The sequence below is a fragment of the Heterocephalus glaber genome, unplaced genomic scaffold (assembly GCF_053883595.1).
Source record: "Heterocephalus glaber isolate CG9 unplaced genomic scaffold, H.glaber_assembly_v1.0 deba00001781, whole genome shotgun sequence".
In the NCBI taxonomy this organism is placed as follows: Eukaryota; Metazoa; Chordata; class Mammalia; order Rodentia; family Bathyergidae; genus Heterocephalus; species Heterocephalus glaber.
The window spans coordinates 28,738-98,767 of NW_028258467.1; the positions used below are offsets into that span (position 1 = coordinate 28,738).

At 48.4% G+C, this 70,030-nt stretch overlaps 2 protein-coding genes and 1 long non-coding RNA gene across 17 annotated transcripts in view; 2 read left to right on the forward strand and 1 right to left on the reverse strand.

Moving 5' to 3' along the window:
- LOC147820908 (uncharacterized) overlaps positions 1-18,391 on the forward strand; it is an 18,561-nt gene extending 170 nt beyond the window's left edge. The window contains exons 1-5 of one of the 13 annotated variants that reach the window (XR_015447917.1): positions 1-435; positions 3,184-11,796; positions 12,096-13,846; positions 15,431-15,511; positions 18,168-18,391. The exon at positions 1-435 is cut by the window's left edge and continues 170 nt beyond it. This is a non-coding gene — a long non-coding RNA (uncharacterized LOC147820908). The other 12 variants (XR_015447915.1, XR_015447920.1, XR_015447922.1 and 9 more) reach the window with 12 other exon arrangements.
- A 10,583-nt stretch (positions 18,392-28,974) lies between these two features.
- LOC101708336 (uncharacterized) lies at positions 28,975-36,598 on the forward strand. 3 transcript variants are annotated; one of them, XR_015447910.1, is made up of 5 exons: positions 28,975-30,076; positions 30,208-30,258; positions 30,578-30,631; positions 30,712-30,966; positions 31,355-36,598. XR_015447910.1 is itself a non-coding variant. In XM_013069323.3 (3 exons), the coding sequence occupies exons 1-3, from the start codon at positions 29,447-29,449 to the stop codon at positions 31,438-31,440; spliced, it is 1,410 nt and encodes a 469-aa protein (XP_012924777.1). In that variant the 5' UTR covers positions 28,975-29,446; the 3' UTR covers positions 31,441-36,598. The 3 variants fall into 3 exon arrangements, 1 of the variants encoding a protein (XP_012924777.1); XR_015447909.1 differs by having other exon boundaries at positions 30,578-30,966; XM_013069323.3 differs by lacking the exon at positions 30,578-30,631 and having other exon boundaries at positions 30,712-36,598.
- On the reverse strand, positions 35,347-60,065 carry LOC101707981 (phosphatidylinositol 4-kinase alpha). The gene is made up of 23 exons (XM_087202752.1): positions 59,870-60,065; positions 59,509-59,660; positions 56,939-57,046; positions 56,101-56,228; positions 53,290-53,409; positions 53,046-53,125; positions 52,737-52,930; positions 51,333-51,423; positions 50,802-50,969; positions 49,806-49,859; positions 45,560-45,680; positions 43,661-43,790; positions 42,097-42,167; positions 41,420-41,492; positions 41,273-41,343; positions 40,161-40,267; positions 39,622-39,726; positions 39,406-39,531; positions 38,917-39,037; positions 38,351-38,510; positions 37,842-37,931; positions 37,316-37,399; positions 35,347-36,358 (listed from the first exon to the last, which is right to left on the reverse strand). The coding sequence occupies exons 1-23, from the start codon at positions 60,047-60,049 to the stop codon at positions 36,307-36,309; spliced, it is 2,586 nt and encodes an 861-aa protein (XP_087058878.1). The 5' UTR covers positions 60,050-60,065; the 3' UTR covers positions 35,347-36,306.
- Positions 60,066-70,030: the final 9,965 nt, after the last annotated feature.

The following is a 70,030-nucleotide window of genomic DNA, read 5'->3' on the forward strand; positions in this document are numbered from 1 at the left end:
CCTCCTCCTCCTCCTCCTCCTTCTCCTTTACCAGACATTGCTGGCCCTCGTCCTCCTCCTCTACCAGACATTGCTGGCCCTTTTCCTCCTCTTCCTCCTCCACCTCCTCTACCAGACATCGCTGGCCCTCCTCCTCCTCCTTTACCAGACTTTGCTTGCCCTCCTCCTCCTCCACCAGACATCGCTGGCCCTCCTCCTCCTCTTCCTCCTCTACCACACATCACTGCCTCTCCTCCTCCATTTTGCTAGCGCCAGTCTGTGACTGGAGCCCTACTCGCCGCCCACCCGTCTGAGCCGGAGTCTTGTCGGTGAGAGGAGACGCAGTTGCCTTAGCTTCGCTCCGGGATAGGGGCTGCGATCTGGAGCTCAGAGCCCGGAGCTGCGAACCGGCACCGGCGGGGGCAGCTTGTCAGCGGGAAAAGGCGACTTCCCGAAGTAGGGGCGCTTCCCTCCTCCCTATGGAGAAGGGGGCAGGTGTTTCCTTCCTTTTTTTAGAAAAAAATATACTTTCTTCCTGCTCCTCCCGCTCTCACCCGCTAACGTTTTTATCTTGGCTGCGGTGGGAGCTGCAGAGGGTGGCGGGTGAGCGGCGCCCTGCTTGAGTTTCTTTCTAGGGGCTGCCCAGGCGCCCATTTTAGGGTGAACTCCGAGCCGCGTCGCCCCAATATTTCCTCCACCCTGGTGCGCCCAAGCGCGCTATGGGGATGTGTGGAGGCCCCGTTGAGCATCACTTCTGCCGGGCCTGCAGGTGTGTGTGTACACGCAGGGGGCCGGAGGCTCGCGGGGGGGGGGGGGGGGAAGGGCCAGCAATGTCTGGTGGAGGAGGAGGAGGAGGAAAAGGGCCAGCGTTGTCAGGAGGAGGAGGAGGAGGAGGAGGAAGTGGTCCAGCGATGTCTGGTGGTGGTGGTGGAGGAGGAGGAGGGCCAACAATGTCTGGTAGAGGAAGAGGAGGAGGAGGAGGGCCAGCAATGTCTGGTAGAGAAGGAGGAGGAGGATAAGGAGGAGGATCATGATGAGGAGGAGGGCCAGGAATATCTGGTGGAGGAGGAGGAGGAATAGGAAGGCCAGTGATGTCTGGTAGAGGAGGAGGAGGAGGAGAAGGGCCAGCGATGTCTGGTAGAGAAGGAGGAGGAGGAGGAGGAAGGCCACCAATGTCTGGTAGAGGAGGAGGAGGAGGAGGAGGGCCAGCGATGTCTGGTAGAGGAGGAGGAGAAGGGCCAGCGATGTCTGGTAGAGAAGGAGGAGGAGGAGGAGGAGAAGGGCCAGTGATGTCTCATAGAGAAGGAGGAGGAGAAGGAGGAGGAGGAGCAGGAAGGCTAGCAATGTCTGGTAGAGGAAGAGGAGGAGGAGGGCCAGCGATGTCTGGTAGAGGAGGAAGAGGAGGAAGAGGAGGAGGAGGAGAAGGGCCATCAGTGTCTGGCAGAGGAGGAGGAGCAGGAGGGCCAGCAATGTCTGGTAGAGAAGGAGGAGGAGGATAAGGAGGAGGATCATGATGAGGAGGAGGGCCAGGAATATCTGGTGGAGGAGGAGGAGGAATAGGAAGGCCAGTGATGTCTGGTAGAGGAGGAGGAGGAGGAGAAGGGCCAGCGATGTCTGGTAGAGAAGGAGGAGGAGGAGGAGGAAGGCCACCAATGTCTGGTAGAGGAGGAGGAGGAGGAGGAGGGCCAGCGATGTCTGGTAGAGGAGGAGGAGAAGGGCCAGCGATGTCTGGTAGAGAAGGAGGAGGAGGAGGAGGAGAAGGGCCAGTGATGTCTCATAGAGAAGGAGGAGGAGAAGGAGGAGGAGGAGCAGGAAGGCTAGCAATGTCTGGTAGAGGAAGAGGAGGAGGAGGGCCAGCGATGTCTGGTAGAGGAGGAAGAGGAGGAAGAGGAGGAGGAGGAGAAGGGCCATCAGTGTCTGGCAGAGGAGGAGGAGCAGGAGGGCCAGCAATGTCTGGTAGAGAAGGAGGAGGAGGATAAGGAGGAGGATCATGATGAGGAGGAGGGCCAGGAATATCTGGTGGAGGAGGAGGAGGAATAGGAAGGCCAGTGATGTCTGGTAGAGGAGGAGGAGGAGGAGAAGGGCCAGCGATGTCTGGTAGAGAAGGAGGAGGAGGAGGAGGAAGGCCACCAATGTCTGGTAGAGGAGGAGGAGGAGGAGGAGGGCCAGCGATGTCTGGTAGAGGAGGAGGAGAAGGGCCAGCGATGTCTGGTAGAGAAGGAGGAGGAGGAGGAGGAGAAGGGCCAGTGATGTCTCATAGAGAAGGAGGAGGAGAAGGAGGAGGAGGAGCAGGAAGGCTAGCAATGTCTGGTAGAGGAAGAGGAGGAGGAGGGCCAGCGATGTCTGGTAGAGGAGGAAGAGGAGGAGGAGGAGAAGGGCCATCAGTGTCTGGCAGAGGAGGAGGAGCAGGAGGAGGACAAGAGAGGCAGGGATGTCTGGTGGAGGAGGAGTAGAAGGTGGAGGAGGAGGGGCAGGAATGTCTGGTAGAGGAGGAAGAGGAAGAGGAGGAGGAAGAGGAGAAGGGCCAGTGATGTCTCATAGAGAAGGAGGAGGAGGAGAAGGAGGAGAAGGAGGAGGAGGAGCAGGAAGGCTAGCAATGTCTGGTAGAGGAAGAGTAGGAGGAGGAGGGCCAGCGATGTCTGGTAGAGGAGGAAGAGGAGGAGGAGGAGAAGGGCCATCAGTGTCTGGCAGAGGAGGAGGAGCAGGAGGAGGACAAGAGAGGCAGGGATGTCTGGTGGAGGAGGAGTAGAAGGTGGAGGAGGAGGAGGAGGAAGAGAGGCAGGCATGTCTGGTAGAGGAGGAGGAGGAGCAGGAGGAGGAGGAGGAGCAGGAGGAGGAGGAGGAGCAAGAGGAGGAGGAGAGCCAGCGATGTCTGTTAGAGGAGGAGGAGCAGGAGGAGGAGAAGTTACTTTATATGACTTCTGGCTTTCACAATTTTCTGAGCCTGAGCCTAACCTGTGGGTCTGACTGAGAGAAACTTTTATATAAAATTGAGGAAAATACATATTTTTTGGCTCCTGAGTGGTGCACATTAGATATCTCTGAGGTCTAATTGCTTTAGAGTTTTATTCCAGTTCTTTATTTTCTTATTGCTCTTCTTTCTGGTTAAAATATTCATTCTGAATTTTCAGTATAGAATTCTCCTATTATAATTGTTTAATTGTGTCTTCTTCAATAATGTCAAGTTTTTCTTCATGTAATTAGAAGCTCTATGGTTGGATGCAGATTTGCTTATGATTGTTATATCTCTTGATGAGTTCTCCCTACACACATGCACTTTATCTGTGGTATTGGGACTGAAGTCACGGCCTTTGGACTGCCAGGTAAGTGCTGTATTCTATTATTATAACTTAGGATCCTCCTGCCTTCACCCCCTAAAGTGGCTGGGGTTGCAGGTGTGTACTACCATGCCTGGCAGATAGCCCCCCTTTTAAATATGATATCCTTTTTTGTCTCTTGTAGCAGTTTTTGGCTTAAAGTTCTTGCCATCTATCTCTGGGTACTGGTTGTGTGGAGTATGCCTTCCGTCCTTTCACTTGCAACCTATTTGTGTTTTAGGCTCTAAACGGCATGCCCTGCTGACAGTATAGAGTCAGATCATGTTACTATTCGCCAGTCTCAGCCTTTGAATTGGAAATTTTATTCCATTGATATTTATTTGCACTGACCTTTGTCTCTCACGTTTTATGTCTTTATTGTTTTTCCTCATTTCTTCCGTTATTGTTTCGTGTTTTTTATTTTGCTTTGGTAGTGTATCAGTTTGGTTCCCTCCTCAATTCCTTTTCTGAGTATCTTTAGAAATGTGTATTGGTTAACACATTAGCTTTCTTCTAATATAGCAAATGTGTAAGATGATCGTGTTATAAAGAGAAATGACATACATCAGTTCATAGTTTACAAGGTTCCAGTCCAGGGTTGATTACCCCATGTTGTCCTCACTGCTTTATGCCTTTGGCAAGTGGCACATCATGGTGAGTGTATGTGGCAGAGAAAAACCACTTGCCTCATGGAGACAAGTCAAAGTGGAAGAGAAAGGGGAAGTGGCAGCACACTCCAGGTCCGGTTCCGGTTCGGGGGTTCGCCTGTGTGACCAAAGTACCCCTCACTAGGCCACACCTCTTAAAGGTTCCAGCCCCTCCCAGGGGCACCACTCTGGGGGCGGCCTTTAGCACATGGGCCTTTGTGGGGCCTCCAACATGCAAACTTTAGCACCTAATCTGGAGGTGCCCATTAAATCTGAACTATGCAACAATTTAGTTTAAATTAATACAAAATAACCTCTGATCCTTGGCATAGAAAATTTGAATCTGAGTGTTTTGTTTTGGTTGCCAGCTGGGGGGGTGGGGTGGGGGGGGCGGGGGTGAGCTATGGCCTACTTCTGTGATGGATCTTTGTAACATGTGAGCAAGAAATGCCCAAGCACAGGAAACAAGAGCAGGCCCAGGCATGTAGAGGAAGCACTGGCTTCTGGTGAGTGGCTTTGGGCATTATTTGCCCTGTGGCCGTGTCACCGCTGCTTCTGGCTTCTTGTGGTCTTTTCCTCTGTGTTGCACCACCTGTAACCTCTTCTAAGCATCCTTACTGCTGGGTTTGGGGCTCACTTGGGTAATCCTGGATCTCATCATGAGATTCTTAACTGAATTATACCTGCAAAGACCCCTTTTCCAAATCAGTTATATTCATGAGCTCTGGCAGTTAGGATGTGTACATAATGTGTGGCCCACCACTGAACTCACAATGGGGAGTCAGACAGAATGGATTCTGTAGCTTTCACCAAGTGGATACACTTGGCCTTAGAAGTTCAGGAACTACCAGAACCTACGGAATCTGGAGGACATTCCAGATACACCTGCCTGGAGTGAGATTTTCCCTTTTGCGTCATTATAGCACTTTAAACCTAGAAAGGACCTCAGAGAGGAGCATCACATACTACTTAAGATGTAATGGTAGTCATAGTAACCACAGCAGGAGGAGCCAGCATGTACTTAGCACTGATTGGACACCTGGCCATGTTCATATATATTTCATATATATTCACTCATGACGTCCACCCAGCAAAGCCAACAGGTGGGTGTTATCATTACCATATTTTATAGAAAAGAAAACTGGGGCACAGAAAGGTTGGATGACTTGTTCAAAGTTGCACAGCAAGGGAGTGGCAAGGCTGGGATCAGAACCTCATCCATCTAGCTCCAGAATCTGTGCTCCTAACAGCTGCACAGGCAGCAGAAAGGAGCCTTCTGGGTTTTCCCAGAATACATCTCAGCACAGCCCCTTTCCCCAGGCCCAGAAGTGAGACTCCCTTCATCCTGAGCATGTGGACTGGCCAGATTAGAGGGATTCCCCCAAACCTTCTCCACTCTAGGGTTACTGATTTTCATGGCAGGGAGGAAAGGCAGGAGCTTGTCTTCCAAATTCATAAAGGACCTTGAAGATACTAGGACCAGGGTGGAAGCATCTGATTGGCCTATGTTGGATCAGTCATGCTGAGATGAATCAGCATTGACTTTGTGCCTAGTTCTGTGCTGGACAGAAGGTGGGAAAGGAAAGGCAGTTGAGGATACTGTCCCCCTTGAGAGCTTGCCATCTTGGGAGAGATGAGATTTCTGAACTTGAAATTATCAGCTGTTTGTGTTCACTAGTGGCAGTTGAGGCTATACTGCTATATAGCACAGTGCAGGCAGGCATGGAAATTCCAATGGGGCCTGGACATTTTAGCTTGGAGATTTGTGAAAGGAAGCAACCCCATTTAACAGATGGGAATACTGAGGCCAGAAGGCCTAGGTGCCTGAACTGCAGGGCGTGGGCTCCCAGATCTGGGTTCAAACCAAACTTCGCTGAGCTTCTGTGTCCTCTTCCTGTGGGTTACAAGGAGGGAGCGATGTGAGCGCTGAGTGAAATAAAGACAAGGAAGGTGATTATTTCGGCTGGGCTCCCCAGAAGCAGGCTCCAGATGAAAACCTGGGGATGTGTACTTTATTTGGGAGAGGCCCTCAGTGGGCCTGGGAAGAGGTTGGGGAGCCAGGCGGGATGCCTGGGACCTGCTTTCCAGTGTCCATGCTCACCCTTGCAGCCTCTTTGCAAGTCCGCACAGCAGAGACAATGGGAGCCCCCTGGCCTGGCAGTCTGTCACCAGAGAAGGAAAGGAACGCGGGGTAATTCCTTTCTCTCCCGGGACGAGGTTGGGGGGCATCCCCTCTGATGTGGGCTCAGGACTTGCCCTGTCCTATGTCCTTGTCCTACAAGCCTATAATGATAAAAGGGAAAGTCACATTTATGAATATTTTATTAACACATGATTATGGCAATAATTTCTCCCCCTTCCCCTCCTAAGTTATTTTAAGAAGAGCAGCTGTTGGTCTGCCTGGAGCCCCTGCCCAGTGATCTATCCACTATATATTCTGCTTTGGAAGGTTTCATGATAGATTGTTCCAAAGTCAGCTATTAAGAATTTCACAGTCACATAGAAATCTCTTTGCTTTGTGTCATAACGGATCATTTTAAATTATATTAAGAATCATCTTCATTAATCAAGGCCTTTTTTTTCATTAAGATAGTACTCTCTTCCCAGTGTGCCTGGCTCCCTTAACTGAGTTTGAAAGCCCTGGTCCTATTCTACAAAACCGTTATCATCCCTGTGGGGAGATGTGGGGCCATATAACCACACTCAGGGTTTTTGAACCCATAAAGGAATAACAGCCACTGCTAGTGTGGGTTTAGTGTTTGATGGTTTCAGAAGCACTTACACCTCAGTGATGTCTGTGATCCGATCAGACTCAGGCAATAATCCAGTGAGAAAAACTGCCTCCCACTAGCTGGGGGCAGGTCTGAGCCTGTTTCCTCCGCTGCACAATGGGGCTCCTGCTAGTGTGATGGCCAACCCGACTCTATCTTGTGCCTCAATGCCATTTTGTACCTGTGCTTGAACAAAGTGATTGCACATAAACAAAGCACCCAAAACCCCCACATCCTGCTTGGCAGTAAACTTGCTACAGTTGCAGGATGTTTTGTAGCTCACCTAGTGTGTGTGAAACTTCCTTGAACTCCCCACTAACCTGGCATGATTCTGCTTCTGTAAGATTCTGCTTGCTCTCCCCTGAGCCCTCCCCAACTGAAAGCATGATTTAAAAGGTGAAATCAAACTGCTTCCCATTGTTGAGGAAAGATTCGGGGCACTAGTCCCCTGTGGCCACTGCCTATAATACATGGGCTTGAATCTGGCACAGAGTGTGGCACATCTCTATCGTCCGAACTCACTCATCCACAACAGCTGGAGGCCCCAGTGAGATGGCCACAGTGGGTGGACTGGCCGCGCTGTGATCCCTACCATCTGTGGCAGCAAACTACAGGGGAGGCGCCCCCTGAGATGTTCCAGGGCCCCGTAGTCTCACTGCTGACACTGAAGGGACTGCAGACACCTGAGACGCCCTCCAAATTTTCTGGAGCTCATCTGGTCTGGTAAGGATCCTTCTGGTTCTGGTGGGGAACAGTAGTCCTTGAGGAAGGCATTCCCTGGGCCCCTCCATAAGGTCAGGATGCTGACTGAGGTGGCCCCCTGGTCTGGTCTGGTCTGGTCTGGCTATAAACCAGCCAATCTAGTAAATCCCTGGGAATAGGGTTGGAATATCTTTACCCTCTGAATGATTGCTGTATGAGTGAATGAATGAATGACTGGCAACAGGCAATGCAAACAATGGACTGTTCCATCCATGTCCCACAGCAAAGTGGGGGATTCCCCCCTCAGAGTTACGGGACTTGTTTGGGGTCATACTGTGGTTCCGTGGACGTGTCTAAGAAAGGCCAAGTGGGTGCTCTTGCAATGAGATAAATACACCCTACAGCCTGGGCGGTCCTTAAAGCGGCTGAGAGGCCCTCAGCCAGTCCACCGACTGAGGGGTTCCTCCCACAGAGGAACACCCCCTCCCTTGTCTGTCACAACATCATTCAAGGGTGCACCACATAAACACTAAGGCCTCTTTCTTTATGTCTGGACGCCCCCACTGTCCCCAAACCCTTGGACCTGTCTTCTTTCTCTGAATTTCGACTGACCTCTTGGAGCCGGGACTCCCCCGACTGCTCTCCCACCTGTCTTATTCTCCCCAGCACTGTCCCTTCTGGGCCTCACACATCATATTTTGGGACAGACCTCACGGGCTCCCACAGGGCCACATTCTCTATCTTCTGGCCCAATGTCCTCGGCATTCTTCCCTTGACCCCAGGCCGACTGATTGACATAACAATGGTGCCTTTCAGTTTTGGGATCAGCCCAACTTTGAGTCTCATCTTCTGGTCCATCTCTTTTGTCACCTTTTTGTCTTCCCTGTGTCCTGCCCACAGCTGAGCATAGGTGAATATTTAATTCAGTCAGTTCTCACTCATCTGCTTTTTATTGACCTCTGTCTTGGGCAGCCCCTGCCTATGTTTGTCAGTGCTTTCCCTCCTGGGTTTTTGACTCCTTAAACAGAGTTTTGAGGACATCCTCTGACCACCGGTGGCTTTGTTGTCCTAAGGGTATTTTTCCCCTCCCTCTGAACCCCACACCCATATTGACCTTGCAGTTGAGGCTACCCTACGACCCTTACAGGAGGAAGCATTTTGGAGCCTCTTCACCTTTCTCCAGTGGAAACATCAGTGGCTTCTGAGCCTTCGATGTCAATACAGGGGTCCTGGTCCTTTCCTTTAAGCCCCAATCAGTGTACAGTCAGGCCCCTCTAACCAGTGACCCTTTTGATATCTTCTCCCTCATGCTGCTTTGTCTTCTTTTCTTTTTATTTGTTCTTGCAGCTCCTGTTCTTGGGCATCTCCTGCCTGCCCTAAGTCTCTCTACCATGGGGTCATCATCTTCACAACCTGTCACACCCCTTGGTCTGCATGCTTGGAAATTTTCGTCAGGATTTTCTGATCATTATGGAGCGAAATTGTCAAAGGACAAACTGTGCACTTTTTGTGAGCTAATTTGCCCTCTTTTGGTGTGGGTTGGCCCTCTGAGGGCTCCCTGGACCCCGTCTTTGTTCAAGCAGTTTGGAAGGTAGTTACCAAGTCACCAGGACACACCCATCAGTTCCCTTACATTGATTCCTGCTTTACTCTAGTGCAGCACCCTCCTCCTCCATGGCTAAAGGCTTGTGCTGTACAATCCTGTTCAAAGCTGCTTGTTTCAGGCCAGGGATTTAGCTCAGTGGTTCCGGTGCCTGCCACACAAGTGTAAGGTCCAGAGTTCAATTCCCGGTACCAAAACAACAACAACAACAACAACAACAAAGCTGCTTGTTTCCAAAAGGTGTTCTCCCCCTCACAGGTGAACTCGGGAGAGGCAGAAACCAGTTCTGCAGCAGTCAGATGCTGAGGAAGTCCTCCCCAGTCCTCCTCCCTATAACCCTAGTTCACCCCCCTCTCCTGTCCGTCCTGACCCATCTGCCCCCAACTCCCTCCTTTCTTCCTCTACTTCCTCTGCCACTTCTCCCCCCATACAAGAGTGAGTAGAGCTAATGTCTCCAATCCCAGCAGGAGGCCACCACCTCAGGAAGATGCAGTCCAGAGATTCTCCTACCTTTGAGGGAGGCCCCTCCTCTGGATGGAGGACTGGGAACCAGTCTGTTCCTGGTATATAGCTCCTTTTCCACTTCTGACCTCTACAACTGGAAAACTCAGAATCCACCATTCTCTGAGAAGCCCCAGGTTTTGATTTCCATGATAGAGTCCATCTGTAGGACTCATCTACCAATCTGGGATGACTGTCACCAATTGTTATTGACCCTGTTCCCTGCTGAGGAATGGGAGAGGATTAGGTTTGAAGCTAGAAAGCTCTTATTGGGGAGACACTCAGAAGAGGAGGCCCATGAATTGCTGAAGCAAAGGTGCCCCTCAGAGTGGCCTGAATGAGATCCAAATTCCTCAGGGGAGAGGCAGGCTTTACTCATCTTTCACCAAAGCTTGTTAAATGGGCCGAGGATTTAGCTCAGTGGTCCCCTGCCTGCCTGGCAAGCACAAGGTCCTGAGTTTGTTCCCCGGTACCACAAAACAAAAAAAAACCTTGTTAAATGGGATTCAAGCAGCAGCTCAGAAACCCATAAATCTGTCAAAAACCACTGAAGTGACACAGGGACTATAGGAGTCCCCTGGTGCATTTCTGGAGAGAGACTCAGAGAGGCCTTCCAGGTTTATGCCCCATTCAACCCCTCTGCTCTCAGAGAACAGTAGAGCTATAAATTTGGCTTCTGTTACTCAGTCTCCATCTGATTCTAGGAGAAAATTACAAAAATTGGAGGGATTCCCAGGAATGAACACATCTCAACTGTTAGAAGTAGCTCAAAAGGTGTTTGACAGTAGGGTTTCAGAAAGATAAAAATTGGCCACAACCATGGCTGAGCAGTCAGCAAACAAGCAAAGATCTTAGCAGCAGCCATCAGAGGGGACCCCACAGGACCCAACCCCAGGAAGCCCAAAGGGCAGATGCCTAGAAAGCCAGGAGGACACCTGCCATTGGGAAGAAATCAGTGTGCCTTTTGCAAGGTGGAAGGGCACTGGAAAAATGAATGCCCCCACAAGTCCTCTGCCAAGGTACTATTTCTCCCCACTTCCAGGGGAGAAGATGATTCAGACTGAGGAAGCCAGGGCTCCTTCTCTCGTGGTCTCTGGGAGCCCATGGTAAATGGTGAAGTAGGGGGCCAATGAATCTGTTTTCTGGTGGACACTGGTGCCAAGAGGTCAGTGTTAAAAAATCCCCTGGGAAAGCTTTCATCACAAACCATTTCCATCCAGGGGACCACAGGAGCAGTCCAAAACTGCCCACTCATGAGTGAACAACTAGTGAGCCTAGGATCAAAACAAGTTACTCACTCTTTTCTGGTAACACTGGACTGCCCATCCACCTTGTTGGGTTAAGACCTCAACAATACCCCATCTCTCAGAAGGCCAGACAGGGGATAGTCCCTCACATGAAGAGGTTGATGGACTTTGGGATATTAACTCCCTGCAAGTCTCCTTGGAACACCCCGTTCCTACCAGTACAGAAACTGGGGACATCAGATTACAGGCAGATTCAGGACTTGAGAGAAGTTAACTGGCGAGTGGTAACTGCATCCTACTGTCCCCAACCCATATACCCTCCTGAGTTTGCTGTCTCCTGAGCATCAAGTGTATACTGTGCCAGATTTAAAGGATTTTTTTTAGTGTGCCCCTTGCCCCAGCCAGCCATCTATCTTTGCTTTTGAGTGGACTGATCCAGTTTCCAGTGACTCCTGCCAGCTCACCTCGACCCGGCTACCTCAAGGATTCAAAAATGCCCCCACCCTTTTCAGTGAGGCCTCCCAGAAAGACTTGGTGAGTTTTTGATCCCACCACCCTAACCTCACCATGCTTCAATATGTGGATGATTTGTTACTAGTTGCTATGAGCTATTCAGAATGCCTGCAGGGAACATGAGAGCTTCTTCAGCTACTAGAGGAGTTGGGCTACTGCATGTCACCCAAGAAGGCACAACTCTGTGCCCCTAAAGTACTGTACCTGGGATATGAAATCTCAGAAGGAAGAAGAGCCTTGTCCCAGGCCAGGAAAAGGGTCATCCTCCAGATTCCTACACCAACTACCAAGAAACAGGTACGAGGATTCCTATGTGCAGCTGGATACTGTCACCTATGGATATCTGGGTTTGCTGAGATAGCGCGGCCCCTCCTTTCTGCCATGGGAGGAAATCAACCCCTAGACTGGGGAATAGATGAAGAAGAATCCTTCCAGAATCTGCAAAGAGCTTTGGTATCAGCTCTGGCTCTGGCACTACCTGATGTTACTAAGGCTTTTCATCTATTCATCCATGAGGTAAGAGGGATTGATAAGGGTGTCCTAACACAGTCCTTGGGACCCTGGAAGTACCCTGTGGCCTATCTCTCTAAAAGATTAGATCCTGTGGCCTCAGGATGGCCTTCATGTCTTTGGGTGGTAGCTGCCACAGCTGTACTGGTCAAGGAGGCTGATAAATTGACCCTTGGACAGGACCTAGTCCTAACCATCCTTCATTCAGTAGAGACTCTGGTCAGGGAGGCTACTAACAAGTGGATGTCAAATGTCCACCTCAGTATCAAAGACTCTTCCTTGACCTGCCTTGCATATCCTCTCAGCAGGACAGGTTCTCAATCCAACTACACTGATGCCAGATGATGATCCAGACATCCCAATTCACCACTGTTGAGTAGGTGCTGGACCAGACCCAGGGGGGCCAATTGGACTTAACAGACAACTCCTTGGCTGAGGTGGGTGCCACCCTCTTCACAGACAGAAGCAACATGGTGGTAAGTGGGGTACAGAGGGTAGTAACTACAGCTAATCAAGTCATTTGGGCCCAGCCTCTGCCTGAGGGGACCTTGGCCCAAAAGGTAGAACTGATTGCCTTGGCCCAAGCCTTGAGATGGGAAAAGGAAAAGAAGATAAATGTGTAATGTGACAGTAGATATGCCTTTCCTACTCTACATGTCCACGTGAGCATCTACAAGGAGAGAGGGCTTCTGACAGCAGCAGGAAAGACTGTCAAAAAGAAAGAAGAGATATTGTCTCTCCTAGAGGTTTTATGGCTTCCCAAGAAGGTGGCCATCATTCATGTTCAGGGTCACCAAAAGGACAATACACCCAAGGCTAAGGGAAATCAACTTTCAGACCAGCGCAGCCAGAGAGGCAGCCCTGAGGCCAGCTGAACCCTTAGACATTCTGCCTACCATGAGTCCTCCTCCCCCTTTCCTTCCAACTAGTCCTACTTACAATGAAGAGGAAGATAGAGAAGCAAGCCAGTTGCAAGCAAAGATCCTCAAGGCTGGTGGAAATGTCCAGATAGTCGCATCTACCTCCCCCAGGCATTTGGATGACAGCTCATCCAGCAGCTGCATTCGGTCACACACCTGGGGGGCTCCAAGATGGCTGAGCTTCTAACTTCAAGATACTGCTTTACAAAGCTGCAAGAGCTGGCCAACCAGGTCTCTCTTAGGTGCCCAATCTGTGTACAAGTAAATCCCCACCAGGGCCCATCTGCACCCCTTGGGGTCAGATTCTGGGGTAGGAATCCTGGAGAACACTGGGAAGTGGATTTCACAGAGATCAAACCACCAGCAGGTGGCTATTGCTACCTCCTGGTTTTCATAGATATTTTCTCAGGATGGGCAGAGGTCTATGCTACTCAGTGGGAGACTGCCACTATGGTGGCAAAGAAACTTTTTCAGGAATTAATTCCCAGATTTGGACTACCACTATCCATTGGATCTGACAATGGCCCCACCTTTGTAGCTTCTATAACTCAGTTAGTCAGTAGGGCACTGGGTATAAATTGGAAACTCCACTGTGCCTACCGACCACAAAGCTCAGGGCAAGTGGAATGGATGAATTGGATCCTAAAATCTACTCTGACTAAACTGATGTTGGAAACTGGTTAAGGGTGGGTCAGCCTGCTGCCTTTGGCTCTTTTTAGAGTTAGATGTACCCCTTACGAAGCAGGTTCTACTCCTTATGAAATTATGTTTGGAAGACCCCCCTTCCCTGCTCCCCAAGCTTAAAAGTGAGTGCTATAAGAATTTTCTAACCAGTTCCTGCTAAAGTATCTCCAGTCTCTCCAACAGGTACAGAAAACTGTTCACTTCCAGGTATGAGCTACTCAGCCCCTGCCCAGCTCTACACCATGCCACCCATTCCAGCCCAGGGATACTGTCTTCATCAAGGCCTTTTGGAGTGAAGGACTGACTCTAGCCTGGAAGGGACCCTACACAGTCATCCTTATGACACCCTTGGCTCTCAAGGTTGATGGAATCTTGACATGGGTTCACCATTCATGCATCAATCAGCCAAAACAGTGAACTGCTGAGCTGGGACCTGATCCTTTAAAGCTAAGGCTAGTCCTATCATGATTGTGATACTTCTCCTTATTGTCTTTGGGCTGATGAGGCTGAACTCTGGGGAAATGCAATGAGGAGAGTTATACTCCTTTCTCCTCACCTCCTTTAGCTCAGGAGAAATTCTAGGTAGTCACTTTTGGTACCATCTGCCCCTGGCAACCTCTCAGGTTGCCTGAGGTCAATCTCTGTAAATTATTTAGAAGAGATTGGGGAAGCTACTACTATCAGTTCATAAACCTGGGAAGCTGTGACTTCTATGCATGTCCAGGGTTCAATCTATTTGAACAACAGGGCTGTGGGTCCCCAACTGACTTCTACTGCCCTAACTGGGGCTGTGTAAAAAGTGCCTCCTATAGTGGGGGACCAAATGTCACTAATGATATCATAGTTTGGAAATGTGGGTGCTGAGTTACAATTCTGATACAAAGGCCCCAGGACTCTAAATGGGCCACAGGATGGAATTGGGGCTTCCACTTCTGGCTTCCTGGAGGACTAACTCCTGACCCAGGGGAAATCATTACCTTTCAAACCCAGCTGCTAAGCCAAACACCAAGATAGCCAACAGGACCCTTAATGAAGATAAAGGACCACTTACTTGAGCCTCACCCTGTTATCCCTCCTTCTAAGCATCCGCTCTTAGCTACCAATAGAGCAGCCCCCCTCGAGTACTGCCTCCCTCCCTTTTCTCCATGTTGGGAGCCATCCACACTATGTTAAACCTGACTCAACCAGACCTGCCTCAGGACTGTTGGCTCTGTCTAAAAGCAAAGCCTCCTTATTATGTGGGTGTGGGAGTCCTGGGTTCAATCAAAGCCTCAAGTACTGCCTTAGCATGCACTTCTGCAAAGCCCCCCTTGACAATTGGTGAAGTTTATGGAAATGCAACCTGTCTGGCAACTTTTTCTTATTATATAAGTAACTCCCTTTTCCATGCTGTGTGTAGCCAAACCATGACTCTGGAGACCTTGAAGGCTTTTCTTGCCCCTAACAGCACTTTGCTAGCTTGTACCTCAGACTCACTAGGTGTATCAGAATTCCTGAGGGAGATACTAGACCTGAAGACTTGTGCATCCTGTTGAGACTTCTTCCTTGAAAGGACCTGAGTTTGATCCCCGGTACAAAAAAAAAAAAAAATACTGTGCAAGCACAAGGACCTGAGTTCGATCCCCAGTACCAAAAAAAATAAAAAATAAAAAATAAAAATACAAGGGCCAATCAAGAGCCTGAGAAAAAGCAAAATGAGGGGACCAGCCAATCCAATGATAAGAGTAGTTACCCACGGGCTCCAATTGAACAGGTTATTTTGCCTGACCTTTTGAAGGATATCGTGGATTATACCAGGCTTGTTGGCATAGAAACAAAATGTTTCTGGTGCAGTGGGTTTGTCTCTGTCCCCTGCCCTGCTTCCCTTGCTGAGCCCTCAGCTCTTGGTTCCCAAGTTCCCCCTCCATCAGTCCCCTGGCCCCTGGGTGAGGCCTGGGATCCCTGCTAGGGTATTCAGAGCAGCTTCTGGCCACATTTACATTTTGTGAAGATTATTGATTACTGGATTACTAATAACCAATGATCTCCCCCTCTAGGATTGAACTGTTTGCACACAGAGGCCCCATCTGGTTCTGCTCATTGCTATGGCCTGGGGCCAGCACAGGACCCCATACATGGTATGTGCTCAATAAACACTTATTGACTGACACGTCTCAGGTGCTCTGAAAGGTAGGGAGGTGGCCACAGAACAGAAGTGAGATGAGAAGTGAGCCTGCCACATTGGCAGGGGAGGGAGGGGCCGGCCAGGCAGCAGGACAGACAGACAAAAGGCACTGAATAAGGGCCACTCAGCTCCTGTGGGCCTCCCTCTTGTTTGGCTGGCCAGCTGGCTCCCAGGCTGAGCTGGTTGATGACAGTGACACTTATTTGAAGGGGCTGGACATAGCTGGCCTTTGGGTCTCAGGCAGTCTGCCCTCATGGTGACAGAGGACTGCACCTCTCCACCCCTCTATGATGCATCCTCATCTCCTTTTGTCTTTCAGGCTCACTATTGCTGGTGGGTCACTCAGGAAGGTGGTAGGAGGGACAGCAGCACCCTCAGGGCACTTGATGTTGGCTGCTGTGCTGCTCACCAGGCCCTGTTGCCTTGAGCCTCAGTAACAGCTCACCTGAGCTCATGGTGCTCCCCTTTGGCAGGAAGTGGCCCCTGGCATGGGTAGTGGTGCTAAGAGTTTAGAGTGGTGGTGAGCAGAGGCTCTGCAGTCACTTACTCAGTTAGGACAGGGCTGGGGGACAGAGAGGCTGGGCCTTGGAATTGAACAGGATGCATTTAAGTCCTGAGCTCCTGGCTATGTGACAAACCCCACATGAGTGACTTTTTTTTGCTATTCCGGGCCTCAGTTTCCTTGTCTGCAAAAATGACAATGACCCACCCATCTTCTGCCTCCATTCTGTAGCCAGAGAGTGAACATGCAGTGCTTGGCACAGAGCAGGTGCTCAGCAAGCTGGGGCTCTCTCCTGCACAGAGCACTCTTGCTGTCTGCTCTGGCCCTCGGTGTTGAAGCTGCCCTGGAAGCGGGCTGGGTGTGGGTGTTAAGTCCTTTTAGTGACTGAAGAAGCCACACTGTGAGCAGCTATGCCCCTTCCCATAATGACACACAAGGACATTTCTGTGTCAGTGAAGGGCAAGTTCAGAGCCAGAATCAAGCTCTGGACTCTCAGTCCAGTGCTCTTTCCATAGCTAGGTGGAAGGTCCCAAGGGCTAAGGACAGTGCAGGGCAGGGTTGGAGCACAGTCCTGGTGACACAGACCTGAGCTCAAATTGAAGCGAGGACTGAGCATGTGTTTGCTCTGCAGCCCTTCAGTTACCTGCTATGTAGGACACAAGCCCCTACCTCCATGGCTTAAACCATTGTCACTTTTTCTTTCCCTGGGCTTCTGAGCACCTGCACTTTGGGGGGACCCAGTGGTGTTCCTGCTAGGGTCTCCCCTGTGGCTGCAGTTAGATGGTGGCTGATGCAGGGGCAGTAGGAGGCTGACATAGCCAGAACCAGCTTGGCATCTCCTCTCTGCACCTGGCCTCTGGTCTCTGCAGCTGGCCTGGTCAGGCTGGCTCATGCCACGGGGGCTTCATGACCCCAAGGAGAGTTTCCTGTGATGACAGTGGAGGTTGCGTTGCCTTTTCTGAGCTACGTCACTTGTGCTATGTCCTTTTGGTTATAAGCTTCAGGGGCAAAGGGGACCAGACTCCATCCCTGGATGGGGAGAAGTGAGTTTCCAGAGCATATAGGGTGGGTGTTATTAGTGTGGCCATATTTGCCACAGTGGCCTTGAACAAGTAAATTAAGCTCTCTGGGCCTTGGTTTTCTTGCCTGTAAAATAGGCAAGAAACAGCAGCAACTGAAGAGTCTGCCATGCAGATGAACAGAGAGGTGACATGCCAAGGCCTTCTAAGGCATCTTAGTGGAGCAAGCTGCTGTGAACTGTGACATTACAAAGCTTGTAGATCTCCACACCTGTGCTTCCCAACTCCCTGCTGAGGTGGAAAAGGATGCTCTGTGGACTTGTCCCCTGTGTTTATTACCAGCATCCCCACCATCCTCAGATACCAGCCAAGGAAGAGTAGATCTAGGATACTGTCCATACTCTGTGCTGCAAGAAACAATTTCTGTGTCTTGGGGCATCTTGGCTATGTGAGATTAAAATCCAGCATGGTGCTCTTCCTGGCATAACCTCCATAAGCAAAATCCCCCAGAGTCCCCGGTTCCCTGCCTCAGGCCAAGGCTGGGGGTCACTTTCTGGGGATTGTCTCTGAATTCTCACAGCAGCCCTGACAGGTAGGGATGGAGTCACCATTTTGTGGGTTAGGATACAGAGGCTCAGGAGAGGTTAAGCACCCTGGACAAAGTCAGTGTGCTGGAGTGAAGGTTGAATGCAGGGCCTGCCTGCCCCCAGATTTCCTCTGCATCTCCTCCATGAGGCTGCCTAGCTGGCCTGGTCCCAGGTGCATTCTGGGTTCTCAGATCTCTGCTCTCTCCTAAGAGCCCCTTCCCAGCTCCACCCTGTCTCCATCTGATCCTTCAATCCCCACACAGCCCTCTGTAGGGAAGGTTGGCCTCCTAAGCAGAATGGAGGAGAGCTCAGAATCGAGGCTATGGGTGACCAGTATTCAATCGACTATGTAATCTTGGTGACTCCCCTGACCTCTGAGACTGTAAAATGCGGTCACCTGTAAAATGGGGTCATAATAAGTCTACCTCCTAGCATGCTTGTAAAGCTTCCATTATTTATTCTGAATATTTAAAGCTCTGCTCTTCTTGTTATTCTTATCAGTGGGAAACCCAGTGTCCAGGGGAGTTTCCCAGCGCAACTCAGGAGGAAAGGCTCCTTGAGCTGGTCTTCAGTCCTCCCCATCCTTGTGGTCCTGCAGCTATAGAAGATGTTGTGCATTCTCTCCAGAAAGCCAGGCTTTCCACCATCCCGCATTGCTTCTCAAAAACAACAATAAAGTTCAGAATCCAAAATGGCACCCAGGATGAGTGATGCCTGTCTCCATGGTTGTGTTGCCTGGTGTTTTCTTTTCCCAAAGGCCAGTGAGGTGCTTAATTTATTTGTCTTCCATGGGATTTGCCAGCTACTTCTTGTTAACCTGCTTCCTAATTATGAGATAGGCAGCCCATATATAAGCCAAAGGGGGCCATAATGGGGTGATAAAGGAGACTGCTGTTCCTCCAGCAGCTCCCACCTGCCATAATAAAGACATCAGGCTCTGAATGAGTGGGGCTGGAACTTGAGGAGCCAGCATGTCCACTGGAAGGAGAGACAGTACCAACAGTGACAAGGTCTTTCTTCCGGGACTCAGCACCATCACCAGCAAGGTTAACCCTTCCAGGGACAGGGGGAGGTGGCCAGATGCTCTCCACACTGGGGTGAGACCCTGAGAACAGAAGGCCTGTGATACCAGTGTCAGTGATGCTGTTGCCACAGAGCAGTAACCCTCCACAGTCCAGGGCTTTGTGGAGGGCATGCCTGTTCCACTTGCAAAAAAGCAACTGCATGAGGAATGCTTTCATGTTGTCTTTCTGTAAAAAATGAAAACAGTACAAAAGAATATAGAGTAAAAACAAAGAGAAAGAGTGAAAGAAAGAAGAAAAAAGAAAATAAAGAAAAGAAAGGAGAGACCCTTCTTACATCTCAAATCCCACTGTCCTCTGAGGAGGGACCCCTGTGTACAGTTTGGGGTGCATTCTTCCTTCAGGCTTTGCAAAAAACTTAATAGACTTTAAATTTTGAGCATCACATACAGAGTTCTCATATATTCCCATATCTCCCCTGCCCTCTCCCCAGCCTTCCTTGATAGCAGCATCGCATGTAGCCCATTTGTTACAACCAATGACCTGAGACGCAGACACCTTCACTCTTTGCACCATATGTATCATGTTGACAATTGTATCCACCATTGCAGGGTCCTACAGGACAGGTTCACTGCCTAATGGACTGTTTTAGTACTTCCTTGATTTTTGTGTGTGTGTGGTACTGGGCATCGAGTCCAGGGTCTTCACAGTGAACTATGTACCTAGCCATTTATCTATTATCTATCATCTCTATCATCTATCTACCTATCTATCATTTTGAGGCAGAGTCTTGCTAAGTTGACAAGTTGCCCAGGCTGGGTTCAAACTTGTGATCCTCTCAGAGGGCTGGGATTACAGGTGTGTGTCACCACACCTGGCTCCAGGACCTCTCCCATGCTAAGCAATTAACCCCTAGACAATTTTTTTCCTTGAACTTTTGAGGTAATTATAGACTCACAGGAAGTTACACCATTCTGAGAGTCCCATGAACCCTCCCATAGTGTCCCCTGTCCATTGTTCGTGGCCACAGCAGACATCACAACCAGGATGCTGACATAGTATATTAACTGTCACCTGAGCCACAACCCTAGCCTCCAAAACTACACTTGGCTGCCTGCCACACACAGTCTGTGCAGAGTCAGTGAGTTGCTTGCTTCTCATCATCAACGTTTCTATGTCCTGTGCTTGCCCCATGTCCCACTGTAGCTTGTCTTTGCATCTTTCCACATTGGCTTATGGTAAAGTCCCTAATTCTCTTTGGTATCATAAATAGCAGGACCCTGTGCATCCTGGTACATAGATGGCTGTATACACAGGTGAGCATTCTGGGGAGTGGGTTCCTGGCAGTAGGACTGCTTGGTAAAGCACGTGCCTGGTGTCCAGCACTTCTATGCAGACAGCCCACTTCCCTGGGTGTTATGTGGGTGAGATGGCTCATCCAACCCTCACACACCTATGGCTAGGTGCTAGGTTATCATTTCCATTTGTAGATGGGGAAGCCAAAGCTCAGAAAGGTGAAGTCACAAACATGTCACACAGCTTGAAGTGGCACAAAGCCACCCCTCCAACCTGCTCTGTGGTGTGTCACCAGGGGCAGAGGCAGGCTTGGAGTTTGCACACAGACCTGCCATGCCCACACTGGGGATGCTGCCTCTGTCCTCTCTGCAGATGGGCATGGGGTCTCCTCTGCTTCCTTGAGGCTTTTGTTTCCTTCCATGACTTCCATAGGGTGCAGAGACACCTGGTCAGGGCCCTGCTGCTCAGCACTCTGCTGCCATTCCAAGGGGCTCCCTTCCTCCCAACTCCTTCCTAGCTGCCCTGGTCCTCAGTGAGCAGCTTCACCCTGAATGAGGAGGAGTGTGGAGCCCAGGGTGCAGGGCAGGCCTTGCCCTCGCCAAGGGAGCTGATGAACCTGGGGCCCAGGGTGGACCAGCACAACCAGCCCTGCTCCTTCTTCAACCTCTGAACTAAAGCACAGCAAGAGTTCTCAAGTTAGGAGGAGCAGGACAGTGGGAGTCCAGGGTAGATGGCCACTCTGTGCAGAAGACACGGGGTGCAAGCTCTGCCCCACCAAAGCCCAGGCTCTGCTGGTTGTGACCTCCCTGTATGGTTGTACAAGGCAGAGTCACTGGCTCTCCCAAGAGCCTCCTGATGGGCTGAACAGTCGGAGTGCTGGAAAGGGCTTGGACAGAGCAAGCCTGAGCTGCTGTTTGCACAAGGCAGGGCCCAGGGCCCAGAGAGGGATAGGCCTAGCTCCGGGCTCTGCATCTTGCTTGGTTCCTCCCTCCCTCCTTTGTCCCTTTCTCCTCAGTTCCTTCTCTTCCATCCCCTTCCCTCTCTGCTTTTGTTCCCTCTCTCCTTCCTTCTCCCCTCCCTTCTTGTCTGCTCCTCTGTGCCTACCACTCAACAGTGCCCTTGCTGGCCTGGGGCACCATCCTCATGTTCCAAGACAGAGTTTCTACTCACCCAAGAAACGAAGAACCAGGCAAGTGCACCGATGTGTTGCAGGTGGGCAAGAATTCTAGGCAGGGGCACCCAGAGTGGAGAGCAGTCAGGTCACTCAAGGGGTCCCCAGGCACAGCCCCGCAAGCCAAATGTCAGAAGCAGAAGTCAGGGAGAGAGCTGCAGGCTGAGCAGCATCCACACATCAGGCCCTCTTGTGACACCAGGCTGGGACTTGCTTGCCCCACCAGTGAGACACCAACCTGAAGCCCTACGTGCAGAAGTGCAGGCTGCTGGGCTCTTCCTCAGGGATATTGAATTCATTTATTAAGCTGGAATAGCTGCTCTGGGATGTAAACAATTTTTTTAAATGAATTCCCCGAAATGGCCATGGCTGAAGGGCAGAGCTGCAGAGCAGCCCAGTGTCCTGGGAGGGCGGAGAAAGGGGGGAGGCTGGGTCTTGCGGGAAACCTGGGCTTCAGAGTGGCCGGGCCACTCCCATGCTGAGAGGCCCCGTGGGAGCCTCTCCTCTCTTTTGGCCTCTTTCCCCTAAGTCACAGCAGTGGCTGACATTTATTCAGTGATTCTCAGGCACCAGGCACTGGTGTAAGAGCTTCGGCTGTTTCAACATCCCTTGGAGTAGATGCTGTTACACCATTTACAGATGAGGAAACTGAGGCTTGGGGGCTACAACTTGCCTAATGGGGTCCACCAGGGGCTCTCTAGGGATCCCTGTTTGCCTGGATCACCAGAGACTCCACTCACCTCTCGCTGAAGGAGAGACAGGGAGGGCTCAGGTCCTGGACCCACCGTTCTGAGACAAAGTGTAACAATGCCAGTAATGATGATGATGATGATGATGATGATGATGATGATGATGATGATGGTGGTGGTGGTGATATGATGATGCAATTGTTATCTGCTCATATTCACCACAAAGTCAGCCTCTGCTAGACATGATTTACATGATCCACCCTCATAACCCTTTGTGGTAGGCTGAACCCATTCTGTGGATGAGTAAATAGAGTTCCAGAGAAGTGAAGTAAGTTACATAAGGTCAGGGACTTAGGAAGGGCAGGTGCTCAATGTGATGTCAACTGGCTCTGTCTTTAAAGCCTGTCCCTTATTCTTTACAACACATTGCATTGCTTGGTCTTTGGGGTCATAATAAGTAGAATTTGCAATTGGGTCCTTCTGTAGGGTTGTGGCATTGCTGAGATTCAGTGCTGAGCTCTGGGTCAGAGGCGTGGTAAGAACTGACATGCTGGCTGGGATTGGCTATCCTTGGCCACAGGACTCAGCCTCCAAGGGAACAGTTTGATAGGCCAGGTGACCTTTGCTGTAGTGAGGGACATGTGAGTGTGGAAAGAGCACTGGCCTGGGGCCAGGCAGGCCTGGGTTTGGTCCTGGCTCCTCCCTTGCTAGCTGTGTGACCTCAGGCCAGTCACTCATGGCCTTTCTCTGGTCTCAGTGCCTTTGATCTTGCAAGTCACCCTGTGTGACACCTTCAGCTGAGGTCTCCCTGACCACACTGTCCTCAGCTTGGGGACACTGTGTGGCAGCTTCATATCCAGTCACTTGTTTTATCCCTAAAATGGCCCAGTGGGAGAGGAGCCATTCCATTTTACAGATAAGAAAGCAGTCTCAAAGGAGTAACATCATCCGTTGGAGATTTCACAGCTCAACTGAAACTGTCTTTGGGCTTTCACCCTCTAGTTCTTTCAGCTGTCCCCCTCTTCCACCCCAAAGAGGCCTCATAGTGGCCTTTTCCCTCTAGCTTCTTGATCCAGTTAGTTTGGGACACCTCCCCAACCAGCTCTCTTCCTCTTGTATATTCACAACACACACTGACAGGGTCAAGGCTCTGAGGAGTCCTGCAAGAGAGTTTTGGCTGAGGTCTTCCCATCCAATTTGTCCTTAGAAACTTCTTTTCCCAAAACATCTGCTTATAGTCTGCAGAGCACTGGGAAGGGGTCTGTTCCTGACTTTCCAGCTGTTAGGGAGGGGCAGTGGCTCCTGTTGGATTATGAATCACTCAGCAGTGATTTACAGATGGCCCATTGGTCAGGCCTGACAGGGAGCACTCAGTTGCAGATGGGCAAAGGCTGAGACACCTGGGCAACTTTCTCCAAAGCCAGGCAGGGGGAGCAGTCCGTGCAGATGTGTGGGGCTGTGGCACCTGAAGGCAGCAGGACCAGGTAGGAGCCATGAGAAGCAGTTCAGGCCTCCAGGAGTAAGAGGGCCACATTTTCCAAGGTCTCAGCATCAGAACTTTGGTGGGTGGCCCCAGGCAGAAAGCTGTAGCTACTCTAATTGTGCTTGCTCCTGGGGTTTCTCCTGATCCATTTGTCATTTTTAAGGTGGGAAGTTTCAGAGTGTGACTATAATAGAGGGACTTGTAGTGTGCACATGCTGCCCTCAGCATTCTGCACAAATAAGTTCCTGAGTCTTCGTGTGCTCCGTGGGGTAGATTCTGTTCAGCACTTGCTATTCCTCCTCTGCAGAAGAGGAGACTGAGGCTCAGAGAGTTGATCTGCTGTCTCCCACCTCTCATGGCTTTGAGGGGTGGAGGTGGGATTCGGACCCAGCAGCTGTCTTCAGAGTGATGCCTTCTCTTGCAGCAGCTCTGGCCTTTTCTGCTTCTTTCTCCCCTGCAGGTGGTCTGTCTTCACAGGCCCTGGATTGTAAATCTCTGTGTGAGGAAATGGGAAGCAGATGTGCCAGTGTTATAAATAAGTCACATAATGTTGAGTGATTCAGCAACAGCACAGCTATTATTGGACGGAGAAATAACTTGGTTATTAATAAATGCAGGAGGCCACAGTAATTGATAGCGATTGAACTCATGGTGCACAGGGAAAATGGCTAAGCTGTTTCTGTGTGTCTCCCTGTCTTTCTGTCTCTTTTGTCTCTCTTTCTCATTGAGCATCAAGGGAAAACTTACCTTTGTAGGTGAATTTGAGCATCACAGAATCTAAAGCTCCATCTCTCTCTCTCTGTCTCTCTCCCCCCTGCCATTTCTCCCTTATTCTCTCTATTCAAATCCCATCCTGCCTCTTACTGACAGAGTGATCATGGCAAGTGACTCAGGTGAGGCAGTTTGTTCAGAGTCACCGGGGCAGGTGAGGGTCTTTTCAGACAAACCAGTATTTCCTACCCTATTGTCTCATTGAACATTATTCTTTGGTCAAATAAGTCCTAACAGAACTTCTGTTCTTGGAGAGTCACAAGATATGCTTGAAAGGCTCTGCAAAGTCCTGCAGGTAGGAAGCGCATGTCCCCAAGCCTTGACCAAATCAGCATCACACAGGAATCATTTTTCCTGGTGCCTCTGATGAATATCCCATGAAATGATTGCAGTGAGAAGCACTCAGGGAGATGCCACCCCATCCTGCTCCACACTCTGCTGCCACCCGAGACTCCCTGACTCAGGCCTGCCTTTGGTATCATGTTGGCTGGAGCCCAGCCTCACCCCAACCACGCAGGTGGCCTCTGAGGACCAGGCAGAGAGGCAGGGAGAGAGCAGTGTGTGAGGGGCGACCTCCCTTCCAGAGAGCCTGCCGCTGGCCTGCTGACTGAGGGAAGACCAAGCCCCACCTTGTCAGTGTGGTCATGCTTGGGGCTCGGCCTCTGTGGCTCTCTTGCCTTGGCACCTGAGCCAGGTGCAGATGCTGAGACAAGGGTTCAAGGGCAAGGTCCAGGAAGCACGGCGGGGTGGGGAGGGAGGAAAGGAGAGAAGGAAGGAAGTCAAGGTCCATGTGTTCACCCCCCATGGGTCCTGCTTTCCAGCAGCAGCCAGAAGAGTGGCTGGAAACCGTATGCTCACATAGAAATGGTCTCTGCACCGAGCTTGCAGTCAGTCCAGGTGCGGCCTCCCGTCCTCCTGGGGGTGGAGGGGAGAGCTGTGGGGAGAGTGGTGATCCTCTGCAGTGTGCTGGGAGCCAGTTCTGCCTTTTCTCTCTGTTTCCATCTCTCCTTGCTGTTCCTTCTGTCTCGCTTTCTTTTATCTTCTATTGGATCTTTCCTCACTGTGGCTTGAACAGCCAGTGTCCAGACAGCTGGTTCCTTGGGGCCAGGAAACTCCCGGCTTCTCTTTCCCAAACTGCGGCAGAGCAGGGAAGGAGCATGGCCAGGGCTGGCCATCAACAACAGCTGTCATTTGTTCAGTGATTCATTCCTTCATTTGATCACTCACTTTACAAAGGTGAGCCAGAAATCCTGGCTCTGCCACTTACCTCCTGTTCCAGTTTGCAGAAGAAACTCCACCTTGCTGAGTGTGTTCCCTGAGTGCGTTATCATAGAGGGTTTTATGAGTGGTGGACATCCTGCTCCCTTGGAGATTAGGGTCCCTGACCTCAGTGGCCTCTGAGGTCTACTGTGATGTCCCTGGCTTTGGAGAAGGTTGGTGGCAGATGCTGAGTCAATGTGCGCCTTTCTTTCAGCAGAGAAGTGGCCTCAGCTCAGAATCTCCACATCCAATGCCCCCCACAACACCCACACACACACACGACCCCCACCCCCGGCGCAGGATCCCTCGCACATGGTCCTTTCCTGCTGATGGACAGACTGCAGGGAGTGTTCTGCAGCCACCAGGCGGTACAATCCCCTGTGAGTGAAGGGCGCCCTCCTTAGTTTTGCAGGTGGAGAAGGTAATTGACACTGCTGAGCATTGTCGCAGGGCCAGGCATTCCGTTGGGTAGCTGCCACCCAGTCCCAGAAACTCTATGAAGAAGTCGTGGGGGTTTTATGATTCCATTTAGCAGATGAGTAATGGAAGTCTCAAAAAGACTATGTGACTGGCTGAAAGACTGATAGATGGAAATGTTTGTTCCATTCCCAAGTTCTAGCCCAGTTCCACTTCTCTCTGCCTCGGGTTTTTGACCTCTTGGGAAGACTTTGGCCACTGCCTCTGCCTGAACAAAGACAGAAGAATGTACAGGGTGGGACTCTGTGCACCAGCCAGGCTTTAGGGGCCCGGGGCAGAGGATACTCACTCCTGCCCCAGCCTCCTGAGTACCTTCTTGAATTCATGAGTAGGGTGCCTCTCAGCAGCACTCAACTGTCCCCCTAAGGCAGGCAAGATTTAGGGAGTCTGCCTGTGCCTCTTCTTGGAAAGAGCAATGGCCAATTCCCTTCCTGACTTCTCTCAGCTCACTGAGGTCAGGAAGGTCATGGTAGATAGAGGGTGGGAGACTGTGTTTTGGAGGGCATCTGTGGAGAGTGGTGGGACAGGAGAGGGACAGGAACACTCACCTAGAAAGTGACCTCCTATTTTGTTTACTTTCAGTCCCCACCAGGAAGAGGGCAGTCTCGTTCAGTGCTAACAGCCTTCAACGCCTCTCTCCAATACTTGTTCATCTCCCTTTTAACGGAGAGAACAAACTTCAGGCCCACAGCTAGCACATCTAATTAGAATCTAATGACATTTAGGTGCTTATATTGTATTTGTTTCTATTTTCCATTGTGACAGGTGATAATGGACTCTCATTTAAAATAGTGCAGTACTATTTCCTTGCACAATGTGTTTATTTGTATAAAAGAGACAGTGAGTCCATTTAAAAGAAAATATGTCCAGGGTCATAAGGATATGACAAATTTCCTAAAGATGATTATTTGAAGGACTGATTTTGGTGAAAGAGTAGTTCTTCCATTTAGTACAGTAAAGTGCAAATGATAATAGTGCTAAGAGTTTTGTGAAAATTTAACAATAATAACAAATATTTACAATGATCATGTATGACCTGTGAAAAAAGCTCAATACATGATCATTGTGAATTTATTTCTTTACAGTTCTGGAGCTTGGGAAGTCCAAGATTTATGTGTGTGGGAGACTGTAATATTGATTACGCCCAAAGCAGGCTGTAAGCAGTGCAAGCTGTGTAAAGTTAACCCCACAATTGGCTTGTTTTGGGAAAAGAGTCTGTTTTTGAGAAACAAAGCCTATATGCTGAGGTCAGAGTAACTTCCATCTGACTTCCATTCCCACAATTAAAACCTTCTTACTAGAAGGACAATGTTCTAATTACAATGCTATATTTTTTCTATTCTATTCCTAATTCGATTATGCTGTCTTGTCTTTTACTAGCCTTGCTTACATTAATTTCCATAAAAACCACACAACTATGCAGTCTTGCACATGGTTTGCCTTTACCCCAATCCATTACCAATATAAATCAAAGCCTTAAAAAAAATATCAAAGACTTGGGGGGCAGGGATTTAGCTCAGTGGTTTCGTCGCCTGCTGTGAAAACACAAGGATCTGAGTTCGATCCCTGGTACCAAAAAAAAAAAAAAAAAAAAAGCAAAGGCTTGGACTGGCCAGCACCTTTGTTTATTGCACCAGCATTGGCCTCTCTTAGTCTTTTAGTTTGATTTCTCAGGCCTGCATCATACAGGGCAGGAGACTGAAGCCTACTGCAGAGGTTTATAGTAATGTTTCAGGGGTCCCCAGTATATGTGCCAGTAAAGTAGGTGTCACTCTGAGGCCTCTCCTCTTGATTTATATGTGATTGCCATCTCTAGGTGCTCACATGATCTTTTCTTTGTGCATATGTATGGAAAGAGAGCAAATGAGTAAGCTGTTTTGTGTCAGTTTTAGGGGAGATGTACTAGGAATTGAACCCAGGGATGCTCTACTACTGAGCTACATTCCCAGCCCTTTTTATATTTTACTTTGCAATAGAGTCTCACTCAGCTGCCCAGGTGGGACTTGAACTCACAACCCTCCTGCCTCAGCCTCCTGTGCTGGAATTATAGGTGTAACTGAGGGAAGAAATGGGTGGTGGTGCATCTGAAAGAGTCTATTCTGCCATGTGCCCAGGATGGGGAGAGGCTGAGTCTGTGGGGTGAAAGGATAGAGAACTCCAGAGGAAAAGGTTTTTTCTGTGATCTCCTAAAATAACCTGAAGCCATAAAAGCCTCAACTCTCAAATTAGCCACGCTGGGGAGAAAAGTCACAGAGAACTCACCAATTAAGGGAAACACTTTGTTTTTTGATTTTCTACCCTGAATTATTCAAAGATGCTGTGAATTTTTATGCTGTCTCAGTTCCTTTCAGGTGAAGACACGGACACCAGAAAGGACAAACGTGGCCCAGGAGAAAGTGGTCAAATCAGGAAGGAAATTTGGTCTGTGGAGTCCTGGTGTGGTGTGATCTCCTTGTCCCCAGTGGGACTCCGGGCTGCACTCCACTGGCACCTGCTACACCATGGGTTCCTGCCTCAGTGGCACACACCTGACATAGCCTCTGCATACGCATCTGCTTCAGGATTAAGTGGGTAAATCATCTGAAGAAGGCCGTGAGTACGATTCAGACTGGTTGGTCTAAATTTTCCAGGCTGAGTGTCCTGACAGGTGAAACCAGCCCTTCTGAAAAATCCTTTGGAGTAGCCATGAATGGGTTTAAACTTTAAATCTTCCTGCCTCAGCCTCCCAGAACTGAGCTTAGAGGCGAGCACCACCATATCCAGCCAATTCTAGTCTTTCAACATCCCGTCCCTCAAATGACTTAGTTCAGGGCCACTATTCTACCCAAAATGAATCAGCTTACCGACTGCCATCCCAAAGCCAAATCTCGCACCTTCACACGCGTCTTGGAATTTGTTCCTTTCGAATGACTCCTCTGTGCCTCCAAGCACTATCTCTGTGAGGCCAGATTTTCTTTATGCATCTCAGCCAAGGCAACGTATTACACCACACAGGACGCAGAAGCAGATTCAAGTAAAAGAGGAAACAACTGCCTTGTGTTAAGCCAGACATTAGATTTGCAGATTTAAAACAATACCGTTTGTTTTTAATTTTTGAAGACTTAAAAATATATACTTACATGTAAATGATTTCATAGTATTGTGTACAGTTTAATACATAAACATTCAGTTTTAATTGGGTGAATATTGTGGTATATTATCCACTTAAAAGCTTTTTGAGATCAATAACTTCTCATAGCATGAAAGGATCCTGAGACAAAAATTTGAGAGCCGCTGAGCAAGGAAAGATATTTACACAAAAAGTAAGCAGACACTTTTCCCAAGTGGTGAGATGGTTGTGTTTTCTTTGAACTGGGGATCGGGGATCGAACCCAGGTCCTTTTGCTTGCGAGGCAGGCAGCAGAACCACTGAACTAAATCCTGGGCCCTAATCCTTTTCTCTCTGTATGTTTTTTTCCTCAGGTACTGAGGTTGAACCATGGCTTTCGCACTGAGCTACATCCTCAGGCCTTTTATTTTGACACAGGACCTTGCCAAGTCGCTATGTTGCCCAGGCTGGGCTTGAATTTGCCAGCGATCCTCCTGCCTTAGTGATAAAACTCTTAAAAACGATGGACAAAGGGCGCCCCCTGCTGCCCATTGCGACGCCTGCCGCGGTTCGAGTCCCTGCCGGGTGCTGGGGTCTGGGCACGGCCCTGGGAGCCATGGCCGAGGCGCAGGAGCAGTGGCTGCCGCTGCAGAAGGACAACCGCGACGGCCGCCTGCAGAAGCAGGAGCTGGAAGAACTGATGCGAGGCCTGGAGTCCGAGAGCGAGAGCCTCGCCGGGCGCCTGCACGAACTGCGCGAGCGGGAGCGCAGGTGCGCGGGGGGCGCCGCTCCGCGGAGCGGTCGGGCTGACCCGCCCGGTCCGCACCTCCGACCTAGGCCGCGGGACCCAGGCGATCTACCCAGAGGGTCCGGGAAGGGAGGCCGGTGCCTGGCACGACCCGGACCCGGCGGCTTCTTCTTCGGCTCCAACCCCCAGCCCACGCTGGTCTTTCCCGGGGGCCACAGGGGCCGCAGGATCTTGAGCGCCCCGCACCCTTGCGTAGCACCGCCCTCAGTTTCCCTTTGCAGTTTGCAGCGGAGGCGAAGCCAGGCAGCACCGTCCCTTCCAGGGGAGGCGAGCGAGGCGGTGCGGGAGCGCGCGGAGCGGGCACTGAGACTGCTGGAGGCTGCGGAGCGGTGCAAGCTGGGGCTGGTGAAGGGCAGGGCAGGGAGCGGCGGGGCAGGGCAGGGAGCGGCGGGGCGGGGCGGGGCGGGGCGGGGCCGGGCCCGGGTGAGGAGGGGCTGGCGGAGAACACGGGACCACTCCCTCCACCCCGTCCGCAGAAGCAAAGCCACAGACAACTGCAGGAACAGCAGGAGGAGCTGTCCAGTCAGGTACGCAAGGGATGGGACGGCCTCTATCTCTGGGTTCCTCTCCGAGGTCCCGCTCTGGTCCCCGTCCCCACCCCCCTTGGGAACCCAGTAATCCCCGTCCTCACAAGCCCCTCCCCCAGCTTTTTTACTAAGGCGGGGAACAGCTGAGTCAGCAGCGCGCGGAGCAGCAAGTGGGGACTCACCTGGTGGAGCTGCAGGTGCTTGGGCGGGGCCAGGAGCACCAGGGGCGGGCGGGGCTCTGAGGAGCCCGGGCGGGACCCTGAGGCACAGCGTGGCTCGGGGAGTGCGGGTTGCTGACTTTTCTTGGCTCCTCGAGAAGCAGCTAGAGCTGGTGGAGGCCAAGTACGCCACGTAGGCGGAGGGCCTGCGGCAGGTGCGAGCGGAAGCGGGATCTTGGGGAAGGGGGTAGGGAGCTGTGCCCCCCGGAGTCTGATCGAGGCTCCGGTACCTCAGGACGTGCAGCGGACGGAGGAGGCCTGGGCCAGCTTCCAGGAGCAGAGCGGAGTCCTACATGTGCTGTCGATTTCCACCCCGAGAGCCCGTCACCTCCGATGGCACTGCGGCCCCCATCCCGCCATCCCCCGACCTGCGGCGGCTGGGGCCGGAAGCTCCCCTCCCCCCAGTCCTCGCTCCCTCCCGCCAGGAGCTGCAGGGGAAGGTGATGGAGGCGGCGGCTGCACTGGACGCCTGGCGGGGCAGCTCGGAACCGTAAGCGAGTTAGGACTGTTGGGTGCGGCGGGGCGGCTGTCGGGCCGGGGCGATGGCCCAGCTCGGTGCCCGCCTCTGCAGGTGGGACTCGTGGGCTCACTCATGGAGGAGGTGGCCAGGGTGGACTGCGTGAGCGCGGGTCGGGGCGGTCGGGCTGGAGCTGGAACCCGCATCCTCTGGGGAGACCTGGGCTGCGCTGCGCCCGCGCCCCCGACACAGAATGGGACGTGGGGCCCTTTTCTCGCAGGAGAAGCGGCTGTTCGGCGGCGCGGGCTCGGGGCGTCTCAGATGAGCCAGGAGGCGGCTCCTGAGGCTGCGGGCCCCTTCCTCATCCCCTCCCGGGCCTCTCTTCCTCGCTGCCCGTTTATCCCTCTGTCCGTCGTCGCAGGCTGTGGGCGTTGGGCGCGATACAGACCCTGGTGCTGGTTCCGCTCGTCCTGCTGGTGCTGTCGCTGCTCTACTTGGTGCTGGTGAAGCCCGACGCCATCCGCCAGGGACTCACGTTCCTACGCTCAGACGCCGCCTTCCGCCGCCTGCGCTACACGCTGTCCCTGCTAGCTCCAGTTGCGGGAGCGCGGGCTGCTGCCTGCCTACAGCGCATCACGCCGGCGGTGACCATCTGCACTTCTGTCTCCTGTGTGGTTCCTGGGCGCCCGGCGGAGACGGCTGAGGGTGCCCTCCTGACGGGCCAGGGCACTTCCGCCCAGAGGGTGCCAGTCACGTCGCGAGTCTAGGGCCCACCTTTCCCACAGCCTCCGGCTGGTCGGCAACTTCTTACTGAACTCGACCCCCCTCCGTGGGCCTCAGCCTTGGGGAGGAGCGGGCCTGGGTGGGCCAGGTTTCCCGTGGAGTCTGATTTCTTTCGTCCGGCTGCGTGTGGTCGTTCAGATCCCTGCAGACCTATTCCCTCTAGGTGGGCTCCCCATCCCCACGTGCCTCGCGCCCCTTTTCTGCTTTCTGGGCGCCTGAGCACAGCCAACAGTGAACGCTCAGGACTTCGAGCTCCGTGGGTACTTTTTTTATTCATGAGAAATGTTCTCCGTGGAAATGAACCTTTAGTTTTATTTTGTCTGACCCCAGTACTGCTCTTAACTTACAGTAGTGAAACTATGAATGGAGAAAATGCTCAGTGTATCCCTGTGCTTATACACAGGTTTTTGCAATGATATCTAAACTTTTTTGGTGATACTGGGGGTTGAAATCCTGGGGCTTCAAGCTGAGCTAGGTCTCGTTCAACTGAATTACCCAGACTGGGTTCGAACTTATCCTACCTTAGCCTTCCAATGTGCTGAAATTACAGGTGTGCACCACTACCCTCACCCCAATCTTTTTCATTTTGATCTTAGGCTTTTTAGTTGTTATTTAGTAATCCTTTATATCAAATTTAAGAATTGTGTTTTGAGACCCAAAAAATCCACTCTTTTCCTGGAAGTTACAAAGACATGTTTTCTTCTAAAGTCTTTCATTCTCCTTGGCCCTCCCTGTTTTTGGCAGCCATACTGGGCGGCTAAACACAGTTCTTTTGCACTGAGCTACATTTCCAGCCCTTTTTATTTTGAGGCGGAACCTCACTAAACTGCCCAGGCTGAGATCCTCTCGAATAGCTTGGATTATGGGTGTGCACCTCCTTGCCCGCCTCCCCGCCTTTCTTTTTTCCATGAGATCTTCCTGTGTTGCCCAGATTTGCCTTGAATTCCTGGATCCAAGTGCTCTTTCTGCCTCAGCCTGGGACTACAGGCCTGAGCTGCTACACCCGTATTTCTTCTAAATTTTTTTTTTTTGGTACCGGGGATTGAACTTCGGTCCTTGTGCTTGTGAAGCAGGCGGCGAAACCACTGAGCTAAATCCCCGGCCCCTCTTCTAAATACTTCTAATGATGTAGATATCACATTTGTTAATATTCTTTTTTAATGCTGTTTCTATTTTTTTTGTTTTTTTTTTTGCTTTTTAAGTGAACATTTCGTATAACCCCATATTCTTTCCTTACCATATCAATTACACTTTGGGGGGCAGTACTAGAGAGTAAACCCAGAGGCCTCAGCATGCTAGGAGAGGGCTCTACCACTGCACTACATCTCAGGCTTTTAAATATTATTTTGAGACATCATCTCACTGAATAGCCTAAACTGATCTTGAATTTGTACTTCTGTTTCAGCCTCTGAAGAAGCTGAAATTACAGGCATGTGCCGCCACGTCTGGCCTTTTTTTAAACCAGTTTTAGAAGGTGGTCCTAAAATTTGCAATATACATTTACAACTATTCCAAGTCCACTTTCAAATAACACTATACCACCTCATCGATAGTGCCAGTACCTTGATAAAATAATTCCTCCCATTTGTCCCTTGTGTCATAGCTGTTTGTTCCACTCACACATAAACTGTAACTGAATACATTGCTGCTATGCTATTCTGATCAGACTATTGTTAGATCAGTAAGGAAAATAACTTTTATCTTCACTCATTCACTTCCCAATATTCTTCCTTTATGTGAATGAGTTTCTACCTATACCATTTTCTTCCACAGAACTTCTTTTAACATTTCTTGCGAGGCAGGTTTACTGTTAACAAATTCCCTCAGTTTTCCACGGGCATGATGGTGCATGCTTGTAATCTCAGCTACTCAAGAGGCTGAGTTGGGGGGTTGCTTTAGCTAAGGAATTGGAAACCAGACTGAGCAATAACAAAACCCAAGACCCTCAAATCTCCTCAGTTTTTGAAAAAGTCTTTGTCCTTTACTTTTTTTGTAAAGGACAGGGTCTCACTTTGTAGTTCAGACTGGCCTTGAATTTCCAACAATCCTTTTTGCTTCAGCTCCTGAGTGCTGGAATTACAGGCATGTACCACCATGCCTGGCCGTCCTTTATTTTGAAGAGTATTATTTCAGGATGTAGAATTATAGGCTGGTGGGTTTTCACCCATTTTAAACATTTCACTCCATTCTTGCTTTCATGGTTTCTAAAGAGTTGAGTGTAAATCTTAACTTCGCTCCTGTACAGATCAGGTGCTTTTTCTCTGGCTTCTTCCAGATATTCTGTCTTTAGCTGGGTGTAGTGGTGCCTCCTTGTAATCCCAGAACTATGAAAATCTGAGGCAGGAAGCCAAGTTCAAGCCCAGCCTGGGCAATTTAGGAAGACATTGGAGATGTGGCTTAGTGCAAAGGATGAACCAATACAAGAAAAACAGAAACCCAGATTTTATTTTTTGTCCTTGATATCTCGAACTTTGAATATGGCATGCCTAGGTGCAGACTTTTTCGCATTCACCCCGCCTGGTGTTTTTGGAGCATCTGGGATCTGTGGTTTGTCTGACAGTGTTTGGGAGAAAATCTGTCACTCACATGTTGCTACTGTTCATTCTATTCTCATTCTGGTGCTCCCATTATGAGTGCTATACCATTTGTAGTTGTTCTGCAGTTACTGGGTGTTGTATTTTTGGTTGTGCTGTTGGAAACGGAACCCAGGGCTTTGCGCGTGCTAAACAAGGAGCTTTACCACTGAGCTATACCTCCAGCCCCTTGGCATTTTCTATTTAGAGAACCTGAGGCTCAGAGATTTTTCTCCTCAGCCATGTCCAGTGTTCTAAGCCCATCAAAGGCATCCTTTATATATTCTCTTTCTCCCTCTTGCACTTTCAGCCTTTGCACTGACCTGTATCCCCAGCCCTTTATTGCTCTTTAAAGGTAGGGTCTTGTTAAATTGGTCAGGCTGGGCTTGAACTTGCAGTCTTCCTGCCTCATCCAGAGTGCTACCATTACAGGTTTATACCCCCGGGCTTGGCTCATTTCTGCACTTTCTTAGTATTTTCATCTCTGCCTACACTAAACATATGTCTTGCATGCCCATAACATCTTAATCACAGCTGATTTAAATTTTGTGTAGTATTGCCATCATCCCTGCCATTGCTGACTCTGGTTAGATGCACTTGCACTCTTCCATTATTTTGTCTTTCCGTGTACCAATATGTCACACTGCCTTGATTAGCAGGTTTTATTTTGCTTCACTACTGAAATAGCATGTTTGTTTTTTGTTTTGGTTTTTTTTTTGAGGGGGGGGGTCTTGCTATGTAGTACAGGCTGACCTTGAACTCACTATGTAGCCTTGAACTTGTGGCAATCCTCCTGCCTCAGCCACTCAAGTGCTGGGATTACAGGCATGTGCCACCACACCTGGCAGAAATAGCAATGTTTTGCCCTTTGTGTTCCCACATGTAAAATTTATAATCTGTCAATTTTCACTAAAACTTTCAGGAATTTTGATTGGCAATTGTAGTGAAAAACTCATATGCCAATTTGGAGAGGATAAATGCACATACTTCTATTACTGTGGTTGCCTTTCTGTCAACATCATTTTTTCTATATGAATCTTTCGTTAGATTAGTGACATTTTGGGTTTTTTTTTTTTTTTTTTCCGTACCGGGGATTGAACTCGGGTCCTTGTGCTTGCGCAGCAGGTGGCGAAACCACTGAGTTAAATCCCCTGCCGAAGATTAGTGACATTTTTGATGCAGTCATATTCACACACAACACTGATTTTTGTAAACTGACCTCTAATCTTGATTAGTTTTGATTTCTATCAAATTTTTTGAGACAGGTTCTTGCTGTGTAGCTCAAGAACATAACACACCATTGTGTATATATTTTGCTAATTTACTCCTACTAGTCAAGTACTCTACCACTGAGCTACAGCTCTAGCCTCCAAATTCTACCACATCGTTTGCACTAAGCCACATCCTCAGCACAGTCTAAGGATTTGAAGGCTGGAGCAGTAATCCTTGCTTATTTTTTTTAACAGCTCATGGATTTAACCTCTAGTAGTCTAAATAGCATGACAGCATTTTTAGTTCTTCAGGATGTATAATTTGCCATATTGCTATGATCTCAGCATTTTTTTCCAGTACTAGGGATTGAACTCAGGGTTCAGAGGCACATCCCCAGCCCTCTGAGATAGGGTCTTGAAACTGCCATCGAGCCTAGTTCCAACGTAGGACTTTTGGGGTTATTTTGTCCACACTGGTTAAATCTTGAGCACACAATTATTCTGTTTTGTTCTTTAGCACAAGAAATACATCATGTACATATGCAATAAGACAGGGAATGTGTCCAGTGCAAGGATTCACACCTGTGCAGGGAGATGATTGTCTACTCAGTCTCTGGGGACACCAAAGCATCGCCACATAGGATTCTTTTTTCTATAAAACAACTCCGCTGGGTAAAATGGCCAGGCCACTGGGTGGGAGCTTCTTGAGGGCCAGCTGGAGGGCAGAGGTACTCACAGACTCCATGCTTGTGAGTGGCTTTTGGAAGGGGCCACAATTGAGTTGCTGAGCTCCAGAGGGCCCTTCCTCAGTAGGGGATGTCGTTTTGATAGTACTGGATCATGTCATAGGTCCGGCTCCTAGAAGGTAAGGGGTGGCAAGAGTGAAAGTGAGGGTGAAAACTGTAACTATGCTTGCTGAGAAAGATATATTCTAACTATAGTCACTACTGTAATGCAAACTCACTAAAGCAAGGCCATCTCAGAAAGCCCTGCCAAATCTCATAAAGGTATAAAAATGAGAGTAAACTCCTGTTGGATGCTTTTCAAGGTGATTTGAATCCCTTGAAGCCACCAGCAATAAAGGTGATTTTGCTTCTACTCAGTGTGGTCTGTCCAGAGACATGCCACATTCTGCTCCCCAGCCTCTTTTCACTGACTTGGCGGTGCTGCTGGATGCTTCTCTCCCTGGGTGTTCCCTGCATCCACCTTGAACAACCACCTGTTTCTCCACTGTGTCTCCAGCCTCATATACCTGCCTGAACTGCCCTGGCCCTTCCCTTCTTAGGGGTGGGTTCTCCACTTCTCCCAGGCTCAACCATCGGAGTGTCCTGTAACACAGCCTGTGGCCCCAGCCTCCTTTGCCCTATCTTTAGGGGATCCCTCTGACAGCCCCCGACTTCACCCACCTGCTGGAGTCTCTTCCTCCTGTTACCTCAAAGCCATCTCTGACTCTCACCCACATTAACCCCTCAGACTGGGCTCTGCCTTTTAACGTCTGCATCCAGCCCTCCTCTCGGGCTCCTCTTACATCCCCTCATGCCTACCAGAGCAATGTCCCCACCATGCCTCCTACACTATTGCTCCCTTGCTGCTCCTCAGGGACCTGTGTACCTGGAACTCCTGGACCCCAGGTGGGCACAGCTTCCTAACTTCAGCCTCTTCACGGTGTTCACCTTAGCATTCCCCCAGCCCCTCAAAATCAGCACTTGTTCCCCCAAAACACCCATGAGAGAAGTGGCTTGGGGACTCCAAGACCCCTAATGCCTGTGCAGGGTAGGTAAGTGTGGGGAAAGAAGGGCAGGTGAGATGACTTGCCTGTTGCTAAGGAAGCAATTCTGAATGACCTTCATGATGAAATTCGCAGCCTCTCGCTCAGTCATGTTGGGACTAAATCTGTGCCTGGGGAAAGACCAAGCAGGGGTGTTTCTGGCTACTATCACCTAACCCAGGCCATCTTGAGTCAGGTGGTCCTGCCTGTGCACGGAACTTCTGCATTTGGGAGTATGTTTATCTGAGGGCTGTGTCCTGAAAATGTACCCCCCAGAATCCAAAAGCTAGGGATGGTGTTCCCAATTATCTCCTGGGCCCAGGTGGCCCCATGGCTAGGGAGGAGGGAGCTGAGCCACTGCAGCCCCAGGGTTTAGGGCTGGTTTGTTATCCTCAAGGACCTAAAGGATGGGTACACATGTCCTCAGCATGGCCAGGAGAAGCTAGGATATCCCACCAAGAAACACCATTACTGGGGTGCCAAGGCAGTGACAGTCCAAAGGTTCCCATTTTGGGTGAGGCCTCAGCCAGTAGCTGTCCCTCAAATGTCCTGTGTATCTGCTGAGGAACCTACTTTAAGAGCTTGATTGTCTGGCCACGGAAGCAGGGCAGGCCTGTGTCCAACATGAGAGTGACCAGAGAGACTACTGCATCCATGTAGGGCCTGTGGAGAGATGGGAAAGGAAAGGGTAATCCCGGGCCCAGCTGCCTCCGACAGCCTCCTGCTGGACGTCCCTCCATGGCAGCCTTTGTTGCATACAATCTGCTGTCGAGTGTTACCACTGCTGTGTGCCCTTGGCCAGGTGACACATCATATAAACTAGGGCAATGCACATCTTTAGCATGCAGATTGGAGGGTGGCAAGTGGTCAGGCTATGAAGGGTGAATGTGATGCCAAGAAGGAGCCTGAGGCTGAGGCTGAGAAGAGAATGCGGACTACGGGTAGAGATGCAGGGTGATGGAAGTTGGTACAAGTGAACAGAGAGAGAGGTGGCCAGAAGGTAAGGTCTGGGTTCCCTTCTCCTTGCCAACCTCTGAGGGGCTGTCCACCCTGTGGCCCTCCCCTGTCACCCCAGGACTCACCGCACAGCCAGGTAGCCACGGACACACATTTCCATGAACCACTTGAATGGTGTGGCCTCCATCTTGCCTCCCATGATCATCACCATCTCATCTGTCAGCTTGATGTCAGGTTCCCACCCCAGGTTGCCACCTGGTGAGCTTTCAAACATGAAGCCAAAGTCTGTAAAACCCCAAGATGGAGGTGTGAGGGCAAGCAAAGATAGCATGGTCTCTAATCAAGGAGCAGAAGAGGATTTAAGATCCTCACAAGCAGGCCATGGGCCATATTTTCTTGGAGACAGTATGGGAGCAGCAGGCAGAAGAAAAAGAGCTGGAAGTAGAGCCAGGTGCCAGGATGGAGCAGAGAGGCAGCCTGAGCCTGGACAATCCCAGCTCCGTGGGCTCCAGCTTCTGACCCAGAACTCTGCTGCCACTCTCATCCCCAGCTTCCTGCCCCAGGACAGCCTGGTGGCAAGCTGGTTGGACCTCAGAGCTGGATGTGAATGCCTACCCTGACCCTCTTGCCTGGGTGCCACCCCCCACCTGTAGGGTGAAGGGAGAGGGGATGGCACTGTGGCCTGGCTGACCGATGTGGATGATGTGGCCCTTCTTGTCCAGCATGATGTTGCCGTTGTGCCTGTCCTTGATCTGCAGCAGGAACAGCAGGAGGCTGTAGGCGGCCATGCTTCGGATAAAGTTGTAGCGTGCCTGTGTATAGAAAGCTGTGGGCTCACAATGGCTCTGGCAGGGGGGTGCTGGTGGGGGGAGCTTTCTCTCTGGCTTTGCCCCAAGGCCTGTAGGTGCTCTCCCCAGCTGTGGCCACCCTGGAAGCAGAGCTTGGTGGTATCAGGGGTACAGGGGAAGCAGGCTCTTCCTCCTGTATTCAGGGTTTGTTTTCTCCTGGGAAGTCCAGCTCTAGGCTCCTGTGATACCCAGGGAAAGTGACCTGGTTTTATCCTCTTAACCTAAGATTCTGAAAAGCAGAAGGGAGAAAGCAGGTGCTGACCAACAGGTGGTGAGAGGGGTGCGACCAGAGGACAAGCAAGCCTGGGGCTAAGGCTCTATCCACTCCCTACCTGCTGGAAGGCCAAGGTAGACTCATCCCCATACTGGCGGGTGAAGTAGTCATACATGCCGAAGTCTGTCTGGCGGCCAAGCTGGTCTCGGGAGGTGCAGTCAGGGATGCACTCAATCACCCCACACTAGGGAAGGGTGGAGGAAAGTGACTTGGGCTTCCTGCGAGGTGGGAGGCACTGAGAGGTTCCTGCTGGGCTCCTGCTCAGGAAACTTACCCCAGGGGCGGTGGCCACTACACGGTAGGGAAAAACAAAAAGGTCCAGGCCGACCAACTGGAAGATATTCTTGAAGAGGTCGATGATTTGCAGGGCCAGCATGTCCTGGGAACCAGAGAAGTATGGGATCCACTGACCTCCCCTCTGCACCTGGCCCATAAAACTGCCACAGGCCCTGGAGGCTCACCCCTGGCAAAGGCTGAGTGGCCAGGGAAGGAAAGGGTAGGGGCCAAGAGTCTGGAAGGTCTTGCCTCTCTACATCTGGGGCTGTGCTGGGTGTGTGGCAGTGCTGCCTGGAGGGCATGAGAGGAGGGCACTGCCCTGCCTCAGGGCTCCTCCCTCTGACACTGGAGGTAGAGCAGGGAGGGTGGGTGGAGCAGGGAGGGTGGCTGGAACGAGAGGCCTCTGGGTTTGGCAGAAGCCTTAGTTTACTCCATAAATACCTGAACCAAACGAGGGGAAGCAAAGATTCATGTTTTTGCATGTGAGGTTCCCCTCTTTGGTGTGCTTGGAGCCTGACCCTAAGCCTGCTCTGTTACCTGCCGGCAGTCGTCCCCCACTTTGAAGATGGCTGCCTGCCAACAGATCTTCTGGCCGTCGGCCTCCTGACTGAGGCCCTCATCCTCGGAGTCAGAGCACCGCAGACCTGTGGGTGGGGCAGAGAGGTCACTTGTCTGCCGGAAGACAGCGAGATGCCTTGTGATAGTTCACTGTAAGCCCTGTTCATGTTCCTAGAAAGAACTCCAGGATTCTTGGGAACCACTTCTACAAAGTTTCTGGGGATCAACAAGAGGCCTTAGAAGGCCTAGGAAATGTCATGGGTGGTGGGATTACTGAGCCAGGAGTCTTAAGAACATTTTGGTTTAAATTGAACTAAAAAACAAGAGCCCTACTTTTTTTTTTTCCTTTTGCAGTACTGAGGATTGATCCCAGGCCTTCATATTGAGCTGCATCCCATTCCAGTACTAGGGATCGAACCCAGGATGTTTCCATTGAGCTGTATCCCCAACTCTGTTTTTAAACCTTTTTTTACATTGACACAGGATCTCGCTAAATTGGTCAAGCTAGGCTCAAATGTGTCATCTTCATCAGCCTCCCAGAATGCTAAGATTACAGGCATACACTACTATTTTGGAAACAGATGTAATCAAGTTAAAGATAAGGTCATCCTTATAACAAGATGGAAATTGGGATACAGACCCACAGGGGAAAAGGACATGTGGCGAGAGAGGCTGAGGCCTAGGTGATGCAGTGTGAGCCAAGGAACACCAGGGCTGCTGGTAACCATCAAAAGCTGAAAGAGGCAAGGAAGGATCCTGCCTCCGAGCCATGGCCCTGCTGACAGCCTAACGTTGGATTTCTGGCCCCCAGGAATACTTAGATTCCTATTGTTGAGGCTGTCCGACCCATGCTCATTTTTGTGGTGGCCCCAGCAAACGAGCAAGCCCCACAAAGGCCCAGACCATTTAGCCTCACGAAGGGGCCTCCTGGACACAAGCTCCTTGCCATCTCAAAGGAGAGGTGAGACTGACAGTAGGTAGATGGACAGACACCGTCTTTTACAGGGAGCTGGTGATAAACTGTGCCAAAAGAAACAAATTATCAAGGAAAGCATTCTAGATCTCAAACTAAAGCAGAATTCGTCACTGACCTTCTTTTTCAAGTTCACTGACTCCACATCGTTTCACCTTAAATTTGGCCAGATACGGGGCTTTTGCAGCACTAAAACAGAGAGAACACAGCACTCATGATACAGGATATAAAGCCTCCCAAGTAGGACTGCAGATCAGGGACTCACCTCTGCATGGGTGTCCCTGACTTGTAGTCAATGTCTAGCACAATGGCCTCAGGGTTGCTGGGCAGGTAGCAGCCTGTGCAGGGACAGAGGGGAGGCAAAGGGTGACCATGTGTGACCAAGAAAGAACCCACAACCAGTTCCCAATGTAGACTTTACATGCAGAGTTCACCCTTTAGTCACATTGCTCCCACAGGGGCCTCTGCTCCTCCTTTAAGACACCAGTGACTTTACTGTGGATAGAATGGGTCCATCCCCCCTTGGCTCTGTGATGGTTCAGGATTCTCCTGGACCAAACAAAGCCACCAATCCTCTCTAAGAGGATATGCTGAACCTTAGTCTCACAGACAATGCCTTGCTGTTCCTCAGTGGTGGGGGGCCTGCCTCTGCCCACCCCATCATGCCTTCCATTCCCCCTCCAGTTTTGAGCTTGCCTCATAACTGGGGCTCCCCTTCCTCAGTAAATGCATCCAGTAAGAGGACTAGAGGAAGTCCTTTCCTGTGGCATCAGGAGCCCAAGGGACCGTGTGTGCGTGTGTGTGTGTGTGTGTGTGTGTGTGTGTGTGTGTGTGTGTGTGTGTGTCTGGCCAGGCTCTTTGTCTCTACGCCTGCCCCACGCTACCCAGGGAAGGCTGTGACTCCCATCCCGTCTTGCTGGCCTCCCAAGGCTGCCTGCTTACCTGGCTGTACCTTAACTTCAGACAGGGCGGACAGACATGCCTTCTTTCTCTCATCGCCTTTAGGGTAGGGCCTGAGAAACAAGACAGAAATGCTTTTCTCTTTCTCCTGCAGGAAATACCCTCTGGGATTCCAGTCTGGATTCCTTCTCCATTTCTCTCTTCCCAATTCCAGGTACTCCTGGCTTTATCAGGCTGAGGTTGTCAGGAAACCATATGCATCAGTGGCTGCCCCAGGCTCTTCACTAAGGGGGTAAAGTGGAGCTATTTTCAGGCTCTGCCCCTTGCCCATGTGCAGTGGGTGTGTGCTGCTACCTGAGGTAACGGGGGGACAGACAGTTGTGAGGACTGACAGTTCTGGGCTCAAATTCTATCTCTGTAATTTACTTGCTCCATTACTTTGGGCAGGGCTCTCACACATCCTGCCTTAGGCTGAGGATGGCACTGGGTGACTGGAGTCATGTGCTCGTCTCATGATGCCCAGGAAACACTATCTCCTCACTTTTGTTTGGATCTGGAATGGCCCCCAAAGGCCCATGTGTTAGTCTTGATCCTCAGCTTGGTGCTGCTGGAAGGTGGTGGAGACCTATAAGAGGAGGGGCCTAGTGGAAGAGTTGAGGTCACTAAGGCATCCCTTTAAGGGAGACTGTGGGACACCAGTCTGTCTAATTCTAAGCTACCAGGAGATGGGCAGCTTCCTCTGGTATGTGCTTCCCCCATGATGTGCTGCCTCACCACAGGCCAAAGAGTAACAGGGCCTCCTGACTATGGACTGAAACCTTTAACACTATCAGCCAAAATAAACTTTTTCTTTTTTGGGGTCTTGCACACCCTAAGCACATGCTCTACCACTGACTATGCTCTACCCCAAGCCCCTCTCCTCTTTAAGTTGATTATCCCAGGTATCCTGTTACAGTGAGGCAAACCTAACATACTTCCCCAACCTTTTGTCTTTATGGGATAGAAGCTGCCAGTATTGCTGTTCTGCTCAGCGACCAGCCTAGGAAAGGGACACCGGAGACATGGTTGGGCCTCGTGGAGACCAAGATAGGAGCAGCCCGCACATTGGAGACAGCCTGGAAAGCAAGGCTTAAAAACACAGTGCTTAGAGCCCCAATGCCTGGGCCACATGGGCATGTGGTCAATGTTTACGATTCCAGGGCCCCCATCCCATACATATGGACAATGCCACCGACAACCAAGCATGGGATCAAATCCACATGTATTGAGTGTCCAGGCCAATAGTGATCAGGACTGTGGGCGTCTGGTTTTCCAGAGTACAAGGAAGGGAGAGTAGCCTAACCGTGGGAGAAGGTGGGGAATGAAACAAAGATGTGTTTCCTTAAAGGGGATGGGTGTGCATGCTTGAATGACCCAGAACAGAGCTCTCCAACCCTGGCTGTGCATGTGAATCAGCAGAGGCCTCATCAGAGGAACTCCTGCTCAGCTGGTTGGGGTGGGAGGCGAGGACAGGAACAGGTATTTTTAAAGCTCCCTAGGCAATTCTAACAAGGACAGGGACAGTTATGAGATCCCTGGAGATGGTTTCTGAAGCACTGCCACTTACTTGATGATTGCTGACACATTGGTGATCTTATTAAAGAAATCAAATTCTCGCTGGTAGAAATCCTTTGCTGGACCCGACAGGGAGCCTGTGATCTCTTCCACTAACTGTTCCAGGAGGTCGCCAATGTCCGCTGAGGAGGAGACAAAGAGGCTGGGTCCCTGTGGCTGCCACAGGGGGCCTCAGGGGAATCCATATGTTTGCCACTCAGGCTGGAGGCCTCCTAGCACCCACATGGTGGTGTGTAGAATACTCTGTGGATGGGTATGAGGCTGCCATATGCTATCATCACCCTCACTGTTGACACTGCCATACTGGTAGAAAAGATGCCAGGGCCCAAGTGGAGCTCTAGGCAGGGGGAAGTGCCCCAGTGGTCACAAATTCCTCACTGCTGTGTACTTGCAAAAAAAAAAAAAAAGCCAGTGTCACTTGAGCACATCCCTGGAGAAGCAATACAAATTAATTTTATTAAACTCTACCCTGAGGACTTGTCATTTTAGTATTTGTGTGATGAAACAGGATGCACACACAGTGCTCCTCCTAGATTTAAAGCCCACATGTCCTGAGAAGCACCAGGCAACTGACATTCAAGCTGAACTCACCCCTTTTTTTCACTGAACATCATTTTCTCCCTCCCCCCTTTTCTCTCCCTCTAGGACTGGCAGCATAGTAGGCTTGCTTACACTAGCATCACAAGTACCTGAAGAGTGTGTTGTGCTACAATGTTAAGACATCACTAGGTGATAGGAGGTTTAAGCTCAATTATTTTCATACAGGATCACTGTCGTATATGTGGACTGTCATTGACAGAACTGTTATGGGACACATGAGAGTAATGTATAATGAAATGTGTTAACATTTCAAAGATTTGGATAACTCACTGATCTATATTTTTATAAATGACCACTGTTTGGTGTTACAAAAGCCTGCCCAGGACTGGAGGTGTCACTCATTGGTAAAGCATTTAGCTAGCATGTTTGAGGCCCTGAGTTCCATCCCCAGCACTACCACCAGACCACCAAACCACAAAAGCCTGCTTGGGTACAACTGGAAGGAAAACCAAAGGATCTGAATAGGACACAGCACAAAGAGCTCCCAAATGATTTTTCAGATGCCTCATTGTTGTTAACCTTTAACAAACTACAATTTGTGGGGCCTGGTGTTGAATCAATATCTACAGTAACCTCTAAGACTACTAAAATACTCCCCTTTTCCAACTGCATGCCTGTGTGAAGCTGAATTTCCTTCCTTATATTTCCTACAATTTTTCAACCAGAACAACATACAGAACTTCAACAGTTTTACAGCAGAAGCAGAGTGAGAATTCAGCTGTTTTCTATTAAGCCAGACCGGGAGAAGGGGGGCACTTGTGAAAACAGCAATGCTATTTTATAGCAATGCTATTCTTCTAGATGTCTTCTCAATTTGGGGGGGAAATTTTCATAAGAAATATTTACGTTAACTTGTAATGAATAGACTTAGCTTTTTAAAATTACTCATTTTAATTGTTAATCCTAGTGAACATTGATAGATAGCTAATGCCCACATAAACCAAGACTCTTTGAGGGTCTCAATAGTTTTAAGAGTGTGAGGGGGCCCAGAGGTTACCCTGAGAATCACTGTGCACTGCCCTTCCTCACAGAGTCACAGGCTGTATCAGACCCAGGATTATTGACACTGTGATGGCACAAGTATCTCCCCAGCAGGGGACTCACACATTTGGGTGCTGCAGGATGACACCTAGATGGCATGTACAAAGGCTGTTACATGGTAAGAAATGCCTTACCAAAGGCTGGGAAGCACAATTCACCAGGGATCTAGAGACCACAGAAGGCCCAGGCCAGCTGCTGAAGGTGCTGAAGATTGGGAGAGAGGCCTGAGGAAAAAGGACAAAATACTCACGATCTTTCTGGTGTCCCTCTTCATCTAGGTAGATGTTAGTTTTCATGTTCCAGATAAACTGGTGCGCCAGAAGCTGGGATCTAGACGCTGCCCACAGAATATACTCGCGTACATAGCCCATCTGCAGGAGAGCAAAGTCCCTGTTAGCCTGGGCTCGGGGTCCCCTCTCTTCCAGGTCAGATCCCTTCTAACTGGCACAGGAGCTAACTCCCAGGAGTGCTTGGCTATGTGGCTCTTTCTGTGTGGGTGACCTCTCCAGGATTCATGGCAAGTCCAGCCCAGGGGCAAGCCAAGTTCCACCTAGATGGCTGGGACCCAAGGGGGTGAGGGCCCCAATAGAGGGCTGAGTCAGTGTTTGTCTCCTTGACTTCCTTCTCCTGGATTTAAGAATGACTCTCAAACCAATTTCTGTCCTTTGGAAATACAAGAAGCTCATTTGTGGACCGGGGATTTAGCTCAGTGGTTCCAGCGCCTGCCTCACAAGTGTAAGGTCCTGAGTTTGATTCCCGGTACAAAAAAAAAAAAAAGCTCATTTGTAAGCAAGTTGTTTAGAACAATGTTAGGTGACAGACGGGTTCTAGAAAGCTCTATTTAATGCAGAGCTACTTCTTGCAGAAGTTAATATACTGATGGTCACTATCCTAAGGACCTCTCCTCTTTTTCCTTTTTAGTTATTTCCCACCACTCATCTGCTAACCTCAGTGTTCTGTTTTTATTTTTCTTCATACTAAAAATATTGGGTACTAACTATATTAACAAATTACCTTTTGTCCCGGGCACATTTTCCACTGGGGACATACAATTAGATGAAACCCAGTACTGAGCTGTACCCTCAGCCCTTTTCATTTATTTGTTTTTATTTTGGGATAAGGTCCTGCTAAGTTTCCCAGGCTGGCCTCAAACTTCTTATCCTCCTGCCTCAGCCTCCAGAGTAGCTGGAATACAGGCATGTGTATTCCACACCTGGCAGGTAACTCCAGTTTTAATGATCATGCCCTAGGTTTAAAAAGGAGGGCTGGCTTCTCAGGGAAGATTCCCAGAGGAGAGGCCTCTCTTTCTTTGCAGTACTTTGTGGCCACCCATCTGGTATAGTATTCCTTCGATGTTCCCAATGTGGACGGTAACTAGCTTATCTCCCAATTTTAATCCAGCAGATAGATCCAAAGGTAAACCGAAATATTCAATCTGTAGTGCTTTTAGATACAAGCTTGTTTTTTTTGGTACCGGAGATCGAACTCGGGTCCTTGTGCTTCCGCAGCAGGTGGCGAAACCACTGAGCTAAATCCCCAGCCCACAAGTTTGTTTTATAATAAAAACAATGACAGAATTCCAAAGCCAATATACTACATGTGGTATATATTTGCCACTTCCATGCTATTCTTTCTTGGCCATTTCATTAGTTTTGTTTTTTTTATTTTTTAAAGACTGTGTCTTGCTATGTTTCCCAGACTGGCCTCAAACTCCTGGGGTTAAATGATCCTCCTGCCTCAGCCCCAAAGTAGATGGGTCTTATAGGCTTAGGACACCATGCCCAGATCTATTCTTCCTCGTTAGAAAAACAAGTGTAAGTAAATATGTATATGTATTTATAGCTGCACAGGTATTCTCTAAAAATGGGGGAAAAAATAAATAAAGCTAGCTGAGTCTTGAGTTGGTATAACCACAAAGAATTCTTTGACACAAAATCTAATTGTATGTCCACAATGGGAAATACAGCATGCTAAGGACAAAATAGCAAAATTATCCAAGCCAGTTTTTGGCACTCATACTGGTAAGTAACAACATCAACACTGCTACTTTCAAACTACTAATTACTACAAAAAAAATAACATGTTAATGTAGTTAGCACTCAATATTTTCAGTGTTAAAATACTCAAACATAGAATGAAATATAGTTTTTTTTAAAAAAACCACCCTGTTATCCTACATCTGAAGTGGGAGCATCAGTATGATCTCGATGCACTTTTCTAGGCTGGAAAGGCTTGGAGAGGAGGACAACTCAGTGGCAGTGAGCATCTCAGCATGCAGATTAAGGCATCTCTGTAACAACTCCCACTAAAATGAACCAGAACTCTTCGCAAACTTGGTTGGTTGATTCTAGGTCTGTGGCAGAAAAACAGTAAGAACCTGGAATATCTTATTCTGGAAAGCAAGGAGACACTCAAAGACTAAAGACCAAAGAGCAGAGCAGACAATCTGAGGAGGTTACCTGCAGTTGGAAAGATACACATCAGAAAAGAGTAACTGGGACTTTGGGTGTAGCTCAGTGGTAGAGCACTTGCCTAGCACAGGTGTGATCCCCCAGCAGCACAAAACAAACAATAGTGGGCTAACAGACACTGAAGGTGTCCAAATCCACAAGTTTATAATGCTATTTGGAAAAAACAAACAAACACCTCATTGATCACCTTTGGATAATGCTAAAGAATTAACTTATTATTTTGAAAACTAGAAAATAAAATACAATTTTCAATGTATGTATTGTTTTGGGGGATTGAACCCAGGGCCTTCACACTGAGCTACTCCAGCCTTTTTTATTTTGAGATAGGATCTCAATAAGTTGCTAAGTTGCCAAGGCTGGGCTTGAACTTCCAATCCTCCTGCCTCTGCCTCCTAGAGTACAGGGATTTAAAGGTGTGTACCACTACAACTGGCAAGATAGATTTATTGATTTATGATTTACATAGCAACTCATAAAATATAGGTGAGAAAAAAAGAAACTGCAGCCTACCTACACTAACTGCAGCCACCTGAGCCCACATGTGCTCAGTGCAGACTGCACATGTGACCATTTTCTGTTGGTTCACATGGAGACCCTGGGCACTGGCACCTGCTCCCCTCTTCCTCTGGATCAGGCCCTTCTGCTAGGCCCATATAGAAGCATAGTGCTAAGCAGTGAAGATGGAACATGGTTGGTAAAGGGGACAGGAGGGAAAGGGAGACAGCTTCCTGCGGACAAGGTGCTTCGTGGCGGTCCCACAAGCGTTGGCATCAGAGCTAGGGGCCCAGGAGGTGAATGTGGCTCCACATGTGTCATTGCTCAGATTGGAGGGTTGGCAGCCACCTAGCTGGGGCAACAAGTGGTTCTACAAGACCTTTTAATAAAGGAGAGAGGTTGACTGCAGCTGTAGAAGCTCTTTGGTCTCTATAACCTCGATGGAGCACCATGCCATTCGCTGGGAAGGACATCCAGCCCCAGGGATCATACCCACTGTGGCTAATGCAAGCAGTGAGAGCCAGCCTGCCTGGGGGAGAGGAAGCTGAGGCACAATGTGGGGAGTATGGTGCCCACTGAAGCTAGGGCTGAGAGCTCCCCAGGGTTGGCAGGTGTGGGCTCCTGGTTGTGATCACACTGGCAGGTGATTCTGTGCCATGCCCAGAGCTACACACTTTATGTGCATGTGCTTTTTCACGAGCTGCACTGTACTCTGCAAATTTACTTCTTGAAGTACCTCAGAATGTGACTGTTTGGAGACAGGGTCTTTAAAGGGGTAATTAAGAAAAAAATGAAGCCAGGTATGATGGCACCCAGTTGTAATCCCAGTGTTCTGGGAGGCTGGGGCAGGAAGATTCCAAGTTCAAGCCCAAACTGGGCAATTTAGCAACAAAATTTTTTAAAAGGGCTAGGAATGTATCTCAATCCAAACGCCCTGGGTTCAATCCCCAGCATCTCTTAAAAAAAAAAAAAAGGTCATTAGGGTGGGTCCTAATCCAGGATGACTGGAGTCCTCCTAAGAGATCAGGATGAAGACACACAGATGGAACATCATGTGAAGACAAAGGGAGAAGATGCCACCTGCGAGCCAAGGAAGAAACCAGCCCTGCTGACACCTTGATCTTAGACTTCCAGCCCCAGATTTGTGTGCAAATTAATGACTACTTGCTCTGTGGTGCTTTGCTTTGGCAGCCCAAGTAACTAATACATACATCATCTTGTCTAATCCTCACCTCTACCCAGTGGAAAGACAAGGAAATCTGGTTCAGGGAATTTATGTGGCCTGAAAACAGGCTGCCTACTCTGAGGAAAGGGCTGTCAAAGCTCCAGAGCCCACTCACTCTACACAGCCTGACTGGGCCTCGGGGTGGGACAATAGGAGCACAAGGACTGTAGTTATGGCTGAGCAGCCCTGCTCCTAAGGGAAATCCCACAGAGCCTGTGACAGCTAGGGACCAGGTTGGGTGTCCAGGGCAGGAATGTGCACAGCTGCAGGAGGGCAGAAGATGGCTTGTGTCAGCACAGCCTTACCTTGTCATACCTGAGGGCCTGCACGATCTGGGGGATGTAGAACAGGATGGCATCCTGCACAAGAGAAAAAAGGACTGTAAACCTTAAGGTTAGAACAGTCAACACAATTGGTCTAGAGCGGTGATGGTGAACCTTTAAGAGCTTTCAGTGTTAAACAGCCAGCTGCAGCACATGTGCCATAGGTTCACCACTACTGGTTCAGGGCCCTATTCAGTACACAGTGTCAGACACTAGGACCTGTCCCTGCTTCTGCGTACTCCACAGGATGCTGCCCTCCTCAGTACACCCCAGCAGGACTAAGAACTGGGAAAGGCCTAAAGGATGGCAAGGAAAGTGACCAATGCCTTGAAACATGAGGATGGTAAAAGGCAGAAGAAATAAGACTCCCTCATTTACAAGGAGAGGAATCCACCTCAGGGAAATGGGCTGAAGGTTAGAGCAGAGGCCCTGGGCTATAGTGCCTGAGACTCCAGAACATTCTACAGACCTTTCCTCCGCTGGTCACGGTGGGTTGACCCTCAAGAGTTCACTGTTGGAACCAGGTATGATGGCACATGCCTACAATCCCAGCACTCTGGGACACTAAGGGAGGAGGATTGCAAGTTTGAGCCCAGCCTGGGAAACTTAGCAAGACCCTCAAAATTTTTTTAAAAGGGACTGGTATGCAGCTTAGTGCAGAAGCCTTGGACTCAATATCTACTACCCAGAGGAAAAAATGTATTTGCTGTTGGGTAAGAGGCATAGGTGCCGTGGGAAGTTGCTCACTTCTGGAACCAAACTCAAGTAAACTTTATTTAACCCGTAACAAAAGCTAAAAAACAAGTATGACTAGAAAACACAGCTGAATTAGAACTAAATCTATCTTCTACAACTACTTGAAGAAAAATGAGGAATGAAGACATATTCTAGGATGGACAGGCACAGTCGGGTCCCTCCCAGCTCCCACAACGAAGCTGTGTCTTCTCTCTCCACTGAACAGTGCTACCCGAGGCTCACCGGGGGGAAGGACCGCAGGACTTTCACCCCGTACTGTGCTGTGAGAGGGTGTGGAGGGTACATGCTGGAGAAGTAGGAGAGGCCCGTGGGTGGATCTGTGGGTGCCCAGCATAGCACATGGCTGAGCTCTGGAGCATCGGCATCGATGGTGTGCCAGGTCACAAGGAACTAGGGAGAAAGAGGGGAGATGAGTGGCTCAGGCCGTCCCTGGGGCCTGGCTGGGGATATCCAGCCCATGGCACGAATTACAAGGACGGACATAAAAAGTGATAATCACAACCCATTTAGAACTGCAGAAAATGTTTCTCGTGCACTATGTTATAGTGTAATTTCAATTAGGTTAAAGTACATTAAAATTTTCCTACCATAAGCATAATAAATGCTACATATTAGAAATGAAAAATGCAGGAAGTTAAAATACTTCAGCCCTGAGGTCACCTGGGCGCTGTTTCTGCCTGAATCTGGTGTCCAGGCATCCTGGGCTGAGTTCTAGATTTGGTTTGCACCTAGACCAGGTGGGGGCTACATTACCTTAATAGCTTCAGGGACATCACTAACAGCTCCAGGGTCCAACCGAACAAGACGGGTCACTTCACTCCCAATGGCTTCTGTGTTCTTGAACCTACAGCACACAGAGGTATGGGCAGGGTGGCCTTAGCAGCAGACATTCCCTCACTGCCAGGGAAGGAGGAGGGAAATACTGAACTGGAGGGATTCAGAGCCTTCTCAGTGACATCTAAATGTTCTCTGCTACTGATACATTGGTCTGAACACAAGTGTTTGAAAAAGAATTGCATTAATAGGTCAACTATGAGGAAATGCCAGAAATTTCTTAAACAGGAATTAACCTATGCTCAGTATTTAAAGGGCCTCTTTATAAAGTCCTTGTTTTTAGAACCCTGCCTTTTACTCCTTTCCAGTTCTGTACCCCCTTACCCTGGCTGTTTACACAGTCCCTCCTCATGTTAGTGTCTTTTTTTCTAGTTTTTTTGGAGACAAGGACTCGCTATATAGTCCAGGCTGGCCTTGATCTCACTGTGTAGATTGAACTTGCAATGATTCTCCTGCCTCAACCTCTTTTTTTTTTTTTGGTACCGGGGATCGAACTCGGGTCCTTGTGGTTGTGCAGCAGGCAGCGAAACCTCTGAGCTAAATCCCTGGGCTTGCCTCAACCTCTTGAGTGCTGGGATTACAGGCATGTGCCACAACACCTGGTATCAGGTCAATGTTTTAGTCCACAGTCCAAGGTCACAACACACCTCACCTGGTGAAAGGGCAAACATGAGTTTGCAGGTGTTACTGCCCCCAAGCTAATGCAAGGAAGACTTTTCATAAGCACTGTGCTTTGAAACAATACAAGAGAATTGCTCTATGGTTCTGCTCCTGAGGGTCAAATAGGCACAGTAGGAAAAAGCAAAGAGGCCAATTTGAGCTTCCAGTGAAGAAATATCTGCTTCAGATGCATCCACAGGGGTTGGGGGACTGTCTACAGGAACTGTCATGGTGGCCTCTGCAGTCCCTCTAGCTACTATCAGACTAAGAATTTTGTCCCTGTGGAGCCTCCACAGGACAGCTCACAGGACACTATAGCTATAGCACAAGACTCCTCTGAGTAGCCTGTACTGAAAGATAACTTCCAGGAAGAAATCCAAACCCTCAGCCTGTTTCTGCAGCCTGTCTCCCTGGAGCAGTAACATTCATGAATTGATTGTGGCCCTGAAATCACTCTGACATTACTTCCTCAGGACTCTGACAAGAGCAAAAGGGTCACTATAATCTCTGCACTGAGTGAGTGTCTTGGTTAGAAGACTGGCCTGTCTGATGACTTTCCAAATGTCTCAGTGGGGGCCACATTATGCTCCTCAGCAAATAGGACCCAACCAGCAGGGCCCTACACTAGACCTCTAAGGAGTCTGGGGTGACCCAAGGACCCACCTGGCTGGCAGCTGGACGGCCAAATGAGGAGAGATGCTCCAGGCAAGGTTCACATTGTCTTTCCACTGTTTCTCACTTAGGCTGATGTACTTGGACCTCCAGTTGGCTACGCTGTTCTCTCCAGCCTGGTCCAGCTCCAGCTCTGGGGCTGACAGCGGGTTGTACCAAGTGATGAGACGCTCTATCTCAGTAGCCTGGTGAGACCAGACATAATGCCCAATGCACCTTCTGCAGGTCCCCACATGCTACCCCTGCCCCCGGGTGCTGTGTTGGCACACAGCACGCAGTGACTGCAGCCATGGGCCTTACCAGCAGGGACAGCAGCAGTGTCCTGCGCTTCATGTAGTACTTGTGGAGCTGGGAGCCTCGGTTGGTTTTCTTAGACATCCCTAGGGAGGAAGCACAAAGCATGGGTGTGGTCTCTGGAGGTCACCTAACTGTCCCATGTTTCTAGAACCTAAAAGAAGCTTTTGGTTCCACTATCTGAGAATTCACCAGGTCACCAGAATGGGGACTCAGATGTGACAGACATATAAGCAAACCTCCCACCAACCTGACTTTTTGGAAATGGTTGACATGCCACTGGACAAGGGATAGGTGTTGATCCAGCCTTGTGTGGCCTGTTGCCGAGAGCCCACAGTTATGTCCAGGTTGCTCCGGGTATCCTGGTTATCTGCAGGCAAACACATCATTGATTTTCGGATGCAGCTCAAGAAATGGCATCCCAAACAGAAACCTGAATTTTCACCAGACATAAGGCACATTTTGCAGCATCAGAGGACTGCAGAATAAACATTCCAGACAGCAAGTTTTTCAAACACCTGACACGTTTTATTCTAACCATTCTAGACGGAAATATTTCTAAAATTTATTATATTTCTGGTGGCCTTCACACTACAATAAAACAAATACAGTGATACCTCAGTTCACAAACTTAGTTCTTTCCATAATTCTGGTTGTAAACCAAACTGGATGAAAGCTGAATCATATTCAACATATTCAATGTTGGCCTTATGGAGAGATTTGATTCAGTTCACAATCAATTCAGTCTGTGGCCAGAATTGTGGAAAGAATTAAGATTGTGAACCAAGGTACTACTGTACCATTATTCTTTTCTCTCTTTCCTGGTCCCCCGGTACTCGGGATTGACCCTAAGGCCTCCACACTAAGCTATATTCCTAGATGTTTTCTTTTTTCCCCCCTAATTTTCAGACAGGGTTTCACTGAGTTATTAAGTTGCCCACATTGGGCTTTAACTTGTGATCCTCCTGCCTCAGCCTGCCAGAGCTGGCCACCATTCCCAGCTCCATCATTTTCTTTACAGATAGTGGCAATTATCTGATGACCAGCATTGTGTTGTTCATTAATATAACAGTACCCTATATCACGAAATCAACCAATAACAAATGCTGGCGGGGGTGTGGGGAAAGAGAAACACTGCTCCACTGCTGGTGGGAGTGTAGACAGGTGCAACCACTGTGGAAATCAGTATGGAGACACCTCAAAGAACTAGGACTGGAAGTCCCATTTGACCCAGCTATTCCCCTGCTGGGTACCTTCCCCAAAGAATTAAAAGAATCATACCTCAGCGATATATGTGCACCCATGTTTATAGCGGCACAGTTTGTAATAGCTAAAGCTTGGAAACAGCCCAAGGGCCCATCAACTGGAGACTGGATAAAGAAGATGTGGTTTTTTAATAAAATGGAGTATTACTCAGCCATAAAAAATGAGAAATTAGAGACATTTATTGCTAAATGGATGCACACTGAAGCAATACTCTTAAGTGAAATAAATAGGACACACATGTGTAAATACCAAATAGTTTCTCTGGTGTGAAAAACTGAAAGTGTAAATAAGGACTAAAAGGTATAACTGAAAATGTGAAATAGGGAGAAAAGAGGCAAAGAGGAAGGGGAAGTGGGAGGGGTAGGAGAAAGGAAAGAAGGAAATGGAATCAATATGAGAAAATGTAAAAATGGAAACAAAGTCTTTGTAAATAGGGAGGGATGGAGGGGTTGAAGGGAGGGGAGGGGAATGGAGAAAAAATAAGAACCAAGAGAGATTATGTAAAGGTGCAAATTTCCAATTAAAAAAAAAAATATATATATATATAACAGTAGCCTGAGTACCTGTGGGGACAGAATACATGTTTTTGTTGTTGTTCATTTGTTTTTGTTTTTTTCAGATAAGGTCTTGCTAGTTCATGGTGGCCTTAAACTATGTACCCCAGGCTGGCCATGAACTTGCAGCAATCCTCCCGTCTCAGCCTCCTGAGTGCTAGGATTACAGCCACCATGCCTGGCTACAATGGGTTGTTTGTCCCATTTTAAGTGCTTTAGAAAATCACTGTCCCCCAACTCAAAGACAAATATTGCATGTTCTCCCTAATGTGTGGAATCTGAAAAAGATGACAAGTAGAAGACTACTACTGACAAGAGGAAGGGAGTAAGAGGAGGGAGAGGGGTGTCGGGGGGGATGGACATGAGCGAGATTTATTATACACTAGGAAACCCTTCCCCAAAAATGTGAAACTGAGGGGGAGGACAGGGTAAGAAGATGATAACAGCATAGGTGAATATGACCAAAGTATGTTATTTGCATGCATGTATCGCCACAACGAAACTCACTAATCTGCATAAGCCATAAAGTGAAAAAAAAGTATAGTACCTTAAGAAAAAAGTCACTCTGTCTGCTTTTAAATGATTTTTTTCTTTTTCCTAGAAATGAGATGATCAGCTGTGGGTCTGCCTACAGAAACCCCTGTCCTGTCTCCTAATGTATGGTTGTACACAGCTACATGCTCAGAGGAACAGGAATATAGTTTCTGTTTAGATTTCCTTCTAGCAAAAGCTTCAGTGCTTCTCACAGAACACTGTGTTCTCTTGCTCTGGAAAGCTCTTTGTCACTGCTATGCTAAATGTCACTGCTTTCAGAAAGTGACCTGATTCCCCAGCTCTACTGGGACAAGTGGCTATCCCTTAAGGGGAGCACCATGGTCCTCTCTCTGTTACCACCACCTGAATGCCTACCAGATGACAATGGACTGTGCTGTATTCACCTGGGCACTCTGGCCTCAGCTCCATACCATCACATTAGGCACTCAGCAGACGCTGGTGCATACAGGTGGCGTGGAAGAAGTTGCAGTATGAGGTGTCTGCTTATGGTCTCCTATGCTTGTCATGGGCCTCATCCTGGACTGAAGGAGAAATGGTAGCCAGGCAGATGCCGGGTCTCCAATGACATGAATGATGGCCAAGGACAGCACTCAGCTGGGCCCCAGCTCCAACAGAGGTGTCCATAGTGTATCCCTGTCCTGCCTGCTGCCCTCCCAAGCAGCTCCACTGCTGACAGCTATGCTCACCAGGGGGAACGAGCTGGCTGGCTGTCAGGTACTTCTTATCTGAGAACATGGCCGTCCAGAATTTAATCATTATGCTTATGTCTTCACGCAGCCTCTTTTCTCCTTGAGTAGGGAACTTTGGGGGACAACTGCAAACAATCACAGGGGACAAGAGTTGAGTGGAGTCAGTGACCAGATGCCAATTTTATAACACAGCAAGAGGTGGCATAAGTGGTTCCTTAATGTTAAGAGGTTGGCCCAGAACTGGTCATCAGCAACAAAGACCTCACTGATGCCCATGGAAAGTGCAGTGGTTTTAGAGCACCCTCCTGTCCAACACCATCTGCAATGGCTATAGCTTCTGGCTGAGTGGTCTATTTATGGAAGATCATGACAACTGAGCTATGTACAATAACAAAGTTCCAGGCATATTCTCTTTTTCTATCTACTACCACACCTTCACCCCAATTCCCCTACCTCCACACCCAAACTACCCCACCATTGCCCAGACTGGTTTCAAACTCCTAGGCTCAAGCAGTCCTTCCACTTCAGCCCCCTGAGCTGCTGGAAGAACAGGAACACACCAGTGTCCAGTTCCATTTTATCTCTTAAATTAGCTTAACTAAGGGAAAATTGGCATACACCTTCCTGGGAGTCTAAGTACATATACTCATGTGCACACACACAGGCACAGGGCTGAGGATATTAAATCCTGCAGCATCAGGGCTAGTGAACAATAAGGCCAATAAGCATGAGGTCAAACTGTGTCATTCTATGAGTGATCTATCTCCTTCTGTGATAACAGGCCATGGGGATGGGGCTATACCTGGACACACACTCAGCACACATTGGGGCATACCTGAAGTAGTCAAAGGCGGTGGAGTAGATCTTCTCACGAAGCACATTGCGAATGGTTGCATTTGGAACGACATCAGCATGTAGGAGAGACAACCCCAGGGTCAGCAATCTGAGAGAGAGCCCCAGGCCCAGTCAGAGTGGGAAACTTGGCCTAGGCCTGAGCCTCCAGGGGTGCCAGGCACCCAAGTAAAACTCACAGCCCCAGAGATGAGGGTATGTCTCTGGATGGCAGAGCCAAGACAGAAGCATCAGCCAGGCAATTATCAGTCACAGATTTCTTGTACCTGAAAGGTCTCAGGAAAGATTTTATTTTTTGTAACACTGGGAGTCAAACACAGGGATTTGCACATGCTAGGCAAGCAATTTACCACAGAAGTATAGCCTTGCCCAGTCAAGGAGAGATTTCTTCTTCTTCTTCTTCTTTTTTTTTTTTGATAGTACAGGGGATTGAACCCAGGGCCTTTGCACTGAGTTATCATCCCCACCCCCTTTTAACATACATTCATTCATTTATGTTTTTTGAGACAAGCTGGCTTTGAACTCATTATGTACCCCAGGCAGGACTCAAACTCATGGTGATCTTCCTACCACAGCGCCACTATGCACAGCTTAATTTTATTTTTTATCTCGAGACAGGGTCTCACTAAACTGTTAAGTTGCCTAGGCTGGGCTAAAACTTGTGATCCTCCTACCTCTGCCTTCCAGAATGCTGGGATTACAGGTACACACCACAATACCCAGCTAAGACTTATTTATTTATTAAAACTTCACTTTTAATCAGAGAAAAATGAACAACTTGTGTGCTAGTTTGCCTGGGTCAGACACTTTAGCTTTATAAACTACCTGCAGATTAATTTCTGAGGTATAGCCCCTTGCAGGTGTGGCAAAGGGAGAATATTTAATTCAAGTTAAAAAGAAAAATAGTGGGCCAGGGATTTAGCTCAGTGGTTCTGGCGCCTGCCTTGCAAGCGTAAGGTCCCAAGTTCGATCCCCAGTACCAAAAAACCCCCCAAAAAACAAAAGAAAAATAGTGGCACATGCCTATAATTCCTATACTCTGGGAGGTGGAGGCAGGAAGATCACAAATTCCACCCCAACCTGGGAAACTTTAGCGAGACCCTGTCTCAGAATTTAAAAATTTTAAGAGGGGTTCTGGGAACGCAAGTGTGAGGACCTGGGTTCAATCCCTAGTAGCACACACACACAAAAAAACCCAAGAAAATAATTTCTCAAGTACCTAGTCTCTGCTAAGCTAGTTCCTGGGCAAGGTGATGTGAAGGATGGTGGGGAGGAACTATTCCTGTCTGCAGGAAGCTTATAATTCAGGGTGGGTAGAGGAGATCAGGAGTCTCCCTGGTGGGAGAGACACAGAAATCCCACACAAGAAGGACCTAGTTCTAATGGAGCCTCACCCAGAGGGACAGACCCCAGCTGTTGAAAGGTTTGGCAGTGAGATGGCCCTGAAGAGCAGCTTCTTAAGTGGTAGGAGCAGGGTATGGGGGTGGTCTACAGGGAAGTGGTGGTAGGAGCCAGGACTGAGGGTTCTGGAGGATGTAGTGTAACAAGACCACCCCAAAGAAGGCCATCTGCTCTAGCCAGAGAGACACAGGTAACGTGAGGTACAGGCGATGGCCTGTGGTAGGAAGGAGAATCACAGTGAGGTAGCTGGTTGGTCCAAGTGAAAGTGGCAAGGGTGAAGTGAGGCTCAGATGTGAAAGCGAGCAAGAGAGGCCAGACATACTGCAAGGGAAAGCAAAACTATCTGCGTCTGGATAACTAAAGGTCAGAGGACAGGAAGCCACCCCAGAGGACAGAAAGGGAGGACGGGGGAGGGTACAGTGTAGGCAAGGTGACGTCCCTGTTTTTGAGGATGGCTCACCCCCCAGCTCAGCTGCTCATCAAATGTCCCTATAGGCAGAGAGGGAGTGCCTGCTCATTGCTATGGCAACTGAACACTACTGGGATGGTCGAGTGCAGACTGTTTTCTAGTAATTCATTCCTGTTGCATTTTATAAGTGTAAGTAATGACAGATTGGATATTAACAAAGAGAACTGGACCTCGGCCAGGGATTTACCACGCCTGCCTTACAAGCACAAGGTCCTGAGTTCGATCCCCAGTACACCGCCCCCCCCAAAAAAGAACTGGACCTTCCTTGCAACTGGTTTGAGAAGCATGGCTCCAGCAGCCAGAGGGCTATAGGGACATAATCTGGAGCTCAGGGATGGGCAGACAGGGCAGGTAGCAGGAGCGAGGGCCTGAATTGTCCCTAGGCTGGGGCAGACGCTGGGTACAGAGGCTGGCAAAAACCAAGTTCTAGAAAGAAGGGCCAGACAAGAGGAGTTGGGGTGGGAGATGCTATAACCAGCCAGAAGCTCACTGCCTCCATGCAGTCTGGAAGGATGTCCCTGACAAGCTCATCCTGATCATTTTGGGACACCTGTGCAAGATTTTCTCCAGAATACAAGGAAGTACCATGACACACACACGCCCCATACCGCCTGACATGATAGACCCATGCTCCATGCCAGTGACAGGAACCCCTGTGCCCCCCAGAGGAGGAAAGGACTCACTTGAATCGGGGTCCTATGGCTGCTACATGCCGGTTCATGCTCCCCTTTGCCCCACCAATATTTAGGGACATAGAGCGCTGCAGCAGGCTGGAGAAGATCTCTACTTGGTCAGAGCTGCAGTACTTGGCAATCTCAAACCGCTGCACCAGGAACTGGTTAGATAAGAAGAAAAGCACTATGGTGACAGAGCTGAGCTAGCCTGACCCCAGGGCCAGTGAGGTCAGCTGGGGCTGGAAGAGGGCTGGAATGGTCATGCTCTCTCTCTCAGGTAACATCCCCCAGTTTAGTGGCCCCGGGTAAAGTACTGGCCCCAACTATCCAGGTGGCAGAGCATAGCAGAATGGGGGGGACAGGTACATACATCGATCCAGATGTAGTGGGGGGTGACTTCTGGGGGGCAGGGTCTGGGCTGACTCGCTTCTGATGCTGCCAGGGGGTCTGCTTCCTTTATCTCTGCAGAAAACAGGCCGAACTTCTGCTCCACTGTCATATGCCAGGCCCCTGCCATCTCTCGCATAAACTGCAAGTACAGAACAAACATTAGAAAAAGGAATATATATCCACTGGATACAACTTAGAAACTCAGCAAAGTATGAAGAAAAAAAAAAAAGCACTTATAACTCTACTTCCCAGGGCTCAGTCACATTAGTGTTTGAAGTGTTTCCTTCCAGTCTTTTTTCCAGGCTAGGTTCTTTTCATTTCAGTTCATGGTGCTGGGCACGACCCATTCTGGAGATTCTTTAACAATCTTGATAATTGCCTGTGGCTGAGATGAGATTGCTTGCTTGGGGCCTCTAAGTTGGTAAAGGCAGAGCCAAGGCTTTGGCTTTAGATGCCTCCTCTTTTCCTTCATCCTACACAGGCCCTGTACAACACTTTCATCTTACTAACCAGATCCAGTGATCCAGGGAGCCAAGAGGAGCCTGCAACTCCATGGTCCAAGCTGCTCCCATGGCCCAGCCACACTCAGCCAAGTCCCCTTCTGTGTGAATGAGGGGTGCCCAGGTAGAGGAGAAGGGGTGCCTAGAAGACATGCAGGTACTGGCAAGAGTGAGAGTGTGCCAGCTCATACTTGGAAAGCAATTTTCAGGTTTTTCACATGGCAACCTGTTGGGGACCAGGCTATGTGAGGAATTATTGTGGGGTTTTTTTTGGTTCCGGGGATCGAATTCGGGTCCTTGCACTTGTGCAGCAGGTGGCAAAACCACTCAGCTAAATCCCCAGCCCTATATGAGGAATTATTGGGGGGGGGGTAGATTGTGTCCCACAGTCCCAAGGCCAATGTGACCTGCCTCGGGAAACAAAAACGTGGAAAGCTGTGTGCTTTCTGGCTGTGTGTGGGAATGCTCATAATCACAGTGCTCCCATGGCAACATAACATCTGCTGAGGACAGTGAAAAGAATGGTAATTCTGGGCCAGGGATTTAGCTCAGTGGTTCCGCCGCCTGTCTTGAAAGCACAAGATCCCAAGTTCGAGCCCCAGTACCAAAAAAAAAAAAAAAGAATGCTACTACCTTATTAACTTGGACAGGCACTGAAGAACTGGGTACAGGGAAAAACCTGTTCCTTCTCACATACTCCCCTAGTAAAAATTTAACCTGTTCTCTGTTTTTCAAAATATCTTCTCAATTGTTATTGATCCCTGAATGATGCTCAACCCCTGCCTTTTGTGCTTCTCTTGCTTGGTAATAAAAGTGGGTCAACCCAGAAACAGCTGAATCTGTGCACTACAGGCAGACTTCTCCTGGTCCTCTTGCATCTTGAATATTGTCTCTGTTTCTCTTTATTCCCTGTTGTTCCCCCCTCACAAGTATCCAGGGGTCTGAGTAGCCCCTGGCAGCAGCCCAGGAAGGAACACCTGGTGTCTCTCATCGCTGGCCCAACAATCCCAATGGTGAGGGCCACAGACAAGACATAAGCTACAGACAAGAGACACTGACAAACAAAAAAGAGAAAACAGCAATGTGAGTGGGAGTATGAGAAGACAATTTAAATAAGGTGGCCAGGGAAATCCCTGGCAGGAAAGGGACATCTGGAGACAACCAGGAGGGAGGTGTATAGCCTCCTGAGATAAGGAGCCAGGTGGTATAATGCAGGTGGGAGCAAGCCCAGAAGGACAGAGGTCATGGGACTGAGTGTGACTGCCGCAAAACAAGGCAGGGGAGTGAGGAGTCCAAAGGCGGGATGGCCAGGAAAGCTTGCAGGTCATGAAATCAAGTTTTCCCTCCAGACGAAGCAAGCAGGAACAGGGGTACTGACAAGTCTGAGGTATGAGTGGGACCACATGTGGCCCACATGTTCTGACTGCATGTGGAGAGGGTCAGGGGAAGCAGGGGACATGGGGATACCTCCAAGTCCAGGGCATAGATGGAGGAGGCCAGGGCTGGGGAACAGCTTAGGATCTTGAGAAGTAGCTTGTTTTGGGAAATACAACAAAGAGAATTCAGAGATAGCTATAAGGAATTTGGTCGGAGAAGAGAGAAAGATGACAATGGCATTTACAATAATAGGGGGATGAGTTACTGGGGAGGATGCCATTTGGAGTGGCGTGCTATCTGTCTGCTGAGGGTGCTGGTTAGCTAACCACATGGAGTTTGGGGGCGGGGGCCAGAAGAATACACCTAGACCAGGGTGTGAAAGCTGGGATAGGTAATAGTGCTGGCAAAATTGCCCTGACAGGCAAGAGAGGCCCTGAAACACTTGTGCTATTCAGGAGGATGAGGAGACTATAAAAATTACAAAAGTCAGGAGTCCTTGGGAGGAACAGGTAGGTCCCCAGTGTCGGGAGCAATACTTGTAATTTTAGGGAAAAATCATTTGGTTAGCCTAGTTCTCCTGCCTACAGGCCAGCTATGGAATTCCAAGACATAATTCCATTTTGGCCTCCGGTCACAACTGAGACCTCAATGATCTGGTGATGCTGTGATTCTCCAGGACAAGATTACACCAGCTGAAGACATCCTGGGAGGAACAAAATCTTCATCTACTCAGTTCCTCATTGTTCTTGGATTGTTACATCTTGTTTACGGGGATGTACTGAGCTCTCTGCAAGTCATTTGTCACATTTGTTACATCTGTTTCTCCCAAGGTGCCCTAAACTGGGGGCTTTCATCTTTGCCAGCAGCCCTGAGCAGCAGTGATCAGACCCAAAGCTCAACTTCTTCTCAAAGTCTCATTTTTCTACCTTTCCTGCAATTCACCTTGCGCTGCCGTGGCTCGCAGGAGACTAGGACTTACTGCAGAGCTGATCCCTACACCCAGAATGGGTGCTTTCAGGACCCAAAGCTCTGAAGGGGGTTAGATATAGCTCTCCATATAATTCTTCTCCCATCACCTGGGCTCTGTTAGGTGAGGTCTGTGCTCCATCCTCAGGCCTCCTCCAACCACACATCTTATCTGAGGACAGACGGGGGTCAGAGGTTCAAGGGTACTCAGAGCCCCAGAGACAATGTGAGGCTTGATGAAAGAGGTCAGAAGCTGTTCTGACACTGTCTTGCAAAATAGGCTGGAGCTGTTCCCAGACACTAGTCTTAGCAGGAAGAGCAGGTTCCTCCTAATTCTCTTGATCACCTCCTCCTCCCCAAGCAAAGCTGAGAGAGGGGTCACGGAAAGATTTTTATGCCATTTTGAAGAAGTCTTATCAACACCCATTCTCTGAGTAGGCTATTCCAGGCTTTGTTGTTGTTGTTGTTGCTGTTGTTTTTTAAGCTATTAAAAAAAAAGACCATTCCTCTAGTCTCTGGGAAAACAAAACAACAGTGCTCCTCAATCATTATCATATAGTTGCCCCTCCAAGTCTGTGTGTTCAAAAATCAGTGAATTCAACTAACCAGATCAAAAATATTTGGAGAAAAATTGTGCCTGTACTGAACATAGACAGACTTTTTTCCTTGTTATTATCCCCTTAAAATATAGAATGGTAACTACTTACATAGCATTTACATTGTATTAGGTATTAAAATAATCTAGCGATGATTTTAGGTACATGGAAGGATACACATACTACACCACTTTATATAAGGGACTTGAGTATCTGCAGATTTTGATATTTTTGGCAGGATGGATGTGTGTGTCCTGGAACCAATCCCCCATGGACACCAAAGGACAACTACACAAAAACTTTGGCTGGAGATGTAGCTCAGTGGTAGAACACTTGCCTAGAATGCTCAAGGCCCTAAATTTGATCCCCAGCACTAAAAAACAAACTGAAAAAAACAAAAACCAGCAAGGTATGGTGGCGCATGTCTACAGCATTTTGGGAGGCTTTCCCATCACTGGGACACAATACTGATCCCCACAACTTAAAGATGGAGACACCTAATTTGGATCTTGGTTTCTGGGGATTAAATCTATGACTGGCTAGCTCACAGGTAAATATGTCATGGCAAATGGGTGTGACAGAGCAAAGTTTAAAAGTGACTGGGAAGCAGAGCAGGGTAACAGTACAAAAGAAGGGGCCAGGGACCATAGACCCCAAGACCATACCACCATGATCCACCTAGATATCTATACCAAGAAGTGTATTACACCAATGTCCTGGTCAGATCCCTAAACCAACCAAGTTCACCCTCTACTCTCAGTGCCACAGAGGCTGAGGCAGGAGGATTGAAAGTTCAAGCTCAGCCCGGGCAACTTAGTGACTTATTGAGACACTGTCTGTGAATAAAAAATAAAAAAGGATTGCATATATAGCTCAGTGCAAATCCCTTGGTTTAATCAGAAAGAAAAGGGGAGGGGGTGGAGGAAAAGGGGGAGAGGGAGGGGGAGAGAGAGAGGGAGAAGAGAGATTGCTCAGATACTAGAATAATCTAGACAAAAATTAAAAATTATTATAAATATGTTCAAAGATGTAGTAAGAAAAAGATTGGGCAAAGATCTTGAGAATCAAAGCAGAAAATGCAAACTGTAAAAGAAAACAAAATAAAAATCCTAGATCTGAGAATTATGTCCTAAATAAAAAAATACAAGAGTAAATCCAGATCTTTATATTGCTTTTAAAACCAAAATAAATTTCAGATAGATCCAAGATTTACATGCAAATAACACCAGTCCATAAATGTTGGACAAAGATGTGGGTAAATATTTTTATAATACTGAGGTAAGAAAGGCAGAAGGGAAAGTCTATGATAAACAAGGTTGAAAGATAAATTTTAAAACCAGGGGAAGTAATTTTTGAGATGGACAAAAGCCTAAAGTTCCAAATATGCAAACTGATTTTAAAGCTACAAGGAAAAGTTCAATGTCTCAACAATAGATAAAAATATACAATTTTAGAAAAAATATGAAGTTAATAAACATAAAATTAGGATAGCATGATCATCATTTATAATAAAATGCACATAAAAAACAATTATCACTGTTTCCTAGAGCACTGACAAAACAATATATATGAAAGCAGAATTTGCTAGAGATTTTTAGAGGAAGAGGGAAGAAACTGTGGACTGAATGTCTGTGTCCTTTTCAAAATGTGTATGTTGAAATCCTGAACTTTAATGTGATAATGTTTAGGTGGTGGGACTTTTGGGGGGAATCATGCCATGAAGGTAGAGCCCTTGTGAGCAGGATCTGTGCCCATATAAAGGGTACCCCAGAGAGCTCTCATGACCTCTTTCTGCCATCTGTGGGTATAAGAAGGCAGCAATTTGCAATCTGAAAGCAAATCCTCAGCAGAAGCCAATCATGCTAGCATCATGACTTCCAGCCTTTAGAACTGTGAAAAATAAATTCTGTTCTTAATAAAAAAAAAAAACCATAAAATACTTTCACAGGAAGAATAAGGCAAACGCCAGGGATTGGTGTCACAAAGTGTAATCCCAGTAATCCAGGAGGATTGCCAAAAGTTCAAGGCCAGCCTGGACTACCTAATGAGTTCAAGGCCAGTTTGAATTATACAGCAAAGCCCTGTCTCAAAAAAAAAAAAAAAAAAGAAGGAAAGGAAGAACAAGGCAAAAGAAAGGATTAGTGAACTGATGAATAAAAAGTAACCAAACAGAGATCCAACATGATTGATTAGAGTCACATCAGAGGTGCTCAGAAAGGATTCACAGGTACTTTGTAGTAGGGGAGCTCTTATACTCTGAGTCAGAAAATTAATCAGAAAGGTGATATATGTAGATCAAACCTAATATCTGGATCACTCAAAAGGGGAAGCAAAGCCACACAGCTGGTCCACACTGTTTCAGCCTCTGTCATTCCAGGGAGCAGCCATCATGAGAGCACTTCAAACAGACTGAGGGAATGAATGAACAAACAAGCACTGAGGCTGGGCTTCTGGGTCAGACTCTTCATGTACCAGCCCCTTCTCTCTATCACTTCTCCTCCAAACACAGGGAATGCTGCAGCACAACAGCATCCTCACTAGCACTCACAGAGGAATGCTACTCCCCACCCCCACCCCTGCCCCAAGAAAGAATTAGCAAGCAAACAGGAATCCATAGGCCCACGCTCTCATTCACAGACTCTGCAAACCCTCTGCAGGGTGAATCACCCACCAACTCTCGTGGTTCCATGCCTGTGAGCAAATTCATCAGCCAATCCTGCACAGACCTCCCATCGAATGCAAATTCATTCTAGGATTCCCAAAGCCCCCCACCAGGGTGCAAGTGCACCTGCAGACTCCACAGACCTCCACCTGGAAGTGAACTGGCCTGCAGACTCTGCCATCACACCTGAGATGGGAAGAGTTCCTAAGCCAAGCCCAAGGTCAGCATCAGATTCTGTCTGTAAACTGAAGGAGAGAATTCTTGAGACTAGGTTTGTTTGGGTTTTGTTTTTGTTTTTGGTTTTTTTTGGTACCGGGGATCAAACTCAGGTCCTTGCGCTTGCACAGCAGGTGGTGAAACCACTGAGCTAAATCCCCGACCTTGTTTGGGTTTTGAGTACAAGGGAATAGAGGGGAATTTGGTGTGGCTGCCTGCATTCAGACTGCACCTAAGGCAAGAAGGAAACTGTGTGAACACTCAGGCTTTTCGGCATAGTGATTGCACGTGAATTGTATGTACATTCTCTTGCTGGATTATTTGATCTGAGTTCCTGCTGGGTAGTTTTTGGTTTTTGGGTTTTTTGTTTGTCTGTTTAGTTGGTGTCTTCTATATCTCCTTTCTGCAACTCAAGCTTCCATCGCAATACTATTTTATTTTTTCCTTCTTTCTCCCACTTTCTAAATTCCTCAAGTTTTTAGTTCACCATATTCTGCCCCCTCTCAGTTACTCCTATATTCAATTACATTAATCTTCTGTTCTTTCTATTCTATTCCTTTTGCTCTTTCTTATCTTACCAGCCCCTCATCTTGTACTTCTTTTTCACTGTACAGGTGCACAAATACACCAACAGGTTCAGAAAACCTCATAGCTTGCCTCAATCCCAAAGTACACCATCCTCCTCCTATAGAGCGTTCTCATTCCCACAAATATCTTCTTTTTTTATGCTTTTAATATTTTATCTTCTTGGGCCGGGGATTTAGCTCAATGGTTTTGCCGCCTGCTGTGCAGGCGCAAGGACCTGAGTTCGATCCCCGATAGCAAAAAAAAAAAAAAAAAAACTATACAAGACACCACTGCCCTGAGCACAGAGGAGGTGAACCTTCTGGGCCACCACACCACCACCCCGAGTGCAGAGGAGCAGGGCTGCCCCAAGCGCAGAGGAGGTGAACCTTCTGGGCTGCCATACCACTGTCCCAAGCACCGAGGAAGCGAGCTGCACAGGTGCCAGCAGCACACATCCTCCCAACCCCTGAAATGAGAAGACACATAAACAAATCTCAAAACTAGACTTCCAGATCACCTAAAGCAACCCCAAAGGGAAATGAGATGGAATAATCTGATATTCAACCACCTGGACTCCATGAACTGGCAACGAAAGAGGATTTGAAAAAAACGAAATCAGAAATAATTTCTCAGATATCAGCAGAGATTGTGTCCACAGTGTAAGACATGATGAATAAATCTAGAGAGGACACAGATTAAAAAAATAGAGTAGCTGAAGAACATGATGGAATTCCAACATAGGAAACAAATGGAATCCATAAAACAGATGCAAACAAATATCCAGGAGATTAAAAACTCCATTGAAAGTCTACGCAGCAGAATGAGCCAATGTGAGGACAGAATTTCAGATAAGAAGACAAGACTGAAATTAGTGACCAGGAAAATAAAAATTTCTTTAAAATGGTAAGGGATTACGAGAAATCAATCCAGCAGCTACTAGACGATGCAAAGAAGAATAACATAAGACTGCTTGGAGTCAATGAAAAAACAGGAGAGAGTGCAGATGACACAAAAAAATCTGTTCACAGAACTCATGGCAGAAAATTTCCCAAGCAAGGGAAAAGAACTTGACATACAGATAAGTGAGGCATATAGGACTCCAACTATCCTTGATCAAAAAAAATCTACACATATGCATATAATAGTTAAGATTCCAGAAACCCAACCAAAAGAACAAAATTCTACAAGCAGCTAGAGAAAAGAAACAAATCACATACAAAGGAAAGCCCATCAAAATCAAAGCAGACTTCTCAATGCAAACTCTCAAGGCAAGAAGAGCTTGGAGTGACATATTTCAAGCCTTAAAGGGAAACCGCCTCTATCCCAGATTGATGTACCCTGCAAAACTATCTTTCAAAATGGATGGAGAAATAAGATACTTTCATGACAAAGAGCACCTTAGGAACTTCATGAATACCAAACCAGTGCTCCAATAAATTTTAGACAACATCCTAGGAAAAGACAACAAGGATCACAACTCTAGGAAGCCCAGCAAAATGAATTCATCAGGAACGACAAGAAATTAAATGCAAAGGGGCAGAATCCAACAAAAAGAAATATGTATCAGTTATAACCATCAATGTTAATGGTCTTAATTCACCAATCAAAAGAAATAAGACTGGCAGAATGGGTCAAGAAGCAAGATACAACAATATGCTGCACAAAGGAAACACACTTAATTCAAAAAGAAACTCACAGACTGAAAGTTAAAGGGTTGAAAACAATACTCCATGCAACAGGAACCCCCCAAAAAGCAGGAGTAGCTATCCTCTTTGCAGATCAAGTGGATTTCAAACCAACACTAATTAAGAGAGACAAAGGAGGACACTACATCCTTGTGAAAGGAACAATCCAAGAGGAAGAGATGATAAACATAAACATATATGCACCAAACACTAGTGTGCCCAACTATATAAAACAAATACTAATGGACATGAAAAATCAAATAAGCACTAATACAACGGTAGTGGGGGACCTCAATGCCCCACTGTCACAAATAGATCAACTAGACAAAAAACAAAATACTAGAACTCAATGAAACTCTTGAACAAATGAACTTAATAGATGTTTATAGAGTGTTCCACCTGCACAAAATCAGAACACACATTCTTTTCAGATGCACATGGATTGTTCTCCAAAAGAGACCACATACTCACTCATAGAACATGTTTAAGTAAGTGCAAAGGAACTGAAGTTATCCTCTGCATATTATCAGACCATAGTGCAATGAAATTGGAGATCAATAACAAAAGAAACCGCAAGAATTTCATAAACACATGGAACACATTTCTGAATAACCCATGGGTCACAGAGAAAATTAAGGAAGAAATCAGACAGTTCCTACAATTAAATGACAATGACAATACAAGATATCAGAATCTATAGGACACAATGAAAGCAGTCTTATGAGGGAAATTCACAGCAGCGAATACTCATATTAGGAAAACAGAGCTAGCCCAATTAAACAACCTGATGCTGAACCTCAAGCTTCTAGAAAAAGAGCAGGGCAAACCCAAAGCCCATAGAAAGGAGGAAATTATAAAGATCAGGGCAGAAATCAATGCAATGGAGACTAAGAGAACAATACAAAAAAAAAAAAAAGCAATGAAGCCAAGAGTTGGTTCTTCGAAAGAATAAACAAAATTGACAAACCCTTAGCCAACCTTATCAGAAAAACAAAAGAAAAGGCCCAAATCCATGCAATTAAGAATGAAAAGGGGGCTGGGGATTTAGCTCAGTGGTTTCGCCGCCTGCTGCACAAGCGCAAGGACCTGAGTTCGATCCCTGGTACAAAAAAAAAAAAAAAAAAAGAATGAAAAGGATGAAATTACAACAGACCCAGCAGAAATCCAGAGGATCATCAATACCTACTTCAAGAACCTATACGTCCCAGCACCTGCCTTGCAACTGCAAGGTCCCAAGTTCGATCCTCGGTACCAAAAAAAAAAAAGAACCTATATGTCAATAAGATGGAAAACACAGAAGAAATGGACAGATTCCTAGATATGTGTGAATTACCAAAGTTGAACAAAGAAGACGTAAAAATTCTAAATGACTGAATATCGACCAATGAAATTGAAAACATAATTAAAAACTTACCAACTAAGAAGAGCCTGGGACCTGATGGCTTCACTGCTGAATTCTACAAGACATTTGGAGAGGAACTACTGTCACTACTGTTTAAACTCTTCAATGAAATTGAAAGGGAAGCAATACTCCCGAATTTATTCCTGGAAGCAAGCATTACCTTGATCCCC

Excerpts from the sequence above, each read along its gene's own strand:
- LOC101708336 (XM_013069323.3), top strand. The coding sequence starts at position 29,447 with ATGGACAAAGGGCGCCCCCTGCTGCCCATTGCGACGCCTGCCGCGGTT. Across the intron at positions 30,077-30,207 it reads AGCGGTGCAAGCTGGGGCTG|AAGCAAAGCCACAGACAACT; the intron begins GTGAAGGGCAGG and ends CCCCGTCCGCAG. Across the intron at positions 30,259-30,711 it reads AGGAGGAGCTGTCCAGTCAG|GACGTGCAGCGGACGGAGGA; the intron begins GTACGCAAGGGA and ends CCGGTACCTCAG.
- LOC101707981 (XM_087202752.1), bottom strand. The coding sequence starts at position 60,049 with ATGTTTGTTCTGTACTTGCAGTTTATGCGAGAGATGGCAGGGGCCTGG. Across the intron at positions 56,229-56,938 it reads ACCGCCTTTGACTACTTCAG|TTGTCCCCCAAAGTTCCCTA; the intron begins GTATGCCCCAAT and ends GATTGTTTGCAG. Across the intron at positions 37,932-38,350 it reads CGTGGCTACCTGGCTGTGCG|GCCCTACATGGATGCAGTAG; the intron begins GTGAGTCCTGGG and ends ATCTCTCCACAG.